Here is a 52,500-nt window from a genome sequence, read left to right on the forward strand (position 1 = left end):
ATCAGTATCTTGATATCCTTTGGGAGAGTGCCAGTATTTATATCCTTTGGGAGAGTACCAGTATTTATATCCTTTGGGAGAGTGCCAGTATTTATATCCTTTGGGAGAGTACCAGTATTTATATCCTTTGGGAGAGTGCCAGTATTTATATCCTTTGGGAGAGTACCAGTATTTATATCCTTTGGGAGAGTGCCAGTATTTATATCCTTTGGGAGAGTGCCAGTATTTATATCCTTTGGGAGAGTGCCAGTATTTATATCCTTTGGAAGTACCAGTATTTATATCCTTTGGGAGAGTACCAGTATTTATATCCTTTGGGAGAGTACCAGTATTTATATCCTTTGGGAGAGTACCAGTATTTATATATTTTGGGAGAGTACCAGTATTTATATCCTTTGGGAGAGTACCAGTATTTATATCCTTTGGGAGAGTGCCAGTATTTATATCCTTTGGGAGAGTGCCAGTATTTATATCGTTTGGGAGAGTACCAGTATTTATATCCTTTGGGAGAGTGCCAGTATTTATATCGTTTGGGAGAGTGCCAGTATTTATATCGTTTGGGAAAGTACCAGTATTTATATCCTTTGGGAGAGTGCCAGTATTTATATCCTTTGGGAGAGTGCCAGTATTTATATCCTTTGGGAGAGTACCAGTATTTATATCCTTTGGGAGAGTGCCAGTATTTATATCGTTTGGGAGAGTGCCAGTATTTATATCCTTTGGGAGAGTGCCAGTATTTATATCGTTTGGGAGAGTGCCAGTATTTATATCGTTTGGGAGAGTGCCAGTATTTATATCCTTTGGGAGAGTACCAGTATTTATATCCTTTGGGAGAGTGCCAGTATTTATATCCTTTGGGAGAGTGCCAGTATTTATATCGTTTGGGAGAGTGCCAGTATTTATATCGTTTGGGAGAGTGCCAGTATTTATATCCTGTGTCAATATGTATCAATATGATGACCCTTGGAATGTGCGGGATAGAACTTGGATTGGGTTTTAAATTCAGTGTGTCTAATTTCTATTTCTGTATCAGAATTACTTGCAGCAACCATAGCAGCCTTACCAGGAATAAGGTCCATATCTTGTTTCAGAAAATGTCTCTTTAGGGTAATATTGCGAGTGAACTTGTGTAGATCTTTGAACAACTGGAAGGAGCTTGGTCCACAGGTTTTGGAAAAACTCAAACCCCTTCCAAGTATGCTCAATTGATCCTTACTTAAAACTGTGGAGGAGAGATTAAAAACCCCTTTGTTTGCTAGGGTGTTCTTTCCCAAGAGTACTCTCTTCTTTTGTGCTCTGGTCCCTCCTCGTGTTCCTCGTCTGATGTAACCCTTTTCTTCCTTTCTTCTCTTGGGGGGTATTCTGTATATCTTTCACTGTTATTACCTTCCTTTCTAGTCTTGTTCTTATCAAGTCTAAAAAAGAAGGTGAATCTGTAGTGGGTTCAGGTCTAACCGGGCGTTTGGGTGAGTATTTAGGGAAGTTCCTGGGTGAGTATCTAGATGTTCTCGCATGGGGGTCTTTGTGCTCATATTCATAATTTCTATGCTGTCCCTGTGGCCTTGAGCCATACCTAAAGCCCTCAATGTAGTTTTTCCCTTTATAGTTGGGATTGCGATACCCATTACCATGGTTAGAGCGTGAGCGATCTCTATCTGATCGATCATTTTTATTGGTTCTGCTCTCTCTCTTCTGTTCGTAGGTGTGGTAATTTTCTTGTCTGTTCTTTGAATGTACAGACCCCCCTCTTTCTTTTTTATGGGGGATATACTCATTGCCTGCTACCCTTCCTCTATCTTTTTTAGCCCAGTCCCTTTGTCTTCCTTGCTGGTAATCTAATTTGTCTCTTAAAAATGTATTGTGTTTCGTTTTTAAAAGTTCATCTTCTTCATACTCTAATTAAACTTTTAAATCATGCTCAATCTCCGAGCAATCAGTATCTATCACTATCGGTTCTAATGCTTTAATTGCTTTCAAAATCTCCTTTTCTAAGTCTTTGATCTCACGGTTCCTTTCATATATTATTAACCTAATGAGATCATTAGAACACTCGTCCTGTATTCTGTTCCACTCCTGCATAAATTTAGGGTTATCCTTACCGAAGGTAGGGCTTTTTGAAACCTGAGACCTCTTGGTATTCTACCCACATCCAAATAACTTTGTAGGGTTTTGGTCTCAAGCCAATGTTTACCCTCGGTAAGTAATAGCCGTTCTAATATTTTTAATTGTTCTTTAGCTGTTAAATTGATTGGTTCATTGGGCTGACCATGTAACACTTCGTCTGTAAAGAGGAGTTTAAAGTGTTCCTCCCTTTTCTCCCTACAATTAACCAAGCTCCAAACCATATTGATATACTAACGATGTAAGCAGAAAAATATTACTAATAATAGGTGATAAAGATTAGATGTGCAGCAACAGTGAAGAGCAAAGGCAGTAAAAAACCGAGAAAATACTGTGCGCTACTATCTAACCCAGAATATGGAATTTTTATGAGACAAATTAGATTACCAGCAAGGAAGACAAAGGGACTGGGCTAAAAAAGATAGAGGAAGGGTAGTAGGCAATGAGTATATCCCCCATAAAAAAGAAAGAGGGGGGTCTGTACATTCAAAGAACAGACAAGAAAATTACCACACCTACGAACAGAAGAGAGAGAGCAGAACCAATAAAAATGATCGATCAGATAGAGATCGCTCACGCTCTAACCATGGTAATGGGTATCGCAATCCCAACTATAAAGGGAAAAACTACATTGAGGGCTTTAGGTATGGCTCAAGGCCACAGGGACAGCATAGAAATTATGAATATGAGCACAAAGACCCCCATGCGAGAACATCTAGATACTCACCCAGGAACTTCCCTAAATACTCACCCAAACGCCCGGTTAGACCTGAACCCACTACAGATTCACCTTCTTTTTTAGACTTGATAAGAACAAGACTAGAAAGGAAGGTAATAACAGTGACAGATATACAGAATACCCCCCAAGAGAAAAGGAAGAAAAGGGTTACATCAGACGAGGAACACGAGGAGGGACCAGAGCACAAAAGAAGAGAGTACTCTTGGGAAAGAACACCCTAGCAAACAAAGGGGTTTTTAATCTCTCCTCCACAGTTTTAAGTAAGGATCAATTGAGCATACTTGGAAGGGGTTTGAGTTTTTCCAAAACCTGTGGACCAAGCTCCTTCCAGTTGTTCAAAGATCTACACAAGTTCACTCGCAATATTACCCTAAAGAGACATTTTCTGAAACAAGATATGGACCTTATTCCTGGTAAGGCTGCTATGGTTGCTGCAAGTAATTCTGATACAGAAATAGAAATTAGACATACTGAATTTAAAACCCAATCCAAGTTCTATCCCGCACATTCCAAGGGTCATCATATTGATACATTTTTTAATATGGTCATCAATGATTTTAACATTTTATCACGTAATTTTAAGTCAGGTAACATTAAACATAACCTCAGTGTAAGCGAGTCCCTAGCCCTTAAAACATTGAAGGATGATGCAAGCCTAATTATAAGGCAGGCGGACAAAGGTGGTGGCGTAGTAGTCCAAAATATATGTGATTATGAAAAAGAAGCTTTAAGGCTTCTTAACGACACATCGTCTTATGTCAAATTATTGAAGGACCCCACAGCCGAGTTTTTAAGGGAACTAAAAGCGCTATTAGATAATGCAGTCACTCTATCCGTCATCACTACAACAGAGTTCGCCTTCCTATTTTCTGAATTCCCAAGGATCCCCATATTTTACCACCTGCCGAAAATACATAAGGCCTTGGTGGATCCACCCGGACGCCCAATCGTGTCAGGTATACAATCTATGACAGCCAATCTTAGTCAATACGTGGATTTTTTTCTCCAACCGTATGTTGGTGAATTAACTTCTTATTTGAAGGATTCTACTGCAGTTTTAAATTTATTTAAAGATTTCAAATGGAAGAGTTCATATGTATGGATTACATGTGACATAAAATCCCTTTATACAAATATACCCCATCAGAAAGGGTTGGATGCAGTCAACTCCTTTTTGAAAGTAGACCCCACAATTCACCCATTAAATAGGACATTTATTCTCGAGTCTATTAGTTTCATATTGAAACATAATTATTTTCTTAATTTTAATTTAATTTAATTTAATTTTCATAATTAGTTTCTTTCCACTTTCTACCTGCAGGTTTGCGGAACTGCAATGGGTACTAGGTTTGCCCCCAGTTTCGCAAACCTGTATGTGGGTAAGTGGGAGTCTCAGTTCATTGTGCCCGAGGAACCCTACCACAGGAATGTCGTTGTGTGGAAACGCTACATAGACGACATCCTGTGTGTGTGGGACGGTGATTATGCATCGGCCAGTGCATTTGTAGATAACCTGAATAGGAATGATTTCAACCTTGAGTTTACACATAAGGTGGATGCCACCCAGATAGATTTTCTGGATTTAAGACTTACTTCCAGAGCGGATGGCACTGTGGAGACTGAAACCTTCTTTAAGGAGGTGGATACTAACAATTTGCTGATGGCGAATAGTAATCACAAAAGTACATGGATAAAAAATATACCAGGAGGGCAATTTGTCAGACTCAGAAGTAACTGCAGTAGTTTAGAGGTTTTTGACAAGCAGGCTAATAAACTATTTTTGAGATTCAGAGAGAGGGGATACCCTAAGGAACTTCTCGAAAGAGAGATTATACGGGTACGTAACATGGATCGTAAAGATATGTTAATTCAAAATAGAACCAAGACAAGAAATAAAATAGGCCCAATAATGAAAAATGAAATTTTAAATGTGGCCTTCATTACGGATTATAATTCTGTACATAGGGACATCGAAAAGGTTTTTTTATAAACACTGGGGTATTTTGTGCAATGATCCCATATTGGGATCACATTTAGACACTAAACCACGGTTTATCTATAGGAGAGCCAAAAACATTAAAAATCTGCTAGCACCTAGTCATGTTTTTTTAAGTAATAACACTACAGTACAAAAGAACTGGTTAGGGCCTAAACCAAAAGGCAATTATATTTGTGGTAAGTGTAGTATTTGTAAGTACCAACATCCTGACAAGCATACATTTAATTCTAAAAACACACAAGAAGTTTTTAATATTGATGACTTTATTTTATGTACATCTACACACATTGTTTACTTATTGGAATGTGCGTGTGGATATCAGTATGTAGGCAGAACCAAACGCAGCCTTAAAGTTCGTATCCAGGAACACGTCAGAAATATAAAAAACGGTTTTGAAAAACACAGTGTTTCCAGACACTTTTTATTACACCACAACAAAGATCCGTCCAGTCTCACTTTTAAGGGGATTCAGTTTATTCCTGTAAATAGAAGAGGTGGGGACAGAGTTAAAACACTATCATCTAAGGAGACATATTAGATACACAAGTTAGATACTATGTCCCCTAAGGGGTTAAATGAGGATGTTGACATCTGGGCACTTTATTAAGAGAAATTTTTATTAAAATTTTTTTTACAAAGAATTTTTCTAGCCCCCTTCTCCTCTTATACCCAAGGGATGTCACTGATCTATGTATCTCTGTTTTCCCTTCTCTGTTCTGTTGTCTATACGTATTTATATTGTTACTTCTAGTTGCATCTTTTATATGTATTTATTGATATTATCTATTTTAGAACTAATATTGTGTTTCTTTTATTCCAGCATGTTTTTAATTATTAATGCTAGGTTTAGTTTATATGTTTATAAAATCTTTTTATTATGTATGTAGTTAATAAAGTTGTTGTTTTAAAAGTAATGATTTCATCGTCCCTATCACTTTAACCATTTCCTAGTCTAGATGATTGGTCCATTTTTAATTGTTTGACCAATGAGACACCTTTTTTAGGTACTTAAGACCTCTGGGTAATGGCCAAATTATTCCCTGAAGAAGTAGTTTATTCTACGAAACATGTTGGATGATTTTTATCTAGTGCCTTAATATTGCCATTGCCTCCATTGGCTTCTCCCTGCTAGTATCACTCCCGGTGGTAATTTTGGGCTTATGAGAGACTCTGAGAGACTTTGAGAGACTTTGAGAGACTTTGACTGCCTCCCTGCCGGTTCCCTCGCTGCTGCGGAGACTGTGATGTCATCACGCAGTATCCCGCGACGGAGCGACAACGTGGCACGCCGAGTGTACCCTTGCAGAGCTGAGATCTCACCCCCGTACAGTGGATCTGCTCGCTGAGTTACACGAGCTGCACCAGACGGCTTGGAAGCGCGAGCGGTCCCACCAAGCACCAATACCTGCAACGGAGCCTGGTTGCTGTAAAGGGAAATCCCCTTGGGAGCGATGTACTGCTGGATGAGGGGTTTTGGACATTAATCCTGCTCCTGAACCAACGTAGCGCCCCCGCTGAGAGAAGCAAGCTGCAGACTCTTCTGACAACAGTTGCTGAGTGGTAACTTGTGTGAAACACACTAAATGCACCTATTCCACTGTTTTGATGTACGCAGATTTATTACCCTGTAATTACTAATATATAGCATTACTTGCTTCACTATTTGGCGTTGTGCGCTGTTTCTTTTGTTTCCATTTCTTAGAGTATGGGGGGTGCTGAGCCACCCCCTGTGTTTATAGCAGAAGACGCCTCTACCAATACACGGTTATGTGATATAATTTCCTCTTATATACACCCTCACTGTGGTTATTGTGATTTATTTCTTGTTCACTTATTTATGTGGTTTAGTCACTGCACTTTATTTATATTCCATATTCTGGGTTAGATAGTAGCGCACAGTATTTTCTCTGTTTTTTGTGCCTTATATACTTCAGGAGGCAGGCGCATCCCTGATGTCACTATCCAGGGACTCAGAGCATACAGCCACTCCCCTCCATACATAGGGCACCTCACCAGGGTGTGAGGGAAAACCTCCATAACTACTGCTGGCATACCCGTACTTATCAGGACTTACTGCCAACAGAGAGGAAAGTAGTATACCATTATTATGCATGGCTATATATCCTTTGGGAGAGTGCCAGTATTTATATCCTTTGGGAGAGTACCAGTATTTATATCGTTTGGGAGAGTGCCAGTATTTATATCCTTTGGAGAGTGCCAGTATTTATATCGTTTGGGAGAGTGCCAGTATTTATATCCTTTGGAGAGTACCAGTATTTATATCCTTTGGGAGTGTGCCAGTATTTATATCCTTTGGGAGAGTGCCAGTATTTATATCCTTTGGGAGAGTGCCAGTATTTATATCCTTTGGGAGAGTACCAGTATTTATATCCTTTGGGAGAGTGTCAGTATTTATATCCTTTGGGAGAGTATCAGTATTTATATATTTTGGGAGAGTGTCAGTATTTATATCCTTTGGGAGAGTGCCAGTATTTATATCCTTTGGGAGAGTACCAGTATTTATATCCTTTGGGAGAGTACCAGTATTTATATCCTTTGGGAGAGTACCAGTATTTATATCCTTTGGGAGAGTGCCAGTATTTATATCCTTTGGGAGAGTACCAGTATTTATATCCTTTGGGAGAGTACCAGTATTTATATCCTTTGGGAGAGTGCCAGTATTTATATCGTTTGGGAGAGTGCCAGTATTTATATCCTTTGGGAGAGTGTCAGTATTTATATCCTTTGGGAGAGTGCCAGTATTTATATCCTTTGGGAGAGTACCAGTATTTATATCCTTTGGGAGAGTACCAGTATTTATATCCTTTGGGAGAGTGCCAGTATTTATATCCTTTGGGACAGTACCAGTATTTATATCGTTTGGGAGTGTGCCAGTATTTATATCCTTTGGGAGAGTACCAGTATTTATATCCTTTGGGAGAGTGCCAGTATTTATATCCTTTGGGAGAGTGCCAGTATTTATATACTTTGGGAGAGTGCCAGTATTTATATCCTTTGGGAGAGTACCAGTATTTATATCCTTTGGGAGAGTACCAGTATTTATATCCTTTGGGAGAGTGCCAGTATTTATATCGTTTGGGAGAGTGCCAGTATTTATATCGTTTGGGAGAGTGCCAGTATTTATATCCTTTGGGAGAGTACCAGTATTTATATCCTTTGGGAGAGTACCAGTATTTATATCCTTTGGGAGAGTACCAGTATTTATATCCTTTGGGAGAGTGCCAGTATTTATATCCTTTGGGAGAGTGCCAGTATTTATATCCTTTGGGAGAGTACCAGTATTTATATCCTTTGGGAGAGTGCCAGTATTTATATCCTTTGGGAGAGTACCAGTATTTATATCCTTTGGGAGAGTACCAGTATTTATATCCTTTGGGAGAGTGCCAATATTTATATCGTTTGGGAGAGTGCCAGTATTTATATCGTTTGGGAGAGTGCCAGTATTTATATCCTTTGGGAGAGTACCAGTATTTATATCCTTTGGGAGAGTACCAGTATTTATATCCTTTGGGAGAGTACCAGTATTTATATCCTTTGGGAGAGTACCAGTATTTATATCCTTTGGGTGTGACTGTAACTCTGACTCATAACAAGCCAGATCTGGATACTAATAGGCCCTCACATTTAGTATGTTGTCCAATCAGTACCCACCCCTCAGGCTGACACTCTCAGGCTGTTGCTAGGCCCGCCCTTGGATACATCTAATGGATCCAAGGCTGCAGAAGCACACAGGGCCTATGTGAAGGAATTAGCCCATCCACTGCCTGCACCTAGCAGGACTTACACTGGTAGGGCCAGGAAAAGAAGTAGCGGCCGGAGGCTAGGCTACATGTGTGTTTGGGGAGGGGGGCATATTGTGTCACTATCTGTGTGTGTGTCACTGTCTCTGTGTGTGTGTGTGTGTCTCTGTGTGTGTGTGTGTGTGGGGGTGTCTGTGCCTCTGTCACTGTGTGTGTGTCTGTCACTGTGTGTGTGTGTGTGTCACTGTGTGTGTGTCACTGTCTGTGTGTGTGTGTGTCACTGCATGTGTGTGTGTCACTGTCTGTGTGTGTGTTTGTCACTGTGTGTGCGTGTCACTGTGTGTGTCACCGTGTGTGCACGTATATTGGGGAGGGAGGTTATTGAGTGTGGGGAGGGGAGAAAAAATACGTGGGGGGTAACAAAGAGGGGGAGAAGGAAAGGGTGACTGGAGAGTGTAAGAGGGGGGCGAGAGTGAGGTGTCTGAGAAGGGGGGGGGGGGTAAGAGAAAACAGGGGGGAGGTTCTCGCAAGGCCTCCGAAACGTGGGTAGGGGGCCCCGGTGGAAACTTGGTCCTGGGCCCCGGGAAAGCTGTCTGCGGCCCTGCGTGGCAGTGATGTCACTGACTGCGGCCCTGCGTGGCAGTGATGTCACTGACTGCGGCCCTGCGTGGCAGTGATGTCACTGACTGCGGCCCTGCGTGGCAGTGATGTCACTGACTGCGGCCCTGCGTGGCAGTGATGTCACTGACTGCGGCCCTGCGTGGCAGTGATGTCACTGACTGCGGCCCTGCGTGGCAGTGATGTCACTGACTGCGGCCCTGCGTGGCAGTGATGTCACTGACTGCGGCCCTGCGTGGCAGTGATGTCACTGACTGCGGCCCTGCGTGGCAGTGATGTCACTGACTGCGGCCCTGCGTGGCAGTGATGTCACTGACTGCGGCCCTGCGTGGCAGTGATGTCACTGACTGCGGCCCTGCGTGGCAGTGATGTCACTGACTGCGGCCCTGCATGGCAGTGATGTCACTGACTGCCACGAGGAGAGCAAGAGACCCTAGTTTGCAAAGTGCAATATACACACAAGGTCAGGAATGTCAAGTTTTTAAAATGTCTTAATTTTAATTAATGCCTACATTTTTTATTTAATTTTAATTAATGCCTACATTTTTTATTTAATTTTAATTAAAGTAGAGTAGAGAAAGTACATTTCAGATTTCAGGCTGCAAAGTGGTTTGTTTACTTAACAAATTCTATTATGTTGTAGTTAAACTTTAAAGATGGGGGTTTGTGGGTTTTGTTTCTGCTGCTCTATAGAAATTTAATTATGTATTGCATCTAAATGCTGATTTCAAATTCATACAGTATGTGTGCAGCATGGGCACTCACAGCGGGCATGGTCGTGCCTGCCACGAGGGCGAGTTTTGACCTCAGGTCAGTCCAGAAAAGAATAAAAATAATTAAAAAAATATATATGTTGCTTTTCATTCTTTTTTTCCCCAACTGTTTTAGAACACACACACACACACACACACACACACACACACACACACACACACACACACACACACACACACACACACACACACACACACACACACACACACACACACACACACACACACACACACACACACACACACACACACCACCAAAGGGTGAGGGGGAGACGGGTGAGGGGGAGACGAGAGTTTGTGTTATGTTAGAATCGGAAATAAATAAATTAGTAGTAGTAGTAATCATCCCTTCCAAACTGGGCATTCTTGGCCAATAATGCCCTGGCTGTAAGAGTTGAAGGGCCCAAGCAAAGCCCCCACCTCTATACACACAATCACACACTGCAGCCCCCACCTCTATACACACAAACACACACTACAGCCCCCACCTCTATACACACAAACACACTGCAGCCCCCACATCTGTATACACAAATACGCTGCAGCCCCCACCTCTGTATACAGAAACACACACTGCAGGGCCCACCTCTGTATACAGTAACACACACTGCAGGGCCCACCTCTGTATACAGAAACACACACTGCAGCCAGGGTTGCCACCTTCTATTGAAGGCTAACCCGGAGATAACATTTTTTAGATCTTTTTATTATATATTTATTTATCTTGCCTTTGGCTGTATCCTCCCCTCCAATTTCCGTCAACATGGCTGCGCGACGTCCCGTAATGCACATTGCCATAACGAGACGCTCCATGACGTCACGAGGCATCAAATTGACATGACAACTGGATGCATTATGGCGCCGAGGCATTACGTGATGCCACATTGTCATGGCAACATGTCACCGCCTGGCGTCAGTGTCTCGTCATGGCAACGGGGTGCGTCACTTGAAGTAATTTGTTTTATAAATAATTTTTTCATGTGTCCCGGTTTTTCATTTTGAAAATCTGGTCACCCTACCCCCCTCCCCCCCCACAGAATGCTCTGTCACTGCACCTCCACCCTGCATCCCCCCTCTGCTATTCCTGCACTGACACCCCCCCAAACACACAAAGCTGTTAATGCATCTACACCCCCCCTCTGCTATTCCTGTACTGATCACACACACAGCTTTGTCACTGCACCTCCACCATGCCCTGCACCGACACCCCCACACACACCGCAGACACTACACCCCCCCTGCTATTGCCGTAGTGACACATCACAGACTCACCATTCAGATACGCTGTGCCAGGTTCTGGTCTATGTTCTCCAGCACTTGGCGGGTGACACGAAGGGCCTTCTCCTCAGTGTAGCGGCGGATCAGCAGACCTGCGGTGTCCACACGGTCCGCATTCTCCAGCTTCCCGCAGGGGATACGCGGGGAGACCGACCCATCGCTCAGACAGTTCTTAAACCTCTTAAAGTCGGCCTCCATCAAATCATCCAGCACGGACAGGATGCGGGCGTTGGTGGTTTGGGCCATGCGTCCCGGTGTCCCTCACCGTCACTCGCTTATATACACAGACACACGTTCTCTTCCTCTTCTGTCCGTCCCCGTCTGTATCTGTCTTCCTGCCGGCTGCACCTTCTGTGTAACTGGTTTCACCCGTTCCCTCAAACTTTCTGTTCTGTGAAGTGACTCCTTCCTGGAGCTGTGCAGCGTATTGTACCACTAACCCCTCCTCTAACATTGTGTAACATCTCTACACTAAATATAAACCCGGGACTGTGTGAGCCTGTCCCTGAAACTCTGCAGTCAGGAAGTCACCCTACATTCATATACACCCAGGACTGTGTGAGCCTGTCCCTGATACTCTGCAGTCAGGAGGTCAACCTACATTACATATAAACCCAGGACCGTGTGAGCCTGTCCCTGATACCCTGCAGTCAGGAAGTCACCCTACATTACATATACACCATGGGCTGTCTGATCCTGTACCGGATACTATGCAGTCAGGTCACCCTACATTACATATACACCCAGGACTGTGTGAGCCTGTCCCCGATACCCTGCAGTCAGGAGGTCCCCCTTGCAGAGAGAGGTTGGGCCTGTTTGAGCTCCCACTAGGGGCTCAGCGTGGCCTCAGGCCCAGGAGGGGGTGGGGGTGCTGGGGCAGGAGGGGGTGGGGGTGCTGGGGCAGGAGGGGGTGGGGGTGCTGGGGCAGGAGGGGGTGGTGGTGCTGGGGCAGGAGGGGGTGGTGGTGCTGGGACAGGAGGGGGTGGGGGTGCTGGGGCAGGAGGGGGTGGGGGTGCTGGGGCAGGAGGGGGTGGTGGTGCTGGGGCAGGTGAGCCTGGGAACCCCGGGGGCTGTGGCCTGGATGTTACTGACACTGAGGATCTTTTGCAAACGGAAAGAGAATTGAGGAGAATTCAGAGAGAAAAGACGAGAGAGAAAGAGATTGCCGAGCAGGAAGGAACGGAGGAAGAGACACAAGGAACAGGGGAGGTGCTGGTTCTGTCCGGGGAAAGTAACATACAAACCCAGAGCAGTAAATCCCAGCAGCAAAGTAATGTTATAAACAGAGGACAAAAAGAAAAGAGAGGCTGAGCTGGAAAAGAGGAGGCGGGAGACAAGAGAGCGCAGGCGGGCGGCAAGAGAGCGCAGGCGGGCGTCAAGAGAGCGCAGGCGGGCGGCAAGAGAGATACCAACAACAAAACGACCAACGCATGGACCTGTTACAGCAAAACCTCTCGGCTCTTGCTGACCGGGCGCAGGCCTCTTCTCCTGACCCGGCCCCTTCAGCCCCCACTGTTACAACCTCAGCCACTTCGCCCATGACTTTCCCATCTAAACCCTGACTTCCGACCCCTAATGGCTACGGTGGAGATCCCCACGGATGCCGAGGGGTTTTTAAACCAATGCTTCATTCAGTTTGAGATTGCGCCTTCTCGTTTTCCCTCTCAAAGATCCACGGTGGCGCGCATCACTTCTCTACTCACCGACGATGCGCTGGCCTGGGCTTCCCCTATCTGGGAACAAAGATCAGACCCCACACAGGGTATCGGACCGCTCGCCCGGGAATCCCGTAGTCCTCGACACACCTGGTGGCAAGGTAACTGCGGCTTCTTTTTTTCACCTTTCCCAGGGGAATCGACCTGTCGCTAGGTATACCCTTGAGTTTCGAACTATCACCGCTGAGACGACTTGGAATAATGAGGTGTTGTCGTCCGCCTTCTGGCAAGGACTTTCAGAAACCCTAAAGATGAACTTGCAGCACACGAGCGCCCTACCGATCTCGAGGAGCTTATCGCCATATGTATTCGCGTGGATCAACGCTTGCAAGAAATGAGGGCTGAAAGACAACGTCATCGCCAGCTTACTCCGAGATACCTTTCTCTGCAAGCTAATACATCTGAATCGCGTCAGCCGGATCTCCCCGAATCCATGCAGCGGGGAGGCAATACATTGTCTTCCGTCGAGAAACAACACAGGCGCAACGCGGATCTTTGCTTGTACTGTGGCAATTCCGGTCATCAGGTACTTAATTGTCCCCACAAGTCGGGAAACGCCAGCTCGCAATGCGGTCCAGGGGAATCACATTGGGAACACGCTCCACTTCCCCTACCACAAAAGAAATTGTGTCTACCAGGATCTTAATCCCAGTTTCCCTCATCGGTGAGAACTTTCGTACCACGGCTCTCGCATTTGTGGATTCTGATTCGGGAGGCAACTTCATAGACCAAAGCTTCGCTGAAAGGAACAACATCCCTCTCGTTCGCAAGTGGTATCCTGTAGGCTTAGAAGCGGTTGATGGCCGTCCTCTACTGCCGCCTTCATATCTCTACAGACTACTCCTTGTTTCTTTATGTATAGGTGAGGACCATACGGAACAAACAGCTCCATCTACATTTGGTCGGGATTCGCCAGGGGGACGAATGGAAAACGGCCTTTAACACATGTGACGGCCATTATGAATACCTCGTCATGCCCTTCGGTCTCTGTAATGCCCCTGCTGTCTTTCAAGACTTCGTTAACGAAATCTTCCAGGATCTTCTCAATCAGTTTCTTATTGTTTACTTGGACGACATAATGATTTTTCCCAAATCCGTTCAAGAACACATTGGCCATGTTAAACAGGCACTACTACGCCTTCACCAGAACCATCTCTTTGCCAAACTAGAAAAATGCCAGTTTCATCAAACTTCCATGGCATTTTTGGGGTATATCATCTCGGACACCGGGCTCACCATGGATCCAGATAAAGTAAAGGCAGTCCTGGATTGGCCGCGTCTGTCTACTCTTAAGGCTGTCTACTTTGGGTTCTCTAACTACTATCGCAGGTTTATTCTGAATTTCTCCTCTGCGGTAGCTCCCATTACAGCCTTGACAAAGAAAGATGCGGATCCTGCTTCCTGGTCACCGGCTGCCTATCAAGCTTTCGATCACTTAAAAAACGCCTTTGTCTCCGCACCCATCCTCATACTGTACATCCGGTCGCTTTGTTTTCCTCGTTTCAATTTTGTTATTTATTTATTACTGGGTTCAAAGAATATTAAAGCCGACGCCCTTTCACGCCAGTTTCTACATTCATACTCTCAGCTAACACGTTTGATGCTTTGAATGATGTTCTTATAGACCAAGCTAACATCCCAGGTGGGCTTGCAGACCCAGAGGGTCGCCTTTTCACCTCTTCACCCTATCACAGAAAGGTTGTAGAATGGGGTAATTCTTCAAAATCTTCTGGACACCCAGGTACAAGAAGAACCGCCGATCTGGTGGAGCGGACCTTCTGGTGGCCCATTATCCAGAAAGATGTCAAAGAATTTGTTGCTGTGTGCTTGACATGTGCTCGTAACAAGACTCCTCGGAGCAAACCACCTGGACTTCTGCGCCGCTTCCCATTCCGGACCGTCCATGGACCCACTTGTCCATGGACTTCATAGTGGAGCTGCCAGTTTCTAAGGGGATGAACACCATTTTAGTGGTCATAGATCGTTTCTCCAAGCAAGCACACTGCGTTCCGCTGAGAGGTCTTCCCAATTCTTCTAGGTTATACCAAAACACTGGATGGCGCTCTAACACTCCCAAAGTGATAAATGTAACTATATATATATATATATATATATATATGATACAACTAATTATCCCAAAAATAAAATGATAAAAAGTGCAAACAAGAGTCTGTGATATAATGCTCACACACAAAACCAGTGATAATAATGGGCAAAAATAAAAAGGCAAAACCGACTTCACTCGACCCTCAGCACAGGCTGTTCTAAAACCCTTAGTACATATCTTCCTCCAATCCCAGGGGAGCGATGCGGGAAGCCATAGAACAATAAAAAGAAAATACTACACAGTGCAATAATGCTACACAGTGAAAAAATTATATATGCAAAAGAAAACCCCCCAAAATGCCTACTCACAATGGAGCAGAGATATAGGAGCAGTCATCCAACCAGTGATGGTAATAGCCTTGGATGGTGTTGGTAGGGATTCAGCAGTCTCGGACAGAAAGAGACAAGAGCAGAGTGCAGGTCACACACAGGATTTTATCAAACAAAAATGCGGCTCACAAACGGAGGCTTACTCTGAAGCGGTGAATAATGGGCACAATCAGTATAAGAGGTGGTATGCCGGCATGTCGCGATCTCACCACTCCACGTTATACGACCCATACCATCGGCCTCTTCCGCGTCTGTTGGCTCCGATACGTCACTTCTTGTTACGTGATCTTCACTCTCCGTAGACGTCACAGGCTCCCTCAGACTTGCCTATCCTCCCTGTCTCTAGCAAGACCACCGTAAGCCCCGCTTACCAAGCCAAGCGGTGAGATCGCGACATACCGACATACCACCTTCTATATTGATTGTGCCCATTATTCACCTCTTTAGAGTAAGCCTCCATTTGTTCCCAGCAGCCTCAGGGGCTGCATACCACATGCATGGCAAGAGCCAATAGGGCTGCAGGGTTCTCTGGCTGGCAAGAAGATACACTTGGCTCGCTCAGGAGACCATGCCAGTCAGAAGAGGGACGTCAACAGAGCAAGTAGTGTCCAGGGAGCAGTGCTCCCCTGGACTAGGCCAGATCTTCCCATTTTAGGCCCCAGATAGGCCTGACACACAACAGGTTGTGGCTGCTACAGGGAAAGCCCCTAGCTAGGGACATTTACCCAGTAGCTGCTTATAGTCAGTGTATAGCACCAGTGGGACGCCACGCTGTGACTGCGCCGTGTGGTTTGGGACCAGACCACCTCCATTGTAAGAGACTCTTTATGGTGATACCATCCAGCGGGAATTTACCCCACGTGGAAGCGGACGCCGTCGCTGCCGACGACAACGTTGGATCAGACAGATCCCTTTGTTAGTCTGCAGTACCCGGGTGCGGGAGCCCGGAGCAGGTACCCAACTAAGTGCACCAACATTCCACGGGATAGCGCTATCTCCTACACTTTTGGGTGGGCCCTGACATTGGGGGAAAGGACATCAGGGTATTGGTGCCAAGCACCCTACGTATTTTGGGGACACTCACTTGTGGTACTAGGTTGGGCCTATTGTACTGTTATAGTGTGTTCAGTAAAGGTTGTTATTATATTCCTGAGTGTGTGTTATTGGTATTGTTCCTGTAAGAGGCTTATCCCACCATGTTTGGATCCCTTACAGGTGGAGGCACTGCACCGAGACGAACAAGATATCACCCCAGGCTTCCAGTGGTGGGGGCTCAGGCCTCCTGGATGCCAGACAGGTAATAGCAGTATTGGTAGTTCCTTCCCAGGTACGGGGGAAACAGGGGCTACACAATATTACCAGTGAATTGTAAAAAATCAACTGATCATTATCAAGACGTGTTATATACGAACGTGAAAGATGACACAAAATGTCATAATGTGTCTATAAGTATCTAAATAAACACAAGTGACGTGAATTCCGGATACAAATGTAAACATCAGTGTATAGTCCAGTCTGCAGCTAGTCAGTGTAGATGGCTCAGCATCCAGAGTACTAGTGAAAAGGGAAAAAAGAGACAGCACACAAGTCATAGTGTATTGAAAAATAGAATGTGCTAATTGCAAAAAGGTGAGTATTTCGCATACACGAAATTAGATCATTCAGGCATTACGTAAGTACATGTTACCACATTAGATGCACGCCTGGACATCCGCATCCGAGGAGGACTGCCACGGTCCACTCCCGGATCAGTGGAGGAGAATCCTCTGGTCGTGTCCCCACGGGTCCTGGATACATCTTGATGATATTCGTTGTCCTCCAGTATCGTTCCGTGGATCCGTGGATTAGGGGCGCTAATGTGGAACTAGCATAAGAGATAGCAGGAGACTCCCAACGTTGACGGCAATGAACCGAGAGTGAACTCCGTGTCTCAGGCGGTAACCGATGACATCACTGGGTAGCGTCGCTCTATAGGCAACCAGCAAGTGAACCATCAAGGGCAGATTTGCTTATTGCAGGCACAGGAGACTCAGGCAATGTTAGCTTCCTACGCGTTTCGTAGATACTCTACTCTAGGGAATAAGCATAAAATCATCTGAAGCCGTTTAAATACCCCGTGGGTCAATGTGATTGGTCGGACGGGGGGAGGTGTCCTCTGCCAATCACAGAGCGCCCTTAACAAGCTTGGGTAAGCAAGCACAGTCTTTATACAATAAAAACTCATTGAAATCATTTATTAACAATATAAAATCCAAATATTGGGTACAATGTACAAAACTGTCAAAATCATTACATGCAGGATACACATGAATAAAATGAGTCACGGATGGATTGTACGTAGCCAGTATACCGGAACAGAGGAAAACATAATGTTAGTTCATTCAACAACCAGAGATAGCACAGACTATGGGGTTGCATATTGCCACTATATTAGGTGGTCAGAGATCATGAAAGTGAATCACATAGAAAGTTACAACAATATATATATTAATAATGACAAATTTAAATGATATTTAAAAAAGACACATATGTAACATCTAAACAATGGACCAGATTTATTTATTTATAAAATATTTCCCCAGGAAGTAATACATTGAGAGTTACCTCTCGTTTTCAAGTATGTCCTGGGCACAGAGTAAAACAAATAATACATGGTTACAAATACAGTTACATAATGAACAGGGTATACATTATATACAAGACATTGCGTGCACAGTTACAGATAATATATATTATAGGCGTATGTAACAGTTACAGACCAGATTAAAGTGTGAGACAGCCTTAGATTTGAAAGAACTTAAACTGGTGGCGGCTGTGAGGGTCTCTGGTAGGTTGTTCCAGTTTTGGGGTGCACGGTAAGAGGAGGAGGAGCGGCCGGTTACTTTGTTGAACCTTGGGACCATGAACAGTCTTTTGGAGTCGGATCTCAGGTGATAGGTGCTGCATGTGGTAGGGGTGAGGAGCTTGTTCAGGTAGCTGGGTAGCTTGTCCAGAAAGTATTTAAAGGCAAGACAGGAAAGGTGAACTTTGCGCCTAGACTCGAGTGATGACCAAGCTAGTTCTTTGAGCATTTCGCAGTGATGTGTGTTATAGTTGCATTGGAGAACAAAGCGACAAATTGAATTGTAGAGGGTGTCAAGTTGTCAGATGTCCAGAAACCACTAAACCCTCAAATAGTGGAAGAGAAGTGTTAGATGGTGGCACGTGGGAAATGACAGATTGGATAAAAGATAAATATTAATAGAAGGTAACAGTGAGTTCACAGAGAGAGAGCGATAATGTCTAGTACGTTAATACAGAGACCAGACGTCCATCGCTTGCCGAGTTTAGTTTCGGCAATTTAAATTGTCCCGTCCCCGCTCACGTGGGCACGCACGCGCTCCCAAGCTCGGCACTTGAGGAGACAAAGAAAAGTGAGTTTGAAGCGCGCTCAACAAGCCCCCAACGCGCCTGCGCCCGCTTGCAAAATAGCCAGGACACCCGGCGCTCATGCTTGGAGAGCAGGTGATGACACCGCTCTGAAGCATGAGCGCGGTCAGCGCCATTGGGGACGCAGCTTTACTCTCGTCACTGTGAGATCAGCTTCAGAACCGCCTCTCACTTGGAGATCTTTTGGAGAAGGTCTAATGAAGTGAAAAACAATTCACAACGGGAAAAGTTTGAAGTGACCGCCATCTCCACACCTGGAATGGTGGCCGTCTGGATTGTTTTTGACCACGAGTGTGTTCCGGTGGAGGATATTACGTATTGGCGGAAGCGCCAGCGTGAGGAGCTCAATGGGCCATCAAAGATCTATAATGGCGACATTTGGAATGGAGGCTACCTGTATGCAGTAAGTCTAAAAGGGACAATAACGCCATGGTGCACTTGCCACATTTCCTGTATACAGGGAAGTAAGAGGAAGATGCGATTACCGTGGCCAGCCGAAATGCGCTGATACATGCGACTCGCTTTCCTCCGCTTGTGACATCAGATGCAAACTATGCACGGACGTCGGGCACCACAACCGTGAGTGCAACAATAGTGCCGTGTGCAAAGTATGTGCTAAGTTAGAGCGTTCATATAGGATGTGTCCTACAGCCCAGCACAGCCAGCCCCTGGGGGCAGAGGGAGGGACCACATGGGTCTTCGGAGGAGGAGGAAACGCCTGGACATTTGGAAAATCAAACTGGGTAGCGTGACTGGGCGTGTTCCCCCCGTGTATAAATCTCCCCCCTTATCCCCCTCCCAAAAAATCACAGCGAGGCACGGAATAAAATTCAACAGTGTTGAAGTAAAAATATTTATTTGCTGGACACACACATGCTGATGGTTACTGGTCTGAAGAACTGGCAGTCTAATTGTGAGCAGGTATAAGATCACTGGTCCCGCGAGTCCCTGTCCTGAAGAGCTTACAATCTAACGACCATCCGATTGCTCCAGGTCTCTGATGAGTGGCCCATTTTGTTTCTTCAGCGCCTGGAGGAGCTTGTCCAGGTCTGGACCCCCCCAGGCCCTGGAGCATTGATAGAGCTGTCTCATCTTCTCTTGGGAGGTGGCCTTGCTCCGCACAGTGTCGTACTGCTCATCCGTCAGCAGCTTCTGGGCCAGGAGTTCGTCCAGAACTGGGTCTACCGGGGACATCCTGCTGATTAGATCGGCCCGGTGCTTCTCCACAAAGTGCTCCCCATCTGCGGAGATAGAAGTGCCTTATTGCACTATCAGGTCGCCCTGTCTGTAATAGTAACCCAACGCCCCCAGTATCCATGACCCAGAATGCTGCCTCTTTACGCCTTTTGGGGTCAGTGGCGCTGATGCAATACACGGTTTGTCAAAGAAATAAAATGCTAGTGATCAGATATTTTGAAAAACCTAATGATGTTTTATTTACCCCAGAGAGTCGTGAAGATGAAACTCTCCCATTAAATCTTGTTGTAGGTGGGAGTGGTAGAAAGATAGGCTAAGGGGTGGGGGGGGGGGGAGAGGTGGTATGAGAGAGAAAAAAGAGGGAGGGGGGTGTGAGAGAAAAAAGGGAAAGGGATGAGAGAGAGAAAAGGGAGAGGGGGATGAGAGAGAGAGAAAAGGGGGATGAGAGAGAGAAAAGGAGAGGGGGATGAGAGAGAAAGGGGAGAGAGGGGTGTGAGAGAGAGAAAGGGGAGAGGGGGATGAGAGAGAGAGAGAAAAGGGAGAGAGGGGGATGAGAGAGAGAAAAAGGGAGAGAGGGGGGTGAGAGAGAAAATGGAGAGGGGGATGAGAGAGAAAATGGAGAGAGGGGGAGGAGAGAGAAAAGGGAGAGGGGGATGAGAGAGAGAAAAGGGAGAGGGGGATGAGAGAGAGAAAAGGGAGAGGGAAATGAGAGAGAAAAGGCAGAGGGGAATGAGAGAGAGAGAAAAGGGAGGGGAATGAGAGAGAGAGAAAGGGAGGGGAATGAGAGAGAGAAAAGGGAGGGGAATGAGAGAGAGAAAAGGGAGAGGGGGTGAGAGAGAAAAGGGAGAGGGGGATGAGAGAGAGAGAGAAAAGTGAGAGGGGGATGAGAGAGAAAAGGGAGAGGGGGATGAGAGAGAGAGAAAAGAGAGGGGGATGAGAGAGAGAACAGGGGGAGGGAGAAAGGGAGAGAGAAAAGAGGAGGATGTGAGAGGGGAAAGAGAGAAAGGAGGGAGAGGGGGATATGAGTGACAGGAAGGAGAGTGGGATTAGAGAAAGGAGGGAGATGAGAGAGAACTGAGACGGAGGTGAGAAAGGAGGAAGGGGAGAGAGAAAGGAGGGAGGGGGATGAGAGAGAAAGGAGGCGGAAGGGAGAGAAAGACGAGAGGGAGGGGGAAGTGAGAGAGAAAGGAAGCGGATGCGAGACAGAAAGGAGGGGGAGAGAAAAAGGATAGGGAGGGGATGGTGAGAAAGAATTGAGGGGGAGGGGGATGAGAGAAAGAAGGGGGAAGGGAGTGAAAGGAGGGGGGGGAGAAATTGGAGAGGTAGGGGAAGGTGATAGTCAAGAGGGGGAGGTGAGAGAAAGGAGGGGTAGGGGAGATGAGAGAGTATGGAGGGGGAGAGAAAGGAGAGGGAGGGGAAGGTGAGAGACAGGAGGGGGAGGTGAGAAAAAAAAGGAGGGGCATACGATGAAGAATGTATATAATTGACTGAATCTTATTATAATTACTGGACAGCTGACGGGATTATAAAATGGCCGCCCGATATGCCCACTTCTTACCTGCTGTTGGAACTGGTCTCTGACGTTTTTCTTCAGGTTTAAAACCGCTCACTGCAAATGCAAAACAGGACAGAGAGAAAAGGGTTAACCAGCCCAGCAGAAGGGAATCCTAGAGGTATGAGGACAGTATGCAGCTCAGTACCCACGGTGCGTGTCCTAGAGGTAACACCCCAGCAGGTATAATCCCGCCTGCGTATAATGGATTAGGTTTTATCACTGAAGCCCCAATTCACATGCAGAGAAGTGATACTGTACGTCAGCTAAGGGCGTTCTAACCCAGCGGTGCGCAAACTGGGGGGCGCAAGATTCCCGGCGGGGGCAGGGCGGTTACAGAGGCCCGTGCTCTTCCCCAAGGCATTTTAATTATATGCCGGGGGACCGCGAGGCCTCTGTATGTTCCCTTACTGTGTCCCCGACGGCACTGGAGACAAGGTAAGTGCGGGAGGGGGAAACGAGCAGTCAGGGGGGTGAGGGGGAAAAGTTTGCGCACCCCTGTTCTAACCCAAAGAGTGTGTGTGTGTGTGTATATGTGTATATATATATATATATATATATATATATATATACAAATGTAAATACAACTGTATGCTCATCTGCATGTCTTAGGCAGGTCTGCAACCCCGCCTTTCTCCATTATCACCCAGCACACAGCACTTCCACTGCAGCAAGGGATTCTGGGAAATGACATACAAATGAGCACACAGTGCCACTTTTTGCTTCAAAAACCATTTTTAACATGGTTCCCTATAGGCTTAAGCTTGCTGCATGGTCACAGCTTTGAGCACAGCCAGGGTTAAGATGCATAGCCAGTAAACCCACCCACAGACAGACTGTTTCGACCTTAATGGGTCTCATCAGTGTGGGGTTGGTTAACTGGCTATGCAATGAAGCTAAAGGATGTGACCATGCAGCAAGCTTAAGCCTATAGGGAACCATGTTAAAAATGGTTTTTGAAGCAAAAAGTGGCACTGTGTACTCATTTGCATATCATTTCCCAGAATCCCTTGCTGCAGTGGAAGTTCTGTGTGCTGAGTGATAATGGTGGAAGGCGGGGTTGCAGACCTGCCTAAGACATGCAGATGAGCATACAGTTATATTTACATTTGCATATTTGCTTTGCTGTGGAGGGTTTTTGTCACTTTTTTTACTCACATATACATATATATATATACACACACAACAAAAAAGTACCCCTCGGGGAGCACACGGGTATATCAAGAAGTAACAAAGTTTATTAACATAATTAAAAACAGGGGAGAAAGCATCAAAGTGGTGGGGTACTCGTCATTACCCCCTGCAGGGACAGTAACCTAAGTGCATGGAAGCGTGCAAATAAGTATCGGTAAAATGAATCAAACTCTGGGGCAAAACAGCAGAAATGACAAGGTACAGTGCACACGTATCTGCTGTGCCTAGTAACAAAATACCAGCTACGTGTAACTGGGCCAGTATGCACACTCACAAGCATGCACACTCACAGTACACACAGTATGCACACTCACAAGCATGCTCAGCACACTCACAAGCATGCTAAGCACACTCACAAGCATGCTAAGCGTACTCACAAGCATGCTCAGCGCACTCACAAGCATGCTCAGCGCACTCACAAGCATGCTCAGCGCACTCACAAGCATGCTAAGCACAGACACAAGCATGCTAAGCACACTCACATCAGGTTATTTTTCATTACCTTAATTGCACGGTTAACTAGCTGCCTATTTGTGCACAACTTTTAGCATATTAACCTATATGGCATATCCAGTGTTCACCTGGTTGTCCCCCTGGTGATTAGAGGAGTTTGTCCCCTGTCCGTTTTAACCTTTCTCCCTTGTTTTTACTTAATTAATAAATTGTTTATTCTTTTTTGGTACACCCGTGTGCTCCTCTTTGGATACTTTTTTTCGTTTATATATATATATATATATACTGTAATATATACACACACACACACACACACACACACACACACACACACACACACACACACACACACACACACACACACTGACAGAGGAGTACTTGGGCTCAATAATTTTCGATCCACATCTCCGACCCGCCCAACATCAATGTCGGGGTACTGGGACATCTGTCAGTGATATATATATATATATATATATATATATATATATATATATATATATATATTACCGTGTTAGCCGAGCTTAATAATTATGAATGAATAGACGATTCCGTTCTGTGGCTAACGAAATGCTTTTTTGTGCGAGCTTTTGAGATTCGGTGATCTGAAGAATAGATCCGCGCATCTCGAAAGCTCGCACAAATAAAAGAATTTCGTTAGCCACAGAACAGTATCGAGTATTTGTTTTTATATATAAATATATATATATATATATACACACACATACATTTATATTATATCTATATACACATAAATACACACACACACACACATACACCGCTCCGTCACTGCAGCTCCATCCTGACCTGAAATCCACTCTCCAACCCCCCCCCCCCACACACCCCCATTCTTACCCCCCTGCAGCCCGCCCTGCTATTGCCGCAGTGACACCTCACACACTCACCTTCGATACGCTGTGCCAGGTGCCTCTGGTCTATGTTCTCCAGCACCTGGCGGGTGACAGGAAGGGCCTTCTCCTCGGTGTAGCGGCGGATCAGCAGACCTGCGGTGTCCACACGGTCCGCATTCTCCAGCTTCCCGCAGGGGATACGCGGGGAGACCGACCCATCGCTCAGACAGTTCTTAAACCTCTTAAAGTCGGCCTCCTGCAGCTCGTCCAGCACGGACAGGATGCGGGCGTTGGTGGTTTGGGCCATGCGTCCCGGTGTCCCTTCCCGTCACTCGCTTATATACACAGACACACGTTCTCTTCCTCTTCTGTCCGTCCCCGCCTGTATCTGTCTTGCTGCCGGCTGCACGTTTTGTGTAACTGGTTTCACCCGTTCCCTCAAACTTTCTGTTCTGTGAAGTGACTCCTTCCTGGAGCTGTGCAGCGTATTGTACCACTAACCCCTCCTCTAACATTGTGTAACATCTCTACACTAAATATAAACCCGGGACTGTGTGAGCCTGTCCCTGAAACTCTGCAGTCAGGAAGTCACCCTACATTACATATACACCCAGGACTGTGTGAGCCTGTCCCTGATACCCTGCAGTCAGGAGGTCGCCCTACATTACATATAAACCCAGGACCGTGTGAGCCTGTCCCTGATACCCTGCAGTCAGGAAGTCACCCTACATTACATATACACCATGGGCTGTCTGATCCTGTACCGGATACTATGCAGTCAGGTCACCCTACATTACATATACACCCAGGACTGTGTGAGCCTGTCCCCGATACCCTGCAGTCAGGAGGTCCCCCTTGCAGAGTGAGGCTGTGTCTGTTTGAGCTCCCACTAGGGGCTCAGCATGGCCTCAGACCCAGGAGGGGGTGGTGGTGCTGGGGCAGGTGGGGGTGGTGGTGCTGGGGCAGGAGGGGGTTGGGGTGCTGGGGCAGGTGAGCCTGGGAACCCCATGGGCTGTGGCCGGGATGTTACTGACACTGAGGATCTTTTGCAAACGGAAAGAGAACTGAGGAGAATTCAGAGAGAAAAGACGAGAGAGAAAGAGATTGCCGAGCAGGAAGGAACGCAGGAAGAGACACAGGGAACAGGAGAGGTGCTGGTTCTGTCCGGGGAAAGTAACATACAAACCCAGAGCAGTAAATCCCAGCAGCAAAGTAATGTTATAACTGAGAAAAGAGAGGCTGAGCTGGAAAAGAGGAGGCGGCGGCAAGAGAGAGAGCAGGCAGACAAACAAGCCTTATAGCAAAGTGCCCAAACCCAATGCAGAGGCTGAATGTGCCAAGGGAAGAGAGGCTGAGGGTCCTCAGCACATGGAAACTGAGGCTGGTAGCCTCCTACATGAGGTGATTGCAGCAGGAGTCAGTCAGGAGGCAAACACAGGTACATTGCAGACAGCAGCGGAGGCAGAAACAATGGAAAGAGACCCTGAGAAACGTTCTTCTCACTCAGAGACCATTGCAAGAAACTCTGAAGAGGCAATGGAGCTAAACTGTGAACCATAAAGGGTTAACGCCCTGACAGATACACAGATTACACAGGTACCTGAAACCAGCACTGCTAACCTGGAACAGCTCTCAGCTGCAGGGAGACACACAGAAGCTGCAGGGAGACACACAGAAGCTGCAGGGAGACACACAGGGGCTGCAGGGGAGTCAGATTGCCAGAGAGGGGAAACCTCACTGAGAGAGGAAAATCAGCTGTACCATGTGCCTGCAATCAGCACTGATAGTCTGGATCAGGTTTCAGCTGCCAGCGGCTCAGACTGCCAGGAAAATACAGAACCAGCAAAACCCAGTGATTCACAGCAAAACGCATGGAAATCACTGAAAGGTTTGAGATTCTTTCCCACTATTCCCATAAGAAACCCTTTAAGAAGAAGGAATGTGGTGAGACTGACATTTCTGGACCAAGAGAGAAAGATCCAGGTTTTGATTATGTGGGGAATATACTAATAAAGAAATCTTTGCGCTTTGACCCAGAGGATGTTTACGCCCTCCTGCATGGCCCTTATTCACCATACTACGACATCAGTTTTAAGACCTCCACCCACCTTGAGAAATTCTGGGAGAGATACAAAGCAGTGAGTAGCAGCCCTGAGTGGAAGTCTTTTGAGGCCACAGCGATATCTAAGCCTGAGACAGTGATGGTGAATATTATCTTTGACCACGAATCTATCCCAGTGGCTGACATTGAGTTCTGGCTGAAGCGCCAGTGTGACATACTCAAAGGACCAAGGAAACTCTACAATGGTGAATACTGGAATGGAGGATATCAGTTTGAGGTGAAACTGGTGTGTGCAGACAACACTGTGACACACTTACCAAACTTCCTATACATTGGAAATGAAAGAGGAAGGTGTTTCTACCGTGGGCAGCCCAAATGTTGCTTTAAGTGTGGATCCAGATCACACTTTTCATCAGGGTGTAACAAGATCAGATGCAGCCTATGCAAAGATTTGGGGCACCACCGAAATGAATGTAAGAACAACATTTTGTGCAACTTATGCTCAAGAAGTAGGCATTCATACAATGTGTGTCCCCATGCCCAACACAATCAAGCACAAGAGTATGTTCTGCAGCACCCTACAACAGAGGTGGACAAAGACCTGCACTCCGAGGCACAGAGGCCAGCTGCAGAGAGGAGGGACTCCATGGGTTTGCGTCCGATTGAGGAGGTTTTAAAGGAAATTCGCAGTCAAATCACAGTAGAAAGAGAGGACACCAGAAGTAATCCCCTCTCTTCTCAGACCGCACAGAACAAAGACTCCCAAGAGGGACCAGTGCACCAGGAGAGGCGTGAGATGGAGATGCCCCTTGAAAGTACAAAAGAACAAAGCCAGAAGGCACTCCCTGCTCCAGAACATCTAGAAGCAGTGGCTGATGGTGAGGAAGCAGGAGGATCCACATGGGAGGTTCAGAAGTCCCGGAAGAAATTTCCCACAGCTGCAAAGCCAGCAAGTAAGGACAACCCTCGTGCAGTTGAGCTTGTCCAAGAATTTAAAAAAAATTACCTTACTGCAGTGATTGACCGCCTAAAGATACGGAACATGTTTCAGCCACTACAAAAGTCCTGGGCTGATAGGGTGGAAGATCAGGAAGAAGAGGAACAGCAGGAAAAAGAGGAACCGAGTACCCACGAAGCCCCAGATGCAGAAGCAATGAGGAATTCCAGGAGGAACCATCTCCTCAAAACATCAACAGGATGGAGGTGGAACAACCCGCAGAATCCACTGTCATTGGTACAACCGTTACCCCAAAGACGGACCGTAAAAGTGATAAACCTATAGCTTCACAGGACGTGGAGATGAGGCCGCCTTCCAACAAAAGAGGGTCATCGCCTGGCAAAGGGAGAACGAAGGGGAAAAAGCACAAATAGAGGACATGTGGAGTGTAACAACATCAACTCAGAATGACACATCCCTCCCTCACCCCTCTAAAAGTAGGGTCTTTAAATGTCAACTCCATAAAAACCAGGAAGAGACGATCGCTGACATATAACGCTTTCAAGGACCTTGATTTTGACATTTTATTCCTGCAGGAAACCAGACTCTCGTCCCTCAGGGAAATTTCGTCAGTTTCCGCGGAATGGACAAGCGGTGCATCTTTTTGGTCCTACGGCCCTGACCTGTGTGATGGGGTGGGGTTTCTATTCAAGGGATATGACTTCCAGTGTGAAAAAGTGATTGACCTGAGCCCAGGCCGATGTCTTATCCTAGATGTGTCATTCCAGAATGTCAAGCACAGATTAATTAATGTGTATGGCTACCAAACGAAAAAACAAAGAAGGGATTTGTTTGGTTTGGTTAAACCTTTTTTATTTACATCCAAATGTCTCATTCTAGGGGGTGATTTTAATTGTGTGACCTCGAATCTACTGTAGACCGTGGCAGCGGTAGAGAAGTATTGGAATATGATATAGTGTTCCTAACTATGTGTAAACAGGCTGAATTAAGCGATGTGTATAGACTTCATAACTCAAATACTCCAGGGTACACATATGTATGTGGGGAGAGAATAACCAGAATAGACAGGTTATATGTAAGGAGCAACATGAATACTGCTAGCTGCAGATTGTCACCTGTAGAATATTCTGACCATGCTATTCTACAGATAACCCTACACTTAGACTCCTCTGTGATTCTAGGCCGCAGTGTTTGGAAGCTGAACTCCTCCATGTTACAGGAGGAGACTGTAAGAGAAAGTTTCCTACAGTTCTTCAAGGACTGCGTATCCACGCAAGTTCTGTATCCCAATATAGTGCATTGGTGGGGGGTCACTAAAAAAGACATTAAAAGATTTTTTAAGAAAACCTCAGGTCTAACAAACCAGGCGAGGTACAAGAAATATTTGGCCTTCCGTTCTAAATTGCTGCAATTATATACGAGAATGCAGAATGGTCAAGAAGTGAATTCTGAGCAGTATAGGTGTGTTAAGGAAAGTATGAGGTTATTACAATATGAACGGTTATCCTCTTTAACAAATGAGAAGCATTTTGGTGGCTGTGGGATTTATTCTCCAGATCCCTTTGAAAATTGTAAAACCAGAACTAAAAAGAAGGTTATATGTGGCCTAAAAGATGCACAGGGTGTGTGTGTAACTAGTAAAGATGCACAGGGTGTGTGCGTAACTAGTAAAGATGCACGGGGTGTGTGTGTAACTAGTAAAGATGCACGGGGTGTGTGTGTAACTAGTAAAGATGCACAGGGTGTGTGTGTGTAACTAGTAAAGATGCACAGGGTGTGTGTGTAACTAGTAAAGATGCACAGGGTGTGTGTGTAACTAGTAAAGATGCACAGGGTGTGTGTGTGACTAGTAAAGATGCACAGGGTGTGTGTGTAACTAGTAAAGATGCACAGGGTGTGTGCGTAACTAGTAAAGATGCACAGGGTGTGTGTAACTAGTAAAGATGCACAGGGTGTGTGTGTAACTAGTAAAGATGCACAGGGTGTGTGCGTAACTAGTAAAGATGCACGGGGTGTGTGTGTAACTAGTAAAGATGCACAGGGTGTGTGTGTAACTAGTAAAGATGCACAGGGTGTGTGCGTAACTAGTAAAGATGCACAGGGTGTGTGTAACTAGTAAAGATGCGCAGGGTGTGTGTGACTAGTAAAGATGCACAGGGTGTGTGCGTAACTAGTAAAGATGCACAGGGTGTGTGTAACTAGTAAAGATGCACAGGGTGTGTGTGACTAGTAAAGATGCACAGGGTGTGTGTGTGACTAGTAAAGATGCACAGGGTGTGTGTAACTAGTAAAGATGCACAGGGTGTGTGTGACTAGTAAAGATGCACAGGGTGTGTGTGTGACTAGTAAAGATGCACAGGGTGTGTGTGTAACTAGTAAAGATGCACAGGGTGTGTGTAACTAGTAAAGATGCACAGGGTGTGTGTGTAACTAGTAAAGATGCACGGGGTGTGTGTGTAACTAGTAAAGATGCATGGGGTGTGTGTGTAACTAGTAAAGATGCACGGGGTGTGTGTGTAACTAGTAAAGATGCACAGGGTGTGTGTGTGACTAGTAAAGATGCACAGGGTGTGTGTGTAACTAGTAAAGATGCACAGGGTGTGTGTAACTAGTAAAGATGCACAGGGTGTGTGTGACTAGTAAAGATGCACAGGGTGTGTGTGTAACTAGTAAAGATGCACAGGGTGTGTGTAACTAGTAAAGATGCACAGGGTGTGTGTGTAACTAGTAAAGATGCACAGGGTGTGTGTAACTAGTAAAGATGCACAGGGTGTGTGTGACTAGTAAAGATGCACGGGGTGTGTGTGTAACTAGTAAAGATGCACAGGGTGTGTATGTGACTAGTAAAGATGCACAGGGTGTGTGTGTGACTAGTAAAGATGCACAGGGTGTGTGTGTGACTAGTAAAGATGCACAGGGTGTGTGTGTAACTAGTAAAGATGCACAGGGTGTGTGTAACTAGTAAAGATGCACAGGGTGTGTGTGTAACTAGTAAAGATGCACGGGGTGTGTGTGTAACTAGTAAAGATGCACAGGGTGTGTGTAACTAGTAAAGATGCACAGGGTGTGTGTGTAACTAGTAAAGATGCACAGGGTGTGTGTGTGTAACTAGTAAAGATGCACAGGGTGTGTGTAACTAGTAAAGATGCACAGGGTGTGTGTGTAACTAGTAAAGATGCACAGGGTGTGTGTGTAACTAGTAAAGATGCACAGGGTGTGTGTGTAACTAGTAAAGATGCACAGGGTGTGTGTGTAACTAGTAAAGATGCACAGGGTGTGTGTGTAACTAGTAAAGATGCACAGGGTGTGTGTGTAACTAGTAAAGATGCACGGGGTGTGTGTGTAACTAGTAAAGATGCACGGGGTGTGTGTGTAACTAGTAAAGATGCACAGGGTGTGTGTGTGACTAGTAAAGATGCACAGGGTGTGTGTGTAACTAGTAAAGATGCACAGGGTGTGTGTGTAACTAGTAAAAGATGCACAGGGTGTGTATGTAACTAGTAAAGATGCACAGGGTGTGTGTGTAACTAGTAAAGATGCACAGGGTGTGTGTGTAACTAGTAAAAGATGCACAGGGTGTGTATGTAACTAGTAAAGATGCACAGGGTGTGTGTGTAACTAGTAAAGATGCACAGGGTGTGTGTGTAACTAGTAAAGATGCACAGGGTGTGTGTGTAACTAGTAAAGATGCACAGGGTGTGTGTAACTAGTAAAGATGCACAGGGTGTGTGTGTGTAACTAGTAAAGATGCACAGGGTGTGTGTGTAACTAGTAAAGATGTGTTAAGGTCCCTTCAATCGAGGGTATCTACTGCTCAGATGTGGGCTCCAAATTATGTATCTTAGGCCTGGGTGCACCCCGGATCCCAATAATGACACAGAGTCACGTATTAGTTTCCTCAGACAAGTAGTCAAGACAAGACTGCTGAGTTTTTTGTATTACAATCTGTTTATATCAAAGTAGGCTAACACTAGCCAATCATTCAATGCCACACCTATTATGCGGCAAAGCTTATCCAATTATATTATTACATTAGTTAGTAGAAAAAAGGCACGATGGGGGCGGGGGTCTTGTCGGCAGATGCAAGTTTCACAGGAATGCCGTGTGTCCTTGCTTTCTGAAGTTATGTTTCGTTTTCTCTGTAATCAGTCGGCTTTAGGTCACTTTGCTACTTCTTTATTGCGTGGGCCAGAGTCTGTGCAAGCAGCATTCCAAAGTCACCTCGGATAGAAAACAGTATTAGTAAAAAAGCACAGCAGACAGATAAATATGGAGACGAGTGGTTTCTATAAAGCATAGAGATATGCTTAGGGATATTTTATCCTTCACAGTCCCCCCTAGAAACCACGAGACAAACATAATCTTATAAAAATAATAAAAAACCTAAACCAAAAAGGATATACTTTCCCTATGACTAATCTTAACCTTAGAAAAACTACCTGAGGGTGTTGGTCGGCTGTTCATGAGCTTCTCTCATCCCCGACAACTGCTTGCTCGCTAAACTCGAAGACCTACAGAACATACACAAGGAGTCCCTTCCCTACCGACAAACAAACTAGGGTCTGGGAACTTGATTGGTCACCCCTGTTACTCCAGAGTACGATAATGGACTGTTCTTATGTTCTCTTGTTTTTGTAATGGCATGTTTTCCAAAATGACTTGGGTATCGTTTCGAAGAACCATAGTGGGTACCCACTCGGATCCAGCTTTTTTACATAGACCCTTGCAACAAGGAACAATACAAAAAATCACTATCGCGAAAACAAACAGAATGACCAGAAGAACTACTGCAAGTTGGGTCAACCATTGTCGCCATCCAGATAACCATAAAAAATATTGGTCCCAGGGGTCCGTAATACCTGAATTCCGTTTGAGTTCCTCTGATAAATTCTTTAGTTTATTAATAGCTGTGGTGACCTTACCGTCCGGCCCTGTATTCCCGGGAATATATGTACAGCACGCATCTCCAATCATATGGCAAACCCCTCCTTTCTCTGCCAATAGCATATCTAGAGCCATTCTATTCTGGAAAGTCATCGTGGAAGTTGGTCCTAGTTGGTCGGCTATACCCTGTAGGGCATCACGGGTGTAGTTCACAAACCTTTGTTGATTATAGTAAATATAATTAATCCAATCCACATTCTTGTTTACTGTGACTAGGGGCATAAGAAATGACTCAAAACCGGCTTTTACTTGATCTCTAGCTTTAAACTCATCTGGGACCCCCCTTGGGACTCCTATCGCATCAATATATACATGTGGATCTAGACTCCCTGCTGGGACTTCTCGTTTGTTGATTCTAGATATTTTTACCGATAGCCCAGATTGATCTGGTTCCAGAGGTATAATATGCATGGGCATCAGGATTTTTATTAAAGCACATTGTCCTGTCCAATTTCCTTCAAGTCTGGTTCTTACTTTGAGATCCCCACATAACCAATATATATCTCCCAATGACTGAACCTGATTTTGTAATCGAACACCGGACATATTGGAGAATCCTACACAATATCCCTGCGTGAAGTTACCCAAAAATCTGGTACCCTGCAAAGACTCGTAACAGATGTAATTACCCTTGTACACAGTAATTCCCTCCCCGGGCTTCGGGGCCTTGGTAGTGAGGGGATATCTTTGTTTCCATTCTTCACAATGAGAGTGGTTGGAGCTTCTGCTGGTGTACAAACTAATGAAACACTCTTCTACATTTATAGGTATATTTAAAGGTACTGTGCCAAGGTGGGGCCTAGCTGCAGCGCAGACATAACAGTTACTTTTGTTATTTCTCTGTGAGGAATACCTCATCCATTCCAACCACAGATTGACGTCTGAAAATCCTGTTTCTAGGGCCATCGTATCGTGAAAAGTGGGGTTGCCGAGTGCGATCATACCTTTAGTACTTTGGAATTGACTGCGTTGTGGGGAAACGGGGTCTTTCCATTCATTATTGTTATGCATATCTTGAAGATAAAAGGGGATGAGTTGTCGGTTGGATTCATAAACCCGTCGATAATAGTCGTATTCGCCCATAATATATAGTCCCGCGTCCCCTTTACTAGGATTCTCGATCGTTAGTATCAAAGGTATACTATTGTGAATTTGGCCCTTAGCACATATTCCCTTGTACTGAAGTGTCATACGAGAGATCAGGGATTTACCTTTTTTATCCTTGCGGTTCATTGCTGATTGTGGTTTATACCCCCAGTCAGTTCCAGTGTTCCACCCAACTGCGCCCCAGTATCCACAACTATTTCCCCAGTACATATCCGTCACACAGATATATATATTTTTATATTCTGGTCTATTTTGGTAACAGGTCCATGGTATTGACGTGTTACTACACTTGGCAACATCACAATAGTCGAATTTGTACGTCGCGATGTCTGCGTTTGAGGAATTGTACCAAAATGTAGTTTCCCCTATCTCTTTGGTGATGGCGACTTGATAGGCCACAACATAGGGGATCAGAAAGAAAAATCTTAGTATATGATACATTACTTTAAGGAAGAGGGGTGGTTGTCCTTTTGCAGTGGGATGCATGTATCCAGGTAGATTTTCCTTGTATCTTTACAGATGTGGGGGTGACCAAAGTTACCAGATGGGGGCCTGTGTATCTCGGGTCCAATGCGTGCTTCCTCACGTACTTCTTCACATAGACCCAATCTCCTGGTTTTATCTCATGAGTTGTGTCGTCAGTGTTGGGATCTGGAAGAGAAAACAATACTACAGAATGGAGGTTAGTTAACTCCTCACTGAGCTTGATAACATAATATACTTGTCTATCATGCATCTCCCTAAGGTTCGCATTCTCGCAAATATTTCTAGTTCTAACTGTACTTCCAAATAACACTTCAAAAGGAGACAACCCAGACCTAGACTGTGGTGTGGTTCTAACATGGAACAGAGCTATAGGTAGAAGGTCGGGCCAAGGAAGTTGGCTTTCCTGGGTCATTTTTAGCAAGGCTGTCTTAAGGGTCTGGTTCATCCGCTCAACTTTCCCACTACTCTGGGGATGATATGGGGTATGGAGGGCCTGTGTCATACCCAGGGTCTGTAGTATATCCTTAAAAATACTAGCAGTGAAAGCTGGGCCCTGGTCACTTTCTATTATTTCAGGAAACCCGAATCTGCAGCAGAGTTCAGTAATCAGTTTCTTTGCGGTGGTTCTTGCTGTCATATTAGACACAGGGTACGCTTCGGGCCATCCTGAGAACATATCCACTACTACAAGTGCATACTCATATCGTCCTGATTTTGGCATTTGTATATGATCAATTTGTATCCTTTGAAAGGGAAAGTCTGGTTTCGTAAGATGTTTTGGAGGTGTAGGTTCAGTTTTTCCTGGATTGCAGGTTTGACAGATACCACAAGCTTTGTTCAACTCCACCAGAATCTTTCTAATACCAGGTGCAAAGTATAATTTGTTTATTACTGCTAATGCTTGGTTATGTCCTCTGTGAGTGGGTCCATGTGCCCAGGTGGCGATTGCATAGTACATATGTCGGGGCACACAGATATGGTCTTTGATTTTCCATAGTCCAGTTTGTTTTTCTTGTGTTGCTCCTGCCTTCTCCCAATCCTCTTTTTCTTCTTTAGGTACTGTTTCTTGTTCCTTCTTCATCTGTTTTTGGTAAGGATCTATATCGTTCGAGGGAGAAATTTTCTTGGCACTTCTTGTTATTACTGGTGCAACAACTGTGGCCTCCTGCAACGCTGATGACGGTGGATCTTTTCGAGTCTTGTCTTCTTGAAGGGCAGCTTGCTTGGCTGCTTGGTCCGCGAGGAAATTTCCCTGTGTCTCTGGTGTATTCACCTTTCCATGTGCTTTGATTTTTACTACCGCCACTTCCTTGGGTAGCTGTAGAGAGTCCAATAGTCTTTTTATGGCATCCGCATGCTTGACCGGCGTTCCACTTGCTGTAATGAATCCACGATTAGCCCAGATGGTTTCAAAATCATGAGTGACTCCAAAAGCATAGGCACTGTCTGTATAAATGTTGACCTTTTGACCTTCTGCGAGGTTACAGGCTCTTTCGACAGCAATTATCTCCGCTTCTTGTGCCGATATATGGCTGGGGAGAGCTTCTGCTTGGATCACTTGGTCGACTGTGGTGACGGCGTATCCGGTATGGAAACGTCCGTGTTCATCAGCAAATCTGGAACCATCAGTAAAAAGGGATAGATCAGGGTTTTCGAAAGGTTTCTGTTGAGCCCGGGATGGGGTACCTTGCCGCTGTAGTTCTGTTATACAGTCATGGTCTTCCGCCTCATGGATCCCCCCTTCCACCGGAATAAGCGTTGCAGGGTTGAGTACTGTACATTTCTTCAGGGTGACATAGTCTGGTATGAGCAGTGCAGACTGTAGCCTCAGTAAACGTTGCATGGTTAGGTATTTCGGCCTAGACAGGTTCAGAATTGCATGGATGTCATGCGGTGCTTGGATAACAAGAGGGTGACCCATAACAATGTCTGCTGCCCTGTTGAAAATTTCGAATGTTGCTTGTACTGCTCGGAAGCAGGATGGGTGCCCTTGTGATACAGAGTCCAATTTAGCAGAGTAGTAAGCCAGAGGTCTCATTCGGTTACCGTGCGGTTGTGTGAGGACACCCGTAGCAAAGCCATCATGTTCGTCCACAAATAGAGTAAAAGACTGGTCGTAGTCTGGGAGGCCCAATGCTGGGGCGTGTGTAACCAGGTCCTTCAATATATGGAAGGACTCCTGTAGTTTTGGTCCTTGGATGGAGTCCTTAAGCAATTCTGGTCTCTTTATAGCGTCGTACAGTGGTTGCATATATTGGGACGCATTTGGAATCCATTGGCGACAAAAAGTGATAAGTCCTAGAATTTGTTGGAGACCACGGATATTCGTGGGCATTGTCAGTCTGTCAACTGTGTCAATTCGATCAGGAGTGAGATGTTTTTCTCCTTTAGATAAACAATGTCCAAGGAAAACAACCTTCGGGCTACACCACTGTACCTTGGCTTCTGAGACCTTCGAGTTGATGGATGCGAGATGAATCAATAAGGATACTGAGGCCTGTTCACACACTGGAATAGAAGGTGCACATATAAGAAGATCATCCACATATTGAAGTAACGTGATTTCTGTATGGGCTTGTATCCAGGGTTCAAGGCAGAATTTCATGGCCTGTGTGAACTGGTTAGGGCTATTCTGGGCACCTTGTGGCATAACGGTCCAAGTACGCTGAATTCCTCTGAAGGTGAAGGCGAAGAGAAACTGAGAGTCGGGGTGAAGAGGCACGGAAAAAAAGGCATTTGCCAAATCCAGGACCGTATAGGCCTCACAGTCAGGCGGGATTTGGCTAAGAAGAGTATGTGGGTTAGGGACAACTGGAGTTTCCAGAATAGTGGCGGCATTGATTGCCCTGAGATCTTGAACCAGTCGATATTTGGCTGGTTCATTTTTCGCCGTTTTCTTTTGGACTGGAAACAGAGGTGTATTGCAAGGGGAAGTGCATTTTATCAGGGCCCCTTTTTCTTCGAGCATTGCAATTTGTTTTTGTAGGCTTTGCTCCGTTATTGCCTTGAGTGGGTATTGCGGTACTCTTGGCGGTACGACGTTGGGTTTGAGTCGTACTTCTACTGGAGGCACGGGTAAGCGTCCGATATCATCTGGGCCTAATGACCATACTTCTGATGGCACCTTTTCCTTGACCTAAGAAGGAACAGGTGATGTTGTGTTCATGGTCATAATTTGCTGGAATAATACAGGAAGGGCATAAAAACAACACGATGCCTCAGGAGAATCAGAGGAAGTCGGGTCGTGTAACTGTACTCGTAGGCCCGACTCGTCATATTGCAACGTTGCTCTCATATGGGACAACAGATCCGCTCCCAACAGATTAACTGGACAGGAACTGGAGACTAAAAATCTGGACATAACTTCAGGGAAGGGGCCTACATGAACTGGTACAGTGAGGGGGGTATCCAAAGATTGTCCTGTAATCCCTATACACGTCATAAAATCGGGGGAAAGATCTATTCCTTGGGGCAGATCCTCGGCTATTATGACTGATCTGGCCGCTCCCGTATCCACCATAAAAGAGACCGGTTCTCCTGCAACTTGCAGCGTGATAGATGAACCGTTCGGGTAGCTGTATTTGGATATAGCAGCCATGGTGGAAACGGGTTGGCCCGCACTTCATTGGGGAGTAGGGGGACCAGGGTAGGTATTATAGGGATACGGACGGGGCAAAGGGATTTCGTTTTGAGGTCGCTCTGCGATAGAAACCTGTTGTTGGGGTTGCTGCCATGGGGACATAGGCCATCGTCCATTGTTATCGTAGTTACGCACAGGTTGGCTTCCTCTCATACGGTCCCGGCAATCTCTTTTGAGGTGTCCCAGCCTGCCGCAATGGTAGCAGGGACCCCTGATTCTTGGTGGGCCTTGGGGCCTATTGCCGGCATACCCCTGATTTGATTGGGCCTGATATCCCTGGTTCTGAAATGGAGCAGGGGGATACAGTTGCTGAGGTGGATTTCCCTGGGGTGGGGCTGAAGTATTGTACAGAACAGACACTTCAGTGTCTTCATGGCCCGCAACTAGAATCTTTTTATGCGTCGCCTGCGTTTGTTTTTTCTGGAATGCTTTAGCTATTGTAAGGGCTTCTGTGTACCCCAATGAGGTCATCCATGGACATCCCTCTTGGACTGCAGCTCGTAGCTTTGGAGTAAGTCCATCCATAAATGCAGCTGCCAGTAAATTAGCCTGTAATTTATTGCTGGTGGAGAATCCCATATCCCTAAACAACTGGAGCAACCTAGTGTGATATTTTTCTACTGATTCAGTAGCCTCTTGTGTGATGTCTTTAAGTGATGGGGTCTGGTCTGAAAGTCTATCCTGAGCCCATAGCTGTATCTGTTCCAAAAAATCCTCACCAGATTTATAGTCTGTGTCATCAACTATCCTGGCATCATTGAGAGATTTTTCAATAAGGGGCCAGAACGAATCTCCTGCCTTTAACATCGTAAGGGATTTTAAATCCGCCCATGTTGCAGAATAGTTCTGTTGAATCTGACGCAACATTCTATAAAAGGGCATGGGTTTGTCTTCTGGGTCGGGGAGTTGTTGCAATAGGGTGGAACTTTGTTGGGGCGTGAACTTGACATACCTAACTGTTCCTTCCGGGTTTGTATCATTGCATAGCTGTGAGTCACCCTGCTTGGGTCGTGGTACTGTTTTAACAATGGGGAAAGTTTGTGCTGTATTTTCACATGCTTCCTTAAACAACAGAGGTTTCTCCCCATCATTGGCCACAAGAATAATAGCATCCAATTCCACAGGATCCTCTTTTATTGTTTTTAACACAGCTTGCACAATATGTTTCACACATTGCTTAATTGGGTATCCATAAAGACCACCAGATATGGGAGGAAACGCTATAGAGCGGTCGATTAGGGTAGAGGGTTTGAGGCTGGAAGCATACATAATAGATGCATGCACCGCACTTTGCAGCAACTGTTTGGCTCTTTCTGGGGCATAATCGCGGTACACTGGACCTGCTGCATGTATAATCAAACTGCACGGTAAATCCCCTGGTCCGGTAACCGCTATACCTCCCACCGGAACCTCTCCGTGGTCTTGAATATATTTGTCAGAATCATGTTGAATACTTGGGCCACCCCTGTCACTAATTATCCTAGCCAAACCTCCTTTGTGTTGGAGCCTACTATTTACAGGGTTAACAATTGCTCCTATAGCCAGACTAGTGATATCAGCCTTCATTACTTGCACCATCACCTGCTGAGATTTACCCGTGAAAACTTTCTCAAAAATGGGTCCGGGACACCAGAGGTTATCGCGACCCCAGCCCCGTGACCACGATGATACTGCAGAAGCAGGGGACGGGGTCTCAGCCCTTCTTTCCTCTGTGGCATAAGTCTCATTTGCCCTCCTTTCTTCGATGGCACTGATCTCATTTCTTAATTGAGTCAGATCTGCGGGCTGCGTGCTGACAGGGTACAGTGGCACGGTCGGAGCCGTGGGTTTGTTTGGTGGCAGAAAATACTGGCCAGAGGGAGTGACAAGGGGGCATACTTTTATTTCCTCGTCTTTTTCCTGACTAGCAGGCTCACGGGGGCGGTGAGCTCCACAGGAGTAACAATTATCCCGTAATACTGGGTTCTGTAATTTGCATATGGGACATACCCAATATGGTGATTTCACGGGATATAGACTATTTTGAGGATATGGAGGGGGAGGGTTAACTTTAGGGGTAGAAGGTATAGTTTTGTCACTTTCGGGTACTTTCATATAACAGTAACTTTCCTTATCTTTCCCTCCACATTCTATTTCAGTGAAACCTTCCTTTTGAAGCTCAATAGCCACACTCAAAAATTTCTCAGCATTCTCCCACAATCCTTCATCTTTCAACATTCCTTTACATGCCTGGATTCTATCTTTCAACATTTTTGGTTGCAACCTTCCCGTAGGGGGTAAATCCAATACTTTGAACAACAATTTACATTTCTTGGTATACTTCTTTCCCTCCCGTTCTGTCACAAGAGTTACGGAATCCCGTGCACCAGAAGGCAAATCCTTCTTTAAAAACTGCGAGAACATTGTCTATTTTAAAAACAACCTCGGACATGTGCGCCAATTACCGGCGGTACCTGGACTCTTGAGCTTCAGCGATAAATTGACCTAGACGGGGAGGCGCGCAGACCGTCCCCGGACCGTCACCTGTATGGACGATCCTCCTATTATCTAACAATAGATATCCTTACACACTCGTCCCCTAACTACTTATAATGTCGTTATTCCGTAACCCTTATGACATATGAACATAAACCACACATCTGGCAGGCACAAGACCTTACCAACTATATAAATCCTTGGCGGGAACCACCGGACTCTATGGTCTTGTATAGATTAACAATACTTAGCCCATCAACCAAGTGTCGCCAACCTGAACAGACTGACAGGAGTTCGGTAAAAATATATTCTGAATATATCTTACCTTGTCCTTAGAGGTTGATCAGACCCCCAGATCAGTCCGGACAGGGGACGTCCTCCTTGGATGGAGATGGGTTCAGGATTGTTCCGATGTCCCTTCACAAGGATCCTGCCGACTACGCCAACTGTTAAGGTCCCTTCAATCGAGGGTATCTACTGCTCAGATGTGGGCTCCAAATTATGTATCTTAGGCCTGGGTGCACCCCGGATCCCAATAATGACACAGAGTCACGTATTAGTTTCCTCAGACAAGTAGTCAAGACAAGACTGCTGAGTTTTTTGTATTACAATCTGTTTATATCAAAGTAGGCTAACACTAGCCAATCATTCAATGCCACACCTATTATGCGGCAAAGCTTATCCAATTATATTATTACATTAGTTAGTAGAAAAAAGGCACGATGGGGGCGGGGGTCTTGTCGGCAGATGCAAGTTTCACAGGAATGCCGTGTGTCCTTGCTTTCTGAAGTTATGTTTCGTTTTCTCTGTAATCAGTCGGCTTTAGGTCACTTTGCTACTTCTTTATTGCGTGGGCCAGAGTCTGTGCAAGCAGCATTCCAAAGTCACCTCGGATAGAAAACAGTATTAGTAAAAAAGCACAGCAGACAGATAAATATGGAGACGAGTGGTTTCTATAAAGCATAGAGATATGCTTAGGGATATTTTATCCTTCACAGATGCACAGGGTGTGTGTGTAACTAGTAAAGATGCACAGGGTGTGTGTGTAACTAGTAAAGATGCACAGGGTGTGTGTAACTAGTAAAGATGCACAGGGTGTGTGTAACTAGTAAAGATGCACGGGGTGTGTGTGTAACTAGTAAAGATGCACAGGGTGTGTGTAACTAGTAAAGATGCACAGGGTGTGTGTAACTAGTAAAGATGAGATGCTTAACGTTGTCTCTGAATATTATGCAGAGTTTTTTTAGCAAAAAAAACATTGATCCTGTAGAAATGGCCAGTTATTTGGATTCTGTCAATGTCCCATCAGTTCCTGAGGATGACCTGATAGGTCTTGACTCCCCAATCACAGCAAGGGACGTGTCTAACGCAATTAAGACCCTCTCCGGTAATAAAACCCCCGGGGCGGATGGAATCACTGCTGAATTTTATAAAGTTTTCCGTGAGGTTTTAACTGAAATATTGGCAAACGTTTATAATGCCTCTCTGGGAGGGATAGGTCTCTCTCACTCCCAACGTGAATCTCTGTTAGCCTTATTATATAAGAAAGGGGATCCGAAAGAATTAAAAAGTTGGCGACCAATAGCTTTACTAAACAATGATTATAAAATCTTAGCGAAGATCCTTATAAATCGGATGAGTAACATCGCTGAGAAGGTGATAACGAGTTCCCAATCCTGTGCCATTAAGGGAAGGAACATCGCTAATAACTTAATTAACATCAGGGACATGTTTGAGATGGGCAGGAATGGAGGTCTATCAGGGTACCTGTTAAATCTTGACCAGGCCAAAGCCTTCGATCGGGTGGATCATGATTATCTTTTTAAAACTCTGGAAAGATATGGTTTCCCAGATACCTTTGTGGAGAAACTGGCTCTGCTGTATGAAGGAGCTTATGGAAGACCGGTCATTAATGGCTGGGTAGGGGAATCTTTTCCCATAAAGTCGGGTGTTAGACAGGGCTGCCCGCTGAGCCCCCTATTATACATCTTCTCCATAGACCCCTTTTTAAGACACCTAGAGCAGAACAGTCACATTCAAGCCGTACCCTGTGAGCGTTCCCAACACGAGGGGCGAGTTAAGTGCCAGGCGTATGCAGACGACGTTTGTATTTATGTTGCCTCAAAAAGTTCATTTGAAGGTATTAACCAGGAAATAAATAAATACTCAAATGTTTCCAACTCCCGGGTGAATCGGGATAAGTCTGTGGCCTGCTGGTTAGGAAAAGAGGAAACCCCCTTTAGTCTACCTGAGGAGATTCAGGTAGACAATGCCTCTTTTAAAGTTTTAGGGATTTATTTTGGAAAAGAGAATTCTGGTGTTCACAACTGGAAGGAGAAACGGAACATCTGTAAGGTAAAGGTGGAACGGTGGGAGAAGTGGAAATTCTCTTTTAGAGAAAAAGTTAAAATGATTAAGATCTTTTTGATACCTATTTTTGTGTATTTAAGTTTTGTATTTCCTCCCCCTGCGGAAATTACTGTTACTTTATATAGCCTTTTTTTCCCAATTGCTCTGGGGAAACCGTTTGAACGTGTTAAAGCGAGACATCACTTATTTGCCGAGAGAGAAAGGCGGTTTGGGAATGGTGAACCCTGTATATTCTGGAAGCCAGGGATCCTGTGTAAGTAGATTTAGCTCAGATAGTGCCAACTCGCCCTCTTTCCTAAGCACGACAAGATCTGTTTCTTTTCTTGGTTTTATTGAGGGAAAACAGGATAAGGTACAGTCTCTTGTGTAGAGGTGTAGGTGTCTCTGTGTGTGCTCAGTATTAAAGGGAGGTGAAAAGATACTTCTTCATCACCATTACATGGATTACAGAGAAGTACTCACAAGTCCAGGGAAAATGGTGGAAAGAAGGTGGTGATACATACTGGGTAATAGAATGGTCTGGGGACAAACCATCTGTGGGCAGAACAGAGGGGGAGACAGCAGACTAACCCATTTGAGGGAAAGGCTGGGGCTGCCATGGCAACTCACAGGAGTGCCTGGGGAAGCTACAACATGTATCAAAAATGTAGCATCTTTAATGCAACAAACTGCTGGGAGAGGAGAAATGGCACTGTGTTTTGTGTGCAGAATCTAACACATGCAGCTGGCTCTACCAAGCTGACAAGCAGGGTTGCAATAAAAAGAGGGGTTAAAACAAAAGTGGAGACAGGGGTATTCCTGTTCCATGACACTCCCCGTCTGGTATCTGTAGATACCACTATATGGTAGGCTATGTGGAACATATGTGCAATACGTACAACATAACGATATACTGCAAAAGTCCATATTTCCATAACAATGTGATACCGGCCGGTACCACTGGCATCAGAGTCCTTTGGCCAGGCCTTCCAGTAAGGGAAGCCAGGTGGGTGCGCAGCTCTTGGTTAGCTTGATGCACCACAATGTCTCTTAAAAGTCCACGGCACTGGTAACCAGTTTTTCCCCATCACAGTCTGATTTGGACATTAGAAGAATGGTCTCTGTAATGGGTCTTAGGAAGGTTTTAACGATCCCATTCTGGGCCACTCGTACCTCCACTTTGCGAACCCTTTCGTCTTCGCTTGGGATAGTTCTGATTATAAGTCCCATGGGCCATTCATTTCTTGCCACCTGTTTATCTTTCAACAAGACCACATCCCCCACTTGGATATCTGGTTTTACTGTTTGCCATTTATGGCGTTCTTGGAGTGTCACCAGATACTCGCGTCTCCAGCGATCCCAAAATGTGTTGGCCAAGTACTGCACCTGCCTCCACTGTCGTTTGTACATTTCCTTAGAGTGGAAACCTTCGACTGGGGTGGGGACGTTCCCTACTTTCTGGGTCAGCAGCATTGCTGGTGTCAAAACGCTTGGCGATTCTGAATCTGTTGACACTGGGATTAAGGGCCTAGCATTGACTATTGCTGATATTTCGGCCATGAATGTGGTTAGCACTTCGTGAGTGAGTCGAGTCAGATCGGTTTTTAGCATTATAGAGTCCAAGATACGCCGAACCACTCCGATCATACGTTCCCATGCTCCGCCCATGTGAGAGGAGTGAGGGGGGTTGAATGTCCACGTGCACTCTTGGTCGCGCAGGTATCTTTGGATACTATTGTCTCTATTGTCCTTAGTATTTATTTGTAATTCCTTGCATGCTCCAACGAAATTGGTGCCACAATCGGAGCGTATTTGTTTAACTGGTCCTCTGACTGCAAAGAACCTTCTGAGGGCATTTATGAAGCTTGAAGCATCCATAGATTCTATAACCTCGATGTGTATCGCTCGCGTACTCATGCAGGTGAAGAGTACCGCCCATCGTTTGCTGTTTGCTAGTCCGCCTCTAGTTCTACGCGAAATGACCATCCAGGGCCCAAATACATCAAGTCCTACATAGGTAAAGGGGGGTTCTGTGTTAAGTCTGTCGACAGGTAGATCCGCCATCCTTTGGTCTTGGCTTTTGCCTCTCAGCATTCGGCACCTAACACATTTGTGGAGATTACTGGCCACGCACCTTTTCATGCCAACGACCCAAATGCCCGCCGCCCTAATAGCGCCTTCGGTGAAGTGTCGTCCCTGGTGCATGACTTGTTCGTGGTAGTAGCGCACCAACAAAGTGGCGATGTGATGCCGGCCAGGGGTGATAAGAGGGTTGCTTTCCTCCCTGCTCAGTTGGGACTTATTGAGGCGGCCTCCTACTCTCATGAGGCCGTCGTTGTCGATGAAGGGATTCAACTTCCAAAGTGGGCTGTTTTTGTGAACACTCTTCTTTCCACGAATGCAATTGATCTCTTCCGCATACGTTTCTCTTTGAACATGACTGAGAACAGTTTCCTTAGCCTTTGTAATTTCCTCTACGGTGCGCAGCTCTTTGCAGCTGTGCCAGCCGTGGCAGCCGGTAGTTTTACCATCTGGTGTCTGGCGGAAGGAGGAGGCTTTTTGCCCGAGATGGGCTACTGCTCGCAGAAGGGCCGTCCACTTTGAGAAGCGTTGGAATCGATGTGATCCGAATACATTTTTGTGCGATACATTGGTGAGTACCACGGATACTTGTGGGGGCCTTATCTCCGTATCCTTTTCGGGATCCACGAGTTCAAAATCGCCAACTGGGGTTGGTAGCGTTTCCGCAGGCTGCGCAAGAAACGTTGGTCCTGTGAGCCACGACGTATTCTGCAGTTGAGATGCGGGTACTGATCTGGTGGCATGATCTGCGGGATTTTGATCTGTGGGCACGTGGTGCCATTGTTCTGGTTGGGTTGATTTCCTGATTCTTTCTAAACGGTTAGCTACGTATACGTAGAATTTCCTCTTCTTGTTGTATATGTATCCCAGTACCACCTTGCTATCTGTGTAGAGTTTGACGGCATCTGGTTTGCAGTCCATCTCATTCTCGATAAGCTCCGCCAGTTCTACTGCTAACACTGCACCACACAGCTCGAGTCTGGGTATAGTATGGTCAGGTTGTGGCGCCAGCTTAGCTTTGCCAAGGATGAACCTGATGTGGCAACTTCCATCCACGTCCGTGGTTTTTAGGTAGGCCACCGCTGCTATAGCTTTGGTGGAGGCATCTGAGAACACGCAAAGCTCTTTGCTGTGTGCGGCGGTGAGAGATATAGGTGAATAGGGGCGTGGGATTTGAAGTTGCTCGAGGGCCTTTAAGGAGTGTTTCCACGTTTCCCACTCTTTCCGTTTTTCTGGAGGTAGTGGGGTGTCCCATTCCTGTTTTTCGAAGGACATTTCTCTGAGGAGGGACTTCCCTTGTATAGTGACAGGAACCATGAATCCTAGCGGGTCGTAGAGACTGTTAACGGTGGACAGGACTCCGCGACGTGTGAAGGGTTTTTCTTCAATGGCTACCTGGAACGTAAAGGTGTCTGTTTTAAGATTCCAGCTTATCCCCAGGCTCCGCTGTATGGGAGGCGTATCGGTCCCCAGATCCAAATTCTTTAGATCGTTTGCTTGATCATCTGCGTGGAACGCCTTCATCACTGTGGCACTGTTGGAAGCTATTTTGTGCAACCTTAGGTTGGCCTTGGCTAACATCTTTTGTGTCCTCTTGAGTAGATCTATGGCTTCTTCTTCGGTGGGAACTGATTTTAATCCGTCGTCCACATAGAAGTCTCTTTCGACGAAGCTCTTGGCGTCTTTCCCGAACTCTGCTTCTCCGTCTTGGGCCGTTCTTCTGAGGCCGTAGGCTGCCACCGCAGGTGATGGGCTGTTCCCGAAGACATGTACTTTCATGCGGTACTCCGTGATTTCTTTTTCTATGTCGTCATCTTGGTACCACAGGAATCTTAGGTAGTTACGGTTGTCTTCTCGCACAAGGAAGCAGTGAAACATCTGTTGAATGTCTGCGGTTACGGCGATAGGTTCCTTGCGGAAGCGGATCAGCACTCCCAGAAGACTGTTCGTCAGATCCGGCCCGGTGAGGAGAACATCGTTTAGGGAAACTCCCTGATGCTGAGCACTGGAGTCGAATACCACTCGTATTTGGCCAGGTTTCTGGGGGTGGTAGACGCCAAACGACGGGAGGTACCAGGATTCTTCGCCTTCTTTCAGTGGGGGCGCCAACTCTGCATGGCCACTGTGGAAGATTTTTTGCATGAAGGCCACAAAGTGTTCCTTGGTCTCCGGTTTCCTTTGTAGGTTACGGCGGAGCGAAGCGAGCCTAGACATGGCATGGTCTCTGTTGTTTGGGAGGCGTCTTCTTGGCGAGCGGAAAGGTAATGGGGCCACCCAACTGCCTAATTCGTCCTTGAAGAGCTCCTTATCCATTAACCTCAAGAATTCTTTGTCTTCCATTGATGGCGCCTGTTTGTCGTCGTCCTTTGTTGTCTGGAACACTGTACTCCCTAGGTCATTGGGGTATTTTACTGCCACAGGCGCGTCTCCATAGTTCCTTTTGGTCTCGAGCTTCTCGTGGACCTGAAAGTGGTTCGGGCAAGGTTTGAAGTGGGATATACGACCGTTCTCCAACAAGTTCGTCCGTAGGGCGCCTACGTTGTCGGGTCCTCGTATCCTGTCTATGCATACTTCTCCCACTACCACCCATCCTAGATCGAGCCTTTGAGCGCTTGGGCCGTTGTGGTCTCCATTTCGCTGTTCGCGGATCTTGTGTGCTCTCATGATGTCTCTGCCAAGTAGCAGCAGGATCTGGGCGTCTTCGTCTAGTGGTGGGATATGATCGGCAATGGTTTTTAGATGGGGATGGTGTCGCGCCACGTCTGGAGTGGGGATCTCAGTCCTATCTTCTGCCATGTGATTGCACTCGATGAGTGTGGGAAGAGGCATGCTCACTTTGCCGTTTATTGAGCATATGGTATAGCCATTCACTCTTCTCCCTGTAGTCTCCATTCGCCCTGCGCACGTTCTGAGAGTGTAAGGAGAAGTACTGTCTTGTATGTTGAACATATCGAAGAATTCTGACCTGACCAGCGATCGGTTGCTCTGGTCGTCGATGATTGCATACATCCTTTTGGCTCTTTGGGGTTGTCCCTCTGGGTGCACTGCTACCAGACATATTTTAGAGCAAGATCTACCGTCGTTTCCTTCTCCACATACCTCTGTGCATTTGGACGCTACCGACGTCGTGGGGGGTGTGTCTCCCACTTCTTCCTCCCCGCCCTGCTTTGTCGGAGGGTTAGGGGCTTTGCTTGCTTTGGGCTTCATAGCCTCCGGGTGTAAAGCGGTTATGTGCCGGTCACTATCGCACTCTGTGCATTTCATAGCTTCTTTGCAGTCCTTGAATAAATGAGTTGTGGAAGCACAACATTTGAAACAGGCTTCCCATTCTCTGAGTAGGTTCTTTCGCTCATCTATGGGTTTCATCCTGAATCCGAAGCACTTGTTAAGTGGATGCGGCCTTTTGTGGATAGGGCATTCTTTGTTAAGGTCCCTTGGTTTTTTGTCCCTGTCGGCCGTCTGGCTGGGACTCGCGTGGGTTGTAGGGGGCACATCCATCTTGTGGACCGAGATGGGTGTTCTGGAGTCCTTGTACCTTGCTGTTGACCTTTCGTTCCTCGGGTGGCTGGCGCTGGATGTGGTTTGCGCCCCTAAGATGAAGCTGGGGTCGTTCCTTGTCTTTGCTGCTTCGCGAATGAAGCTCAAGAAAACTGAGAATGGGGGGTAGACAACCTGCTTCTCCCTTTTGTATTTGGAACCTTGTGAAATCCACCTTTCTTGGAGGTTGAAGGGTAGCTTCTCCAGGATGGGTCTCACTCCACGAGCTGAATCTAGGGCGTTGAGACCTATTAAGGAATGGTCTTTCCTTGCGAACTCCAGTTCTTGCAGCAGGTCTCCAAGATCTCGTAACTTCGAGTAGTCTTTAGTTGTGATCTTGGGGAAGTTCTCGATTCTTTTGAAGAGTGAATCCTCGACTGCTTCGGGGCTGCCATAGGACTCTTCTAGCCTTTCCCACACTAGGTCAAGACCTACTTGGGGTTGGTGTGCGTTTGCCGCCCGAAGTCTCTGCGCTTGCTCCCTGGATACGTTCCCCAGGAACTTGACTAACAGGTTGAGCTCTTCCCTCGCTGAGAAGTCCAAGCTGTCGATTGCGTCTTTGAACGTGAACTTCCACGTCCGGTAGTTCTCAGGGCGGTCGTCGAAGCTGATGAGTCCTGCGTGCACCAAGTCACGCCGGATCATGTACTTGGCTATGTCTGTCAGACCTGAGACATCGGCGCGTTTGTCCCGTTCTGAGGTAGTTGCTGGGACGGTCTGTGCGGTCGCCTCTTCTTTGGCGTGGACGCGTGATGGCTGCTGGCCAGTGTGAGGGGTTGTTTTCTCCCGCGTGGGTGTACCTGGATTGCGAGCCTGTGGTGGTGCATCCGTGTGCGCGCTGGCGTGCGGATCACTATTGCGGCTGTGGCTATCTCAGGCAGCATGTGCCATTGCAGGGACAGCATCTTCTCCTCGTGGGCCTGGCAAGTCTTCGGTATCTGTGGAGTCGCTCCATCCATGTTGAGATGGTGCGCTGGTGTTCACACTGAAGAGGCTCCTTACATAGTCTTCAGTGCGTCGGGCTGGATCCTCTGAGGCTATCCGTCTGTACGGTAGCTCCCCGCCGTCCTGTCTCGCGGCTGCTTCTAGGACTTCGGCTTGGGCTATGGCGGCGGCAGCTTCTCTTTCTTGATTTAGGGCCTCTAGGTTGGCGTCCACCTCTGCTTTCTTCCGTGTAGCGGTGGCAGCGGCTGCAGCGGCGGCTGCAGTGGCGGTGGCAGCGGCTGCAGCGGCGTTGGCAGTGGCGGTGGCAGCGGCTGCAGCGGCGTTGGCAGTGGCGGTGGCAGCGGCTGCAGCGGCGGCTGTCTGCTCCTCCTCTTCCAAGCGGGCCCTTTCTAGTTTCATGGCCGCCTCTTTCTGAGCGTATGCGGCCCTGGCGCGTGCGGCCTCTGCGGTGGCTCGCGCCTTGGTAGCGCTTGTGCTTGCGCTGGACGCGTTGGATTGTGCTGATCTTGCTGACCTGGATGAGTGTCTGGATGCGCTGGAGCGCTGTGACGCGGTCTCCAGGAGGAGCTCTTTTCTCACGCTTTGCGCATCTGTGATGGCGGCCCGCACGCGGCTGTCATGTGCAAGATCAATGTTGTTTTGTAAGTCTCTTTCTTGCAGGCTTTCACCGGTGTTAGCCCTGGCCAGGTAAGTGGCATATGCCTCTGACAGTCTTTGGTAGCGTGCGTGATCAGTCTTTAATTGAGTTATTGCCTGCTCGAGCTGTTGTACAGAGTTGCCAGCGCCGGCGACATTGCATACCCCAAGTGCGGTTGTTTCCCAGGCCAACTCTAATTTGGCGCGGTGCGCTTCAATGTCAGTCTCATATTTTTCGCGGGCCTTTTGTGTCAGTGTGACTGTCCGTTTAGGCCTTGCGCCTGCCTGCGCCTGTTGCGGTTGCGCGGCGTTCTCTGTGTCTGAGTGATCGCTTTCCTGCGTGATGTCTGGTGAGGCTCTGAGTTCTGCCATGCTGTGGGTGTGTGTAGGCCTGTTGCCAGTGCGTGTGGCGTGCGGTCTTTTACCTTGTCAGCGATGGGCGTCTGTCTCAGATGATGCCGAGCGGTGTCCTGCAGCGTGCAGCGTTGGGGTAGCTGTACTTACAGGTGTCCGTTGGCTCTGACCCGTGTCCTGGCGGGTGTCCGGTAGCGTGGCCCTTGATGGCGCTGGCCGTGGGAACGTGCGCAGGGGTAGGTGGCTGCTCACTGTGGGGCTGTGCAGGGGGTGGACTCAGACAGAGAAAAGGCAGTGAGGTATTGTGAGAGAAGCACTGTTTGTTGCAAGGCTGCTGTGCAGTTTGAGCTACTGGTTGTCTGTGAAAGCTGCAGGCTGCTTGCAGTTTTAGCTACTTGGTGCTTCCTTTGTGTGGTATAGAGGTTGCTCTGTATAGCTGTGTAAGCTGCTTGCTTGTACTGCTGTAGAGGCCACTCTGTGTGTAATGGAGTCGGAGTAGCAGCTCCTGTAGTGTCTGTAAGGCACACGATTATCTTTTCACTATTCTGGAAGCTAGAGGATCACGTGGTTATGACTTAGCTCAGATAGTGCCAACTCGCCCTCTTTCCTAAGCACGACAAGATCTGTTTCTTTTCTTGGTTTTATTGAGGGAAAACAGGATAAGGTACAGTCTCTTGTGTAGAGGTGTAGGTGTCTCTGTGTGTGCTCAGTATTAAAGGGAGGTGAAAAGATTCTTCTTCATCACCATTACAGGGATTACAGAGAAGTACTCACAAGTCCAGGGAAAATGGTGGAAAGAAGGTGGTGATACTGTACATACTGGGTAATAGAATGGTCTGGGGACAAACCATCTGTGGGCAGAACAGAGGGGGAGACAGCAGACTAACCCATTTGAGGGAAAGGCTGGGGCTGCCATGGCAACTCACAGGAGTGCCTGGGGAAGCTACAACATGTAGCAATAATGTAGCATCTTTAATGCAACAAGCTGCTGGGAGAGGAGAAATGGCTCTGTGTTTTGTGTGCAGAATCTAACACATGCAGCTGGCTCTACCAAGCTGACAAGCAGGGTTGCAATAAAAAGAGGGGTTAAAACAAATCCATGACACTGTATTATTTTTTTCTCTCATTTTTGTATGTTTTAATTTGCAGAATTTTCTCAACAGAGAAGACCAGTTTTGGCATATATATTTTAGGAAGTGGGTGTCCCCCCTTAAAAACGGGCTAGATGGCAAACCTGTTAAAAGAATTATTGTAAAAGATGTATATATGCCAGAATATATGAGGATTATGTACAAATTCGTAAATAGATGTAAAATAACTGCTCTGGAAATTACTTCTGTTCCCAGGAAAAAACTGTACTGGGTAGTATTGAGCAGAATATGTGTCTCACAATTAGATCTGAAACACTGCGACATAGAGGACCAGAAAGAGGCCTTACAGAATCTGTTAGACCCGAGAATCCCTCTCTGGGTTCAGGATACCGTCTGGGTGACTTTCCCTGGGCGTCTTTATGTAAGAGCAAATGTAAAATATAAAAACGTAGCGGACAGGAACTGCCCCCGAGGTTCCTGTGCTGGGATCCTGGAGACGATGGAGCACCTCCTCCTGGAGTGCCCCTGCGCAGTGGAGATGTGGGAAGGCATGGCCACCTCATTACGGATCCCAGATTTAAAGGGTCAAAACTATTGTGAAATAGTGTACGGTGTGTTTAGGGATCACTTGCAGGGTTACGGTGTGAGCACAGTGGTGTTAATCAATGCACTTGTGAAATACAGGCTGTGGGTCACCCGCAGTCTTCTCTCCGCAGAGCGGGATCTCGTGCCTGTTACCTGTGCAGGGGAACCGGTTATAGAGCAGATAAAGAAAATAAAGCAGGGGGGAGAGAAGCAGGTGGGATACGAAGTCCTGGGAGAGAAGATGGGCGGGGGTTCAGATATAAGTGTGGAAATATTTTCTGTATACAGTGTAAATAATGTAAAATTGTATATTTTAATTTAAGTTTGTTGCTTTTGTATTGATGTTTGTAAATATGTTTTGTTTTTTATAAATAAAAAATACCCTACATTACATATACACCCAGGACTGGGTGAGCCTGTCCCTGATTCTCTGCAGTCAGGAGGTAACCCTACATTACATATACACCCGGGACTGTGTGAGCCTGTCCCTGATTCTCTGCAGTCAGGAGGTAACCTTCGCAGTGAGAGGAAATCCATTCCACAAAATGACAGCGAGGGGGAAAAAAAAAAAATCTAAATTCAACAATATAAATATTCATTTGCCGGACACACACTTGCTGATGGTTACTGGTCTGAAGAACTGGCAGTCTAATTGTTACCATGAGAACACTGGTCCCGTGAGTCCCTGTCCTGAAGAGCTTACAATCTAACGACCATAAGATTGCTCCAGGGCTCTGATGAGTGGCCCGTTGTGTTTCTTCAGCGCCTGGAGGAGCTTGTCCTTGTCTGGACGCCCCCAGGACCTGACGTAGTCATAGAGCTGTCTCATCTTCTCTTGGGAGGTGGCCTTGCTCCGCACAGTGTCGTACTGCTCATCCGTCAGCAGCTTTTGGTCCAGAAGGTCGTCCAGAACTGGGTCTACCGGGGACATCCTGCTGATTAGATCGGCCCGGTGCTTCTCCACAAAGTGCTCCCCATCTGCGGAGATAGAAGTGCCTTATTGCACTATCAGGTCGCCCTGTCTGTAATAGTAACCCAACGCCCCCAGTATCCATGACCCAGAATGCTGCCTCTTTATGCCTTTTGGGGTCAGTGGCGCTGATGCAATACACGGTTTGTCAAAGAAATAAAATGCT

The 52,500-nt window shown here is 46.4% G+C and overlaps 3 protein-coding genes across 3 annotated transcripts in view; all 3 read right to left on the minus strand.

Moving 5' to 3' along the window:
- Positions 1–5,264: 5,264 nt before the first annotated feature.
- Positions 5,265–11,758, minus strand: LOC142483100 (caspase b-like). The gene is made up of 2 exons (XM_075583181.1): positions 11,284–11,758; positions 5,265–5,338 (listed from the first exon to the last, which is right to left on the minus strand). The coding sequence occupies exon 1, from the start codon at positions 11,533–11,535 to the stop codon at positions 11,287–11,289; it is 249 nt and encodes an 82-aa protein (XP_075439296.1). The 5' UTR covers positions 11,536–11,758; the 3' UTR covers positions 5,265–5,338; positions 11,284–11,286.
- A 7,935-nt stretch (positions 11,759–19,693) lies between these two features.
- LOC142483098 (apoptosis-associated speck-like protein containing a CARD) lies at positions 19,694–24,875 on the minus strand. Its single transcript, XM_075583177.1, has 3 exons — positions 24,168–24,875; positions 21,625–21,675; positions 19,694–20,110 (listed from the first exon to the last, which is right to left on the minus strand). Exons 1-3 carry the CDS (start codon positions 24,418–24,420, stop codon positions 19,839–19,841), a joined length of 576 nt encoding a protein of 191 aa, XP_075439292.1. The 5' UTR covers positions 24,421–24,875; the 3' UTR covers positions 19,694–19,838.
- Positions 24,876–50,529: 25,654 nt separating this feature from the next.
- Positions 50,530–52,500, minus strand: part of LOC142483092 (apoptosis-associated speck-like protein containing a CARD) — a 106,586-nt gene continuing 104,615 nt past the window's right edge. The window contains exon 9 of the mRNA XM_075583167.1: positions 50,530–52,342. Coding sequence (XP_075439282.1) covers positions 52,071–52,342 — 272 coding nt within the window. The 3' untranslated portion in view covers positions 50,530–52,070. The remainder of the gene's footprint in view (positions 52,343–52,500) is intronic.

This window comes from Ascaphus truei, unplaced genomic scaffold (assembly GCF_040206685.1).
Source record: "Ascaphus truei isolate aAscTru1 unplaced genomic scaffold, aAscTru1.hap1 HAP1_SCAFFOLD_295, whole genome shotgun sequence".
Taxonomy (NCBI): Eukaryota; Metazoa; Chordata; class Amphibia; order Anura; family Ascaphidae; genus Ascaphus; species Ascaphus truei.

Bases quoted from the DNA above. Each gene is read 5' to 3' on its own strand.
- LOC142483098 (XM_075583177.1), bottom strand. From the start codon at position 24,420: ATGGCCCAAACCACCAACGCCCGCATCCTGTCCGTGCTGGACGAGCTG. The intron at 21,676-24,167 runs GTGAGTGTGTGA...TTGCATTTGCAG, and splicing joins CCTGGCACAGCGTATCGAAG to TGAGCGGTTTTAAACCTGAA. The intron at 20,111-21,624 runs GTAAGAAGTGGG...CTATCTCCGCAG, and splicing joins GAGACCAGTTCCAACAGCAG to ATGGGGAGCACTTTGTGGAG.
- LOC142483100 (XM_075583181.1), bottom strand. From the start codon at position 11,535: ATGGCCCAAACCACCAACGCCCGCATCCTGTCCGTGCTGGATGATTTG.